The sequence below is a fragment of the Hyaena hyaena genome, unplaced genomic scaffold (genome assembly GCF_003009895.1).
Source record: "Hyaena hyaena isolate Hyena2069 unplaced genomic scaffold, ASM300989v1 scaffold_37, whole genome shotgun sequence".
Taxonomy (NCBI): domain Eukaryota; kingdom Metazoa; phylum Chordata; class Mammalia; order Carnivora; family Hyaenidae; genus Hyaena; species Hyaena hyaena.
This window is the reverse complement of record NW_024080669.1, coordinates 4,735,653-4,807,741: the sequence shown is the minus strand read 5'-3', so window position 1 is coordinate 4,807,741 and position 72,089 is coordinate 4,735,653. Positions and strand designations below refer to the sequence as shown.

The window sequence follows — 72,089 nt, the reverse complement described above, 5'->3', positions numbered from 1 at the left end:
AGGAGGGATGCCGAGCATCGTTTCATGTGTCTGTTGGCCATCTGGATGTCCTCTTTGGAGAAGTGTCTGTTCATATCTTCTGCCCATTTCTTCACTGGGTTGTTCGTTTTTCGGGCGTGTAGTTTGGTGAGTTCCTTATAGATTCTGGATATTAACCCTTTATCCGATATGTCATTTGCAACTATCTTTTCCCATTCAGTTGGTTGCCTTCAATAACTCCTTTTAAAGAAGAACTCCTGATAGTATTCTTGCAGGGATGAGTTACCCTTCTGTATTTGCCTGCTCCCTCATTTTACAAATAAGGAAACTGAGGTTTATGTTCAGCAAAGGGCATCACATAAAATCTCATCCCAAACTGCAATTGTAGCATGCATGTGAGTCAATCTTGTGGTATCTGAGGAAAAAAAGAAGAAGAAGAAGAAGTCTTGCAAGAAACAGATCACTAGGGGAGGGAAAGGACCTCAGGAGAAATTTAATTGAGAACCTTTCTCATGGGGAGAGGACAATGGATTTCACTGAATGAGCCCCAGATTGTAGCAAGTTGTCCCTGGCTGCAGACATCCCACCGGGACCATTCTGGTCTGTTCCGCTTGGGGGAATGGCAAAGCCCATCCCCTTTGCCTTCAGCTTTGGGATCCCACCTAGCAAGGCAAACAGCTGGTCCTTCTCCATATGTGGCCTCCCCAGCCTAACACCGCATTAACTGAAACCCTTCCTCGGGGGAGCCGCTGACATCTCTCTTTGATTGGCTATTGACAGTCATGCTGGGGCTTCTAAGCGGCTCCTTGTTAACCTTGAAAGATGACTATTTTAGCTTTTTTTTTGGAGTCTCTGTCACCACCTGCAGACAGAAGCAGATGATTTGAGAGATGAGCAAGTAGGAATTTTGTGACCTTCAAGCAGAGATATCCCCAGAATCAGTGGACATAGTCTAATCGCTCCCTGACTTGTCTGTCTTTATGTCCTGGCTCTATCCCCAGCTCATTGTGTTAGATAAGAGGTTTCGCGTTACCCTTTGAAGGGCTGGGATTACTGAGCAAACTCAGAGGCATCTACAACACTGGTCTCTGTAAACATCCTTTACAAATGCTGTGTTAGTTGCAGGCCTGGGTAGATGCCATTTTGGCATAGAAAGTGCCATCTTTAGGGCAAAGGGCAGGAGGGGTCGATACAGCTAACATAAAAATCAAGCGAATTTAGTCTATTTAAATGTACAAATAAATAAGGCAATTTCACTAACCCAGGAAACATAAAACACCCTGTCATAAATAAGAAAATAGAAATTCTGGTTTCATTTTACAACCAGGAATGTCAGAAGAAGGCCAAGAGAAGATAGGGGTGGGGGGAAGAGGGAGAAAGCCTGGAGACTTACGCGGGATGGGGTGAGAAGAAAAGGGGCTGGCCAAATACCCACTATCTCCGAGGGGGGCTACCACCCTGACCATCTCTCTGAGATCTGAGATCAAATTCACCCGCTGTTAACACCCGGAGGGATTCTTTACTCTAAACGCTATAAGATCAGCACCAGGGAGAGTCAGTTCAGGACTTACTTTGTAGAATGAGCAATATGGTCTATTAATAAGCTGCTCTACCTGGTATACCGGTGGAACTATGTTTCATTCTTGTGCCAGATGCCCCTACATACTTCGTCCTGGGCCTCTCGGACCCTCTTCCCTGGTCCCGCTGGATGACCACTGACCACAAGTCCTCCTTCGGCATCTCCCGCCAGTGGAATTTGGACCCGTTCCTTCCTTACAGCAAAGCTGATAGACCAACTGCGGAATTGTGGTGGGCCTCCAACTGTTTGCTCCAGAGTATACAGATGTCTCCCTGCATTCTCCTCCTTTAGGTTTTTCTGCTCCTATTTGCTACCATGCATATTCATGCAATTGCAGGAATTTCAGGAGGTGCAATTCTCTTCCAATGTAAGCCTGTGCCATGAATGCCTTCTGCACCAAAATGCCTCTACAAAACGTCTGTGAAAGTCTCTCCCAGCTGTTGAAGAAGAGGTTTTATCATCTTCCACGAGTTTAGGCAGGAAAAGAGCAAGCGTTGGGTGAAGAGTTGCTTGGAAGGAGAACCCCCTTTCATTAGCAGCTCTTCCCTCAAGGCTCACATCCTGTGTCCAACCATCACCTGACCTTCATCCACAGGAGCTGGGCTGAAGGTTGCTTTATTTTTAATTTATTTTTTTAAGGGTTGTTTTATTTTAACTATTATTTTCTTCTCATTATGCATAGCCTATGTTTTTATATCTCTCCCTGATCCCTGGTCTTATTAACCGCCCTCCATGGTTCATGCTATCACGTGTACAGCATCTTCCATCCTGATGGCACTCACTTTTGATGCTAACCCAGGGCTTTTGACTTTGGTTTCTCTTCTGCGGAGAGCCTCAGCTAGATTGCTATAGCCTGAATCACTGTGGCCTCTCCATCCAGGTCATCAATACTCTGAGGCTGAGATTATTCCAATACTTCCAAGTTCCAGGACTGTAAGTAACACCCCCAGGACCACCTAACCTTGCAAGTTGGCTCTAACTGTATCTCTTCACTCCCTTCTTAGCATTTATGTCCAACTGGTAGCAGGGTCAGTCTCCCCTGAACCACAAGTGTTTGGGGCTGTGTTAACACCATGAACCAAACCATCCTCTCTCTTTCTGTCCCTCCTTTTGTGAAAACCAACTGCCCAATATTTACCAACATCATTCACCAATTCACCCCCTTTGAGCTGCTAAGAGTGAAGACTTCTCTATACAGTGGAGCTATGTATGCAGTCATATTCCTCTCAATCTCCATGAGGTTGGCAGGACCCAGGGTGCAAGATGTAATTACCAAACCCTAGAGGGGTTCCAGACAGAATGAAATCATGAGGATTCTGAGGTTTGGCTAAATAATCCGGTTCCTTTGGCCAGTATAAAACAGTCCAGGATCAATGCTCCCCAACTTTAAGGTATACATAACCCCTGGAGATCTTGTTGCCATGCAGATTCTGATTGAGCAGGTTGGTGGAAATAAGCCTCTATGTGATGCCGATCCTACCAGGATGTGGACCACACTCTGAGTAGTAAAGGGCCTGAGATTCCTCTCCCATAGGGTTCTCAACTTGTTCCCATCCCTGATTCCTCTTATCTACCCGAGATCCGCCATTACTAAAATGAGAATATGGACCTGCCTGATCACTAGCCCCTTACGGTGCAAATGCGTAGAGTTCTATGTAATGTGCTATATCCTGCTCACTCATATGTCACCTCTTCTCTCATATCTCGCTCAATTCTCCAGTGGAAGTTCATACTCTGAGCTCCCTGCATGCTTCAATGCAATTCCACTTAGAACAGTTCAATATAATTCAGAAGCTTTCACTGAACATTTGTGGTGTGTCAAGCAGTGAGTTTCCTTTTTCAAGACTGAATACATGAGGATGCCAGTAACGAAAGTAGAAGGTCTGGTGAAAGAAATGGAAGGGCAAACTTGGAGAAGACATAACCAAGTCCCTCCTCTCCCTAAAACAAATTCATTTTATTTTGTTCTAGAAACTTTCTTGATAACTAAGTTTATATTTACCACAATACATGCCATGTGCCTGTCCTATGTAGAGGTGAAAACTCTACAACACTGCACAGCATCCTCTCAAACTACAGGATACACATCCCCATGTGTATTGGGAACTCAGCCTCAGTATTCACCAGCTGTGTGATCTTGGACAAGTTTCTTAACCTCTCTGTGCTTTGGTTTCCTAATCCTTAAGATGAGCATAACAACAGAGGGTTATTATGTCTCTAGAAGAATTAAGCGAGTTCATATTTGTAAAGCACTTAAAATAGTATTGGTACATGACATTTTAAAGAAATTTTGGTCAACAAATCCATGTTGTGGAGATGTCACTCAAGAAGAGCCTGGGTGGGAGACATACATTTGGGAGCTGTCAGTATTTAGGTGCTGTCAGGGCCAAGGAGCAAAGGATACTTTCCAGGGAGAATGTAAACTGCAGAATGAGTGGCAAAGAGGGAGAAAAATGGATCTTTAGGGAGTATTGATATTTAGGGGTAAACAGAGGAAGAGGGTATGGTGAAGGAGACTGAGGAGTGGCCTCAGACATAAAGATGACCCAGGAGAAAGTCAAACGAGAAGCCCAAAGCAGAGAATTTCAAGAAAGGTGTAGCAGTCAACAACGACCAGAGCCATAGCAGTATGGAATAAGGGAAGGGATTAAACACAGCCATTTGTTCAGATGGCCAGTCAAGCATGTTTCAGGCTACACAGAATTCCTACTCACATCTGCCTTCACCCACTAAGCCAGGAGTCTGTAATGTGAGGGACCGAGTTTATGATTCAGCCATGTATACCCAGGGGCTAGCACATGCCTGCAGCATGGGAGGGCTTGCTCAGTGCTGCTGAAATACTGTTATTCTTGCTAGACTCTCCTGTTCCTTGGTGTTCCACATCACCCTGCTTGTCTATTGAATAATAGGACAATAAACAGAGGCCTGGCCAGCACAGTCAGAGGACCGTGTGATTCTTGATCTTGGGGTTGTGAGTTAGAGCCCCACGTTGGGTGTAGAGATTACTTAAATAAATAAATATTTAAAAACGCCCCCACCAACAAAAACAAAGGCAAGAAGATCTCAACTCCTCTCCTGCCCTTTCTTCTTGGCAGGCCCCAAGGGAAGGGCGAGGCCAGTACTTCTGAGTTCTGGGTATCCTTTTCACATGAACTTGGGTCACTGCAGCAGTTAAGATGAGGTCATAGTAGGTCTGGGGTCTGGGAGAGCTGGCCAGTGAAAATCTCAGGCAAGATCCTCTTCTACGTGCTCAGAGCATTGCCAGGCAGTGATGACAGCTCTTGCTTTCAGCCCAATGTGCGCTACTGAGGTCCTACAGCTTGTGTGCTGGCTTGCGGTCCGTCTGCCTCCAACACTCTCTGGTGACAGCCGGCTTTGCTCTGGGGAGACCACATGCTGATGCTGCCCAGGGAGAAATTCCTCTGTCGGGCAGCAGGCTGGGCCAGCTGACTTTCTAGGCACCTTCCATCTTCATGATTCTGGGAGCCTGGGCAACTGCAGAAGGTGATCCGTGGAACAGAGCCCAAGAACTTCTCTGGGTGGAGGCAGATGATAGCAGAGCAGGGAGTTCTTGGTAGAAGGGTCTATGCTGGGTGTTTAGGCTTCCGCTGGGTTATAGGATTAATTGAGACTGGCAGGGCGGGGGATGGTGAGCCCAAGGAAGGCTGGGGGAAGTTTGTGGGTTGTAGGACTGCAGAGCCCCCTGCTGAGAAAATGAAGTCCCTTGGGCCCCAGGTAAGAGGGAGCCAGTAAAGGGGGTGCGGAGGGAGAAGATCTGACTCATGCTAGTGTTGACAAATAGGCTGGATTCCTTTAACTTCACTGGACTTTGCCCTTTCAGGATGTATAGCCAGCGTCAGCACACTGCTAATGGGGCTTTGAGAGTCTCCTTTTGATGAGCGCGTCCCAGAAAGCAGGTATTAGCCATTTCTGCTGGGGAGGCAATGAAGGCATTTGCAGCTGAAATCGGCTTTCCTGGATGCCCTAATAAAGCAGAGACTTTCAAAGCCCCATTAGCAGTGTGCTGACTGCAGCTTTACATCTGTACTAGCCCAGTTCAGGAGGGGAGCTTTGGAGAATCATATCCCAAACCCTAATGAATGAACTGCCTTCAGACCAAAGGCAGTTCCTTTTCCATCAATAGGCTGTGAGCGACTTAGAGTAGAGAAGTTTCTCACTATCCTGGGGGCCCAGTATGGCGCCCGGCACAAATAGATTCTCAATAAATCCTTAGGAATTGGCAAATGTCTTTGTGGGGGGGGGGCGGGGGGGTGGTCTTCTGCTAAAGGAATTTGGAGCATCACATTGTGGACAGCTTCAGGCATGGCACTGGCCGTTGGTGAGCACTCACTATGTTTATGAGCTGAATGAATGACAGGTGGGCTAAGGGGGAAGGGACAGTGTGAAAGGTGAGGAAAAGTGGCTCTTCCCCATGTCCTATACCTCCCAGTAGAAAACTATATTTCTCTCTCAGCCAGGAGTCACTGAACTTCTCTGTAAGTAGCAGACCCTACAGCCCCCGTGTCACCCTGGAATGAAGCCAGAGGATCTTTCTCTTGTTAGGCCTCAAAGATGGAAAGTGGCATAGGGATGGGCGGGAGGTGGGGGGAGTGCCTTGTTGCCAGGCTATTTTACAGGTTGTATGTGTCAAGGAACTAACGTTGACAGGATGATCTTGCTTCTTTCTGGGTGAGGTCGCTGAGCCTCTTGGAAGTTCTGTGCCTTGTCCAGATTCACACAGATGTAAACGATGGAGCCAGAATTCAAATCTAATATCGGGCTGCCTGTTAAGCTCTTGTCAATCAACATCTTCCTCAGTCATGGTCCAAAGGCAATTCCTGGGGAATCTGTGGGTGGCCCCGTGCAGTTTCCCTGTTAGCCAGCTTCCATCCGACCAGACAGCATTTCTCTGGGTGGGTCTGCCCACCACATCTCCCATCTATTTCTGAGTACATGTGGTTTCAGATGAGACCTTCCAAGATGCTCTGGAAAGGGAAATAAATAATACATAAATAAATGGAATGACAGAGATAAATAGACAAGTATCTCATTGGCCGGAACCGCCCACCTTTGTATGTTTAGCCGGGTGTTTGTTTGACTCCTCCCGCACCGGGTCTCCGGAAGGTCTTCTGGGAGCCGCTGGCATGTGATTGGGGCTCTATGCCCTGTCGTTCTGCCATTTGAATATTTCCAGTCAGGATTTAGTCACTGCACATCTTTGAGAGTCCTCTAATCAGAGAAATTAACTCTCATCAGACACAGGAATTAATCTTTGTTTAGTGTTGTTGTCAGTCTGACTTTGCCTTCCTTGGTGCCAGATGGGGCAGGCGGGCCCTAAGAGGCTGCGGCCACCATGGCCGCCGAAGCCCTCGGTGGGGGCCCCCAGGGCTTCACCTCAGGAATGGAGGCTGGCCTCTCCTTCCACCGGTGTTGAGAGGTACGTAGGACCCCTGATAGTTTCCGCTCTGATGTTCCCCATGGAACAGTGCCGGGTGCAGGCTTTAAGAGCCACTGAGTGACTAGCATGTATGAATGATGTCATGGCGGGCAGGGAGAGGCAGTCCTTTGGGAAGGATGCCAGAGAAAAATGGCAACTCAGATGCTGGCACACGATGGGGGACAAGGAGTTCTTTACCAGTCACTAGCTTGTTAACACTACACCTATGTTTGTATATCTTCAACAACCTTCAACCGGTGTGTTTGCGATGGGGTGAGGTGGGGGTGGGCAAAGAGTGTGGGGACCGACACCCAACTGCACTTGTGAAAGGTTTGCAGCCCACATCAAGGCTCACAGAATTTTAACATCTTCAGGCCTCGAAAACATATAAATATCAAAGAATATCGGGTTGCTGCAGAGTAAATAAACATAACGTTAATACCATCTTCCCTAATATATATTTCATATCCTCTCATTTGCTCATGAAAAATATATTATGGAGAATTGTCTGTTAACATCACACTTACTCAAACGGCAACACTTGATTTTGTTAATGTCAAGCTATCCAAATACTCGTTGCTCATCACTGTTGTCGCTCGTCACTGTTGTCATGCTCATTCTATAGCACATTTTCTTTTTAAGTCACAAAGTTCTTTTGCACATGTACTTCTTTTTTTGCAGTTAGAAAGCCTGAGGGTCTTCGTTTCTGGGTGTTTCTGAGAGCTAGCCCGAGAATCTAGCAGAGATGCCTTCCCTTTGCTTGGCCACAGCGTACTCTGCGCCTTCGGAAAAGCCACTTCCCTCTCCATTCCCATCTACAAGACGTGGTTCTCAGACAAGATCTTTCATGAGCCTTTGAGGAGCTTCTGAGAAAGTCGAGCAAGGGAATGGCCTTAGCTCTCTGTGGTGGAGAAGAAAGGGGATCGGAGGTAGAATTTTTTTGTGTGTGACAATTTTGGGCACAGTGGCCAGAATTTATGCCCCTTCCATGGCCACATGTCAGAGCCCCAGGAGTATCCCACCTGGATAGGGCTCTCTGTTTCACACTCTCCATTTCTTGGATGATTGCTTTCTCTGCTACTGGGATTAAAAAGAAAAGAAAAAAAGCCCTTCAAGACAAGTCACTTTCTCATTGGCCTGTGACATGCTACATGAACCATCTATATTAGGGATGCAACCACGGATGCCGCCAACGTTGATTCATACCTTGGTGACCTCATGGATCACTGACAGCCATGCCACCTGGCAGGCTGCCTGGAAGTCACCAGGGCTTGTCGGAGGCCCCAGCTGCACCTCCATTTTGCAGGTGACCACAGGCCCGGAGGCTACCCTTGGGTTTCCAGCCTACTATTTTTGGCCTAAGGAACAATTGCATCCTCAAATCAAAGTCAGGAATTCTAGGAGGAGTGGTGCAGCTCACAGAACTGAGTTGCGACTTGCAGAAGCACAATGAGATAACAAAGTCTCTTTCAGACACCTTTTCATAATCCAAAGCTCTAGGTAGCTGAGAAACAATGCACTGGGCCGGCCTGAGTTCTTGCTATCTTGTTGACTGAAGCATTCACCGCGAGGTTTCCTGGGCATCCTATTATGGGGGAAAGGAGGGCTCTGACCACCTCTGCATAGTGTAGACTAATCTGCCAGCTGCATGACACCTTCACTTTGTGGTCTTTGTCTCCTCTGGTGTCACGAGGGAGGGTGAGTTGTTCTCTCTGGTTTTGGACACTTGGTTTTTCATCTTCTTTGCAGCCTTTGATTTTTACTTTTGGCTCCAGGGAGGGCGGGTTGTCATGGATAGAGCCTTGTGCCTGGTTTAGCATGCTGTGTGCTGGAGAAGTGTAACTGTGAACACTTACCAGTGGGTTCACGGCCAAGGTTATCAGATCTCCCTTCTTGGCCTTCATGTTCAAATGATCTCATCAGATCAAACAAGGAACAGAACTGCAAAACACTCCTCCCCACCCCACAAAAACATAACCTCCTTTACTACCACTACATTCCTAACCTCCCCTTGCCCAAGCACAGTTGCAGGACATTGGGGAAGGATTAGAGGAGGCTGAGTAATAGAGGTCAATGTCATTTTCTGAGAACACTGGTCTTAGAGACCACTTGGCACTAGAAAAACTCACTATTTCTCAAACTTGCAAATTAACCCCCCTGTTTAGAGCCTGGGTCTTAAAAAATCCTTTTTTAAAAAATGTTTATTTATTGTTGAGAAAGAGAGAGAGAGAGAGAAGAGAGAGTGTGAGCACGGTAGGGGCAGAAAGAGAAGAAGACACAGAATCCGAAGCAGGCTCCAGGCTCTGAGCTGTCAGCACAGAGCCCGACGCAGAGCTGCTACTCACAAACTATGAGATCATGACCTGAGCCGAAGTTGGATGCTTAACCAACTGAGCCACCCAGGTGCTCCTAGAGCCTGGGTCTTAAAATAATGCTACACGCTTAAAATATAATAGTAATGCAACTGAATTTAAAATACGATTTCTCCCCTTATGTTCTGTGAGAATCAGCGAGCAATGCTATAGAGAAAAAATAGTGGTTTTGAAATCAGATTGGAATTTTTCTACATTCCCACCATCTCGACGTCCCCACTTAGCCCATTTACAAGCCATATGGTGGGGGTGATAATACCTTCTTTGTTCTTGTTGTGAGGTTTCCAGGGTATGCAAAGAGTGTGGCACATAGTAGGTGTTCAGTAAACCTAAGGGCTACGTACGTGGGATATGATAGCTTCAGAGCAGTGTGGCTAGATTTTCGTTGTCCCCTCTGTCCAAATGTGCCGAGGATCAACAACCTAGGTGAGGGACACATCTGATTTGTGAGTGGCAGGGAAGGCAGTTTTTCCTCCTTGGGGCTCCCTGTGATTTGCCAGGGAGATGCCTGACTGCCTTGTTGTAGGTAAAGAAATCAAGCCTTTTTGTATTTTTCTAGGTAGGGAAGAATGGCGGTGGCTTGGTCCTGCCGGGTGAGATTTATCTGGCTTGAGAAAAGACCACTGGCCACCATCCCTTATCAAAACCCTTTGGGGCCAGATATATTTCCGAATTCAGAATTTTTTAGATTTTAAGAAAAGCAATAGGGTACAGTTACTATATATTATGTAACACCCCCAGCAGAGTCTGGAGCAACTACAGGTAAGGAAAAACCATTCAGATTTGCGCAGCAAATATTCATCCTAAGTGGGATAAATGACGCCTACAAAGAAACCCAGGGCAGTTCAGGTCAGGTTTTACTGCCAAATGACTTATGAAAAATCTTTCAGTATTCAGAGCTTTTTGGATTTCAAAATTGCAGATGGCTGATTTATAATCATACTAGAGGAGATGATAAGTAATAACAGTTGCATTTAATAAGTGTTTTTCTTGTGCCAGGGACTCTTAGTGCCTTATGTATATTTTCTAATTTGCTCTCTAATGACAGTCCTATGCAGTCAGTTTTACGATCTTCCTTTTAGTGATGAGGAGACTAAGGCCCAGAGATACCAAGAAACTTGTCCCAGGTCACACAGCCTGGAAATGACCACTCTAGAATCTGAACCAAAGACCAGCAGATGGCAGAACCTATGCTGGTAAAAGAGATGAATGTGTTCCCTGTGTGGTAGAGATGGCCTTACCTTGGGGTCCGGAGAATTTGCCTTACGGGCGATGGAGTATGTGTAAGGGCATTTTGGCCAGGCTGCAAGTGTCTGAAGCTGGCTAGTAGCTAAGAGGTATGAGGGGATGAGCAGTAAAAGGGGTGTGGATGGCACAGGCCCGGCCATTTCAGAACTGGCAAGCAGGCCAGACAGCCATTGACCTTGGTCTGGTTTCCTACACTTGAAGAAAAGCTTCCTTCAGCTTCAAGGGGTCCTACTTGGAACTCAGCTGTCCCAAAAGGGTCAGGGACCTGCCTCAGGCTCAGCCCAGGCCTCCTCTCTGTGTGTGACCTCTATTGTGTGGGTAGAGTACTACAGAGGGGGAAAAATTCCTAATGAGCCTTAATGTGGGAGGAAATGGCCATCCTAAAAATACCACCAGGCCCTGTGGAGTAATGACATCATTAGCCAACCCCAGCCTTGAGGGATTCTAAGCACTTTTGACTAGACATTTTATTTTAGCACAAGATGTATCAAGTAGATCTATTATGCTTGTCAGCCCAAGCAAGGGTTGCAAGGCAAGAACTAAGTGAAAGGCGCCTGTGAAGGGCCGTGACACTTCCTTTAATCACATTTTACATAATTGGAATAGTTGCTATTTCCGAATCTTTGGCTGGGCAGTCTGCATGACCACAACAAAACAGATCTGAGACAAGAAGAAATTCTATGGTCTGGAGAGGACCTGACATTTCCACTTAATTCTGAATCTTGGGGAAGAGATGGGGCCCTGGGAAGCTGACTGACCAAAAGCTGTGGAGAAAGACAGAAGTAGACGTGAGATGGAGAATTCCTCCCCACCACGACTGACTTTCTCTTTTCAGCTGATGTGGAAGCGGGAGGCTTCCTCCTTCCCCAGGTCCTTGGCCTCACAGGGCCATGCATGCAATAGCCCTCACTCCACATAGCCTCCTCTGCTAGACCGTGAACCCCAGGAGGTCAGGATTGGGCCCGTCCATACCTTCAGTCCCAGGGCTCGGCAAGGCATCTGGCGAGACAGTAAAACTCTTGGTAAAAATTTGTTCAATTAGATCAAATGACTGCGAATTCATTTTATAAATGGTGGGGGATTATTTTGCATATCTCTGTTCACTTGGAAGAGGCTGTCATTCATACACGCCAACCCCCAGAAGAGAAGAGAAGGCCAGCCCTACTCTCAGAAGGCACAGCGGTGAAGTGCGCTCTGGGCTAGGAACGTCCCAGGTTCCAGTCCTGTGATTACGGGGACACTTCATATCTCCCACCTTCGCAGAATAGATGACATTAAACCTGACCATGTTTCCAAGGCAAAGAAGTCCATTATCGAAACTCGGACCCGAAGGGTTTCCCCCTTTCCCATTTCACCAGCCCTGCAGTGAGCATGGCCATGGGCTCCTCGTGGGCTCACCTCCCCGGGGGGCTGCAGGAAAGGTGAAGTGGGACCACTCTCTGTGTCTGGCCACGTACATGCTTCTCCCCAGAACAAAATGTCTGTTTCCGCTGCTTCCCTCCCTGCCTCCCTCCCTGTGCCCTCCTTTCCCACTTGCAGTCCCGCTCAGCCTTCCCTCTCTTTGCTCCGGCCCCCTGGGGCCTGTCATAATTAGAAAAGGAGGAAGGAGGGGAGCCATCCGTGCCCACCAGGGCTTTTGAGGGAGCTGGGACTGCGTGCTGGGGACCCGGGGCTGCAAAGGTGTCACCGTCTTTCTTCTCTTCCACCCACGGTACCTGCCAACGCAGGAGGGCCTTGCGGAAGGTCGAGGAGGGTGCAGTGCCAGAAACGCATGGCTTTGCACGGAGACGTGTTTGTGGAAAAGTGTGTGCGAGTGTGTGCGGGAATGCGTGTGTAATTGTGGCATGGATTTACGGCGGGTTGTGCCTCCCCGTCAGACGGGGGCGGGCCCTGCAGCAAAGGTGCTTTTTTTTTTTTTTTTTATTGGAAACCATACTCCCTGTGAGGTGTGGGAGCACACATTCTCTGGGGACTCCCTCTGTACTATCCCGCTTCCTGTGCTCACCATGCTCCTCCCCATGCCCTCCGTTCTACCTTCATAATAAAGCAAAGTGGCCCTTGCAGTAAGTGGCCGAGCCCTTCTGGGTCTTTCCCCCCTGTCCCCAGTACCAGGTCCTGGCATGAGCTGCGTGTGCTCCTGCTCTGTGTAGTCACACGTAGGACAGGGGTGCAGGGCTCCCCAGCTCCCGCTGGGCCACAGCCCCACTCCTGCGTTGGCATTTTCCTGGGCAGTGCTGAGGGAATCATTAATCTGTCTCCTTGCTATTTTTCTGCCCAGCCCAGGGGATGACTCTGGCCTACAAATCAGCTCAGTACCAAGTGGGAGAATCAAGGAAGGGATACAGTAGGGAGAAAAAAAAGCGACTCAGAAGGGAGATAGACCTGAGGTGAGGCCTGCAAAGTCGGGGCAAGAAAGGGGGCTGATCTTCTGAGGAAATGACATGAAGAGAAAAAAGTGCACCAACGTGGCAGGGCCAGATCTGGGACAAAGGAGATCTAGGATCTGGTCTTCAAGATGCTGTTCTAAGCTTCTTGCTTTATCTAATCTCTCTGGGCTACAACGAGGCCATCTGTTAAGGTGGGATCTCACCATGCCCTCACTCAGCGTCATGCATTCCTGGGAACTAGAGCATGGTGCAGAGAAACAAAACAAATTCATACATGCGAATTATTCAAACCTTATGGGTTTGCCCATGCAAGCTAATTAATAAAAAGTACCCACGGTGAAGATTTCTAAACAGCGCCGTAGGTGCAGGGAGGTAGGAGGGCCGGGGGAAGGGGGGGGAGAGTGCGGGCCTGGAAGCTGGCCTGGTCCTGACTGTATCTCTAGATACCAATCCATGAACCGTCGGCCAACAAGTCTATTGTCTCCTCCAGATCAGTTTGAGCTTCGAACTGCCGTGACGACGGCGGTGGCTGTCACCGCCGTGATATGAAACACCCACATTTTTCTCATGGCTCTTCCACATCCTGGCAACGGTTGACAGGCTCCTCCATGGCTTGGAGGGAGAAAGGTGGGGTCCACCGCTTTGGATTGCCGGCTCCAGCCCTATGCTTTCCAGGCACGAGCTGGGCCGTTCCTTCTGGGGCAAGGTCTGCTCTGGGGGCTTTTATATTTGGAGAGGCAGTTTGGTAGCTTAAATAACTCAGGCTCTGGAAACAGACTGGCTTTTAAAAGCTTCCTCTACCATGTGGCCCCAGGGGAGATCTTTGGCCTGTCTGAGGCCTTGTTACCACATCTGGATCACAATACCAGCCTTGTTCGGTTTTTTTTGTGAGCTTTAACATAGTGCACAGAGAGCAGGAGCATAGTTCCCGGAGCACAGAGGCACTCAATAGATGGTAATTATTCCTAGGATTGGACCATGGAAGTTGAAGCCTGGGAAGGAGAGAAGCATGGGAATGAATCTGTCCTTCAGGCTGATGTCTCACAGACCAGGGAAAGTGTGTGTGCACATGTGTGTGTGCACGCGTGGGTCTGGCTGTGTGAATACGCATGTGTGAGAGCAAGTGTATAGGTGTATGTAAGTGTGGGAGGATGTGAGTGTGCACATGTGAGTGTGGACACATATGTGGCTGTGTGTAAGCACGTGGACGTGTGTGTTGGAGTTATACATACTTAGCAAATGGACTTCGCCTTTGTACATGCTTCTCTCTCCTCCTCAAAGGTCCCTGTCTCCTCCCACACCCCCTGAATGCCTACTAATTTATTGAGATGCCACTCCAGTCATCACCTCCTTGCAGCCATCCCTAAACTTTTTGGGAAGACTTGGTCATTCTGTCCTGGTTTTGCTTTGCCTTCACCTGGGGAGGCAGCCACAGGTGGAAGGGTTACCAAATGGGCTCTGGGCTCACATAGCAAAAATGTGAATTTCAGCTCTTCAACTTGTAGCTAAGTGATCTCAGACGAGTTACCTCACCTTGACCTTTGGAAGCCTCAGCTTCCTTACCTGTAACCTGGAAGTAATCATAGTGTCTTCCTCATAGGCCAACTAGGAGGATTAAATGATATAATGCATTTAGATCATTTTGCACAAATATAACGGTACATAATAAGTGCTCAGTCCACATCAGGTATCACGATTACTCCTGTTATTGTCTTTGCTATGCAGTATTGTAATATTAGAACGTTTTATTTCATATGCGTTTCCTCGAATCTGTGAACCCTATGAGGGCAGGGACCTTCCTCTGTAACAACCTAGTAAATGTAAAGGAAAGGAAACTATTGCTTCTCTTCTTTCCTCCCTATTCCTCTTCTGTCCCCTTGCAGCCTTCTCTGGACTCCCCCTCATGTTACCATCAGAAGGCAGGCTTGGGGGCTAGAGTGTAGCCTCATCCCCAAACAAAAGACATTTTCAGTCAACACACAAAGGTCCACGCTGTGTCTATACTTAGCAAGCATTCTGTTCCCATGTGTTACATCACCAAGGCTGTTTTTTCCGGCTGTTGTCTTCAACAGGACTCAATTGAAGCACTAGAAAGCCCCCTCTGGTCCACCAGTGAGCTCGAGGCCAAAACCCTGGCAGGACAACACCCTACTATTGCCACTCCATAGGAAGCGCCCTCAGCCACCCGGGTCTGCTCATTCCTCAGACACGCAACACCAAACCAAAGTGCGCCCAGTCACAGACCAGTGACCCCAGATGCCACAGTGTGAAATGCATACAACTGAGGCATTGTATAGGATGCAGGCCGGCAGTCTCCCTGACCTGCGATACTGCCTTAGGTTTCTCCCATCGCTCCATCTTTCAAAGGGATCTTCAGGGGGAATGTGAGCCTTCTTCGTTTCTAAGGTGGTCTTCGTGGAGGCAGGGCTTTGCATCCAAGAGATGGGAACTAAATCATGCTCTCTTAGGCCCAAGACTGTGCTTGGATGACCCCGGGGTACCCAAAGGTTGGCTAATCAGAGCATTTCTGTTGCTTCTACTTACTATTAGTCAGCCCACAGGCCAAGACTTCTGCTCCGATGCTCTGCTCCGGAATTTTTTCTCACTCTATCATTTTCTGGGCTGACTTTCTGGCGTGACCTTTAAATCCTTAGCAGTTGGGACTTCGGCCCTGAAATTCAACAATGATGGCATCTCTAGGATGGAATCCTATTCACCTTCTTTCCTGGGGCTGATTCCATCCCTCCACCTTCCTCTGCTCACTCCAAGAGTCTTGCTACCTATAGATGAGCGTGCTATAGCCCTACATCTTTGGCCTCACTTGATCTCTGATCTCTAGAATCCCTCAGACCTTCATCTGCTTTTGCCTGATTTTGTGTGAACAGACATATATATGACACTAGACTTGTTTGGCCCGCCCCTAGGTCCCAGCCAGCAAGGTTCGGCCAGCTGCTCTCCGGGCATAGGGACTACCTGAAGCAGTGTAAAGGCTCAGCGGCTTCTTGCTCCACCATCCCCTTATAGGGTAGGTTGTGGTGCCTTTCCTGGGCAGGAGGTCTGGCTGGGTATGCATGTGTGTGCACACACACGAGCGTGAAAGGGACAGAGGGCAATTTAGTTCTTTAAGCGTTTGAAGTGAGGTGCTTAGAGAATATTCACAGAAAGGTTTCCAGTAGACGATCGAAGTACAAAGGTAGAATTCAAGGGAGAAGTCTGGATTGCAGACTCCAACTTGGGAGCTATCAGGACATGTGAGATCACTGAATCCACGCGTCTGCCCAGGAAGATCATGAAGAATGAGAGTGGATGGGAGCCGAGGCCCCACGTGAGCTGCCGTGGGATCTGAGAAGTAGCTGGGGAAACAGAAATAGAATGTGAGAAGAGGGGCTTCCCCAAAGGCAAGAGGGAAATGAATTCTAAGAGAGAGGAATGGTCAGTAAGGTATGGCTGAAAAGTGACCGGGGGGTTAGTCACAGAACAGCATGGATGATTCTGGAAAGAGCAGTTTCAGTGATGTTGGGGCGAAAGCCAGCTGAAGTAGGCTGTGGAGTGAACGAGGGGTGAAAAGTGAGGATGCTTTGGAAAAGCTGCCCGAGAAGACAGGAGGTGGGACCAGGGTAGCTAAAGAGGAATGCAGATTGCGGGGGGGGGGGGGGGGGGGGGGGGGGGGGGGGGGGGGGGGGGGGGGGGGGGGGGGGGGGGGGGGGGGGAGGGGGAGGCTGGCTTGATGTTCTTGTTAATGGGAGAGACTTGAATAGTTTCGAGACTTGAGTGGAGTGGACCAAGGGAGTCAAATATAATGAGTGAAACGTAATGGTTAGGGAGGGGGAAACGGATGGAGAGAAATTCCTGGGGAGGCCGCAGGGCAGGGGCCACTGAGCACAGGTGGGGAGATAAGCCTTCGACAGGACAGGGACCCTCTGTGCTTTTGGACTGGATCTAGCAACCAACTATTCAACAACGGGCATGGCCAGGAGGGCGTCAGGTGGTGCATCGGTGGCCTACAATCTAACATTTGGCAGAGATAATCCACACAGACAAATTAGAGTTGCCTGAACTTGAAATCTCTAAAATAATGAAAGTCTCCAAGTGGCATTTCATGGGCTCTGACCCACATTGGCGGTGACCCGTGATGGGGCAGGAGGGAGGGCAGGTGACCCTGAAATGCTGCCGCATGGCCCCTGCCTCGTGCTAATGGAAGATGTAAATCTTTCCAGGAGGAGAGGCCTACCTCGGAGGCGCTGCTCTCCCAAAGGGAGTGCCGGGCAGGGGCTTCCCTGGGGACGGACGGTGAGGTGCCTCCAATGGGGCTTCTCCTTGCCCGCTGCCATTTTTCTTCATTATTTCTGCTATGTCACCCGTCATGTTGTCAGTTTCCTTTCAGAACGGCGATAAATGGCGCCTCTCATGTGGTGTCCTTAGGGGACACCTGTTATTTATTTCGATGATGGGCAAGATGCCACGGCTAATTAAGAAAAATTGTGGGCTGCCCACCGCCAAGCCGTAGTTCCTTGTCAGCTCAGTCCCACAGTCCTTCACCCCACATTGGGGCCATTCCCCCACCAAGGGCTCGTGGGGGCCGAAGACAAGGAATAATGACATCACTCCCTCCCACGACCCCTCGAAGGAGTTGCGTACCTGTCTTCCTGCTGACGCACAGGGGCAGTCAGAGGCCTATGCTGGCCCCTCCACAAAGCCTCAGGCCTCCGGGGGGCCGATCCAGCCATCTCCTGCTGTCCACCCCGTGAAACCCAGACACTCCGCCAGCAGCGTTTTCTCCCTCATGACTTGGCAGGGAAAGAAAGGTCACTTTCTGTGGCCAGGGCCTCCTGGCCACAATGACCCAGATAACTGAAATGACACCTTGCGTGTGCCTGGATTACCTGAGTCAGCCTCGTCTGTTTCCCAGAACGCAAGCCATTGCCGCCCCACCCACGTGAGGCTCGTCTCTTCTGAATTCTCCACATTTCTGGGCCCTGTTGAAAGAGGCAGGTTTATGGGTGGGAAAGATCTTACTCAAGAGAGGCAGCTCCTGCCCCCTGGGGCCAGAAAGGCAAGAAAAGGGCTCAGGTAGAAGGGGGATGGTTATGGGGGAATTGGGAGGTATCAGAATGGGGGTGTGGACGGAATGTTCTGTGGAGACTTTAAGGGGGTGGCGCAAGGTGGGGTTTGAGTGGAGACTTACCCTCGGACCAAACTGGATACTTCCTGTGCTTTCTGGACCCTGGGTATTTCGAAACTCTTGGCAGAAAATTTCATTTAACCTCTGGTGCCCGAGTCACCTCTGTGCCTTGTGGACTCTCTATGGTCCTGACAAAAAAGGCCAAGTGTCGCTGGGACTCAAGAGCGAGGCAGGGGAGACAGGTAGGACTGCTGTTGGAAGAGGCTGGCCGGAGGTTGGGTCCAAGCCCAGTGTGAAGGCGCCGGGCGCTGTCTGTGCCCCACATGGGAGCCGGAAGAAACGTGAGCCTCAGGCCTGGACCCGCTCTATCAGGCTCATCGCGCCTTCTCCATCCATGGGGTTTGCTGGGCTTCCAGCCTTCCTGCTGCTCAGGCTATCAGAGCACTGCCCGAGAAGAAATTACATTGTATTCTGAGACTCTGATAACTTCAGAGCAGGCTGTTTTCTTCACACTGGGACCCAGGACAGCCCCCCACCCTCTTCCATCTCTTCTTCGATTTCAGGTTGTGCTTGCTTTAACGCAGAGCCTGGAGACAAAGGCCCCCTGTGTGTGACTCCCTCCTCCCGCTCGCCCTCTGTGGCCGCTCCCTGCCCCCGCCCAGCCCTGACACACTCTGATGGGACGATGGGACGATGGGACAAGACCAGCAGCCCGCAGAGATGTGATCCCCGGCTGGCACGGCAAGGACCCAGCCGCTTCAGGAATTGCAAATGCGTCCAATTAGAATCAGCAGGGCTAATCTGAGCACAGGTCGCTGCAATACTGAAGGAAATAACAATTTGCTGGGTTTCTCTGACTCCTCGGGTCCCTGAAAGAAAGCAGTCATGAGGAGAAAGGGAACAAAGGAGAAAAGGGGAAGGAAGACACACACAGACGCGTGGGTTTGGACGTGAGTCTGCCCTGCCCAGGCCTGCAGCCTTGCTGGCTGCTTTCTGCACACACATGCCGACACCCAGTCTCACCTCTGCCAAGATTCCTGGTCAGATGCAACTTGTCGAAACCACTGGGAATCCCTCAGAAGATCCTTACATTCTAGATCTGGATCTAATCCTAGAGATGAGGGTTAGCCCCTCCCAAATCCAGACGGACACTGGGTTAAGGGTCCCGTAGGCAGTGAGGAATGCTCTTGTGGAATGAGCAAAGGGGCCCTTATCATTCCTAGAGGTGCAGGCCTTTGGAAACCTTCAGGCACTATGTTTTGTTATTTTTCATAGGCAACAGAGCAGCTGAGTGGCTCTGAGCAGCTGACCAGCTCCTTATGGTCAACCCTTAGGCTAACAGGTTTGGTATAAAACAAAGGAAGGGGAACATGTCGAAACCAGAGCATAGCAACAGAAACCTCTTGGAAACTCTAGGAAGCCGAGACTCCGCCAGCGGGTTTGAGACAGTGACTATTGGCAGGAAGAGTGTGCCGCTGGGCTAATGCACAGTGCCGGGGCTGAGCTTGGGGACGGTGGCCGCGTCCTTGGTCAGCACCTCCAGGCTCCCCTGGACGGCAGCGTCAGCCCCGCGTGTAACCTCAGCCTGGCCAGTCTCCGCTGTTGTCTGAGGTCTCAGGAGTCCAGTTTGGCAGCTTTTCTGGATCTCCATGATTCTGGAAAATGTTTCTCCGTGATCGGGATTTTCTATCTTCTCTCTGAAAGAATACGCTATTTTTGCCTCAGTTCAGTTCAGTTAGTGAGAACTGGGCCTTAACGTGTGTCTAAGAGTTCACCGGGCAGATGTTGTGTTTTGTTTTCGTTGCATTCATTCAGCAAGCACGTATGGGTGGTTTAGACTGTACGTGTTTACAAAGATGAGGTCCCTGACTGCAAGGAAGATACAGTTCAATGCAGGAGGCAGACAAAAATAATTAACTATGGTAGAAGGCTGAATGAAATAAGTCCGAAATAGCAGCATTTGAAATGACTTGGGCCTGGAAATTCAGTCTGCGGCTGAGTCTCAGCCGAGGTCTGGCTACCTTGGAAGTGTGGCCACCGGGCTCCGCTGGTTCTCAATGAACTCGGTATCATTCAACATTTCATTCCTTCCTCTGAATGTCTGCTTTATTCCTCCTGCCAAGAATACCTTGATGTGCTTTTCTTTCAACCAAATGACAGTAATGATCGTTTCTGAATGCCTGGTGCTTGACATGTATCTTCAGGGCTTGGAAAAGTCATTGTATTAGTAAGTGGGAGGACCTGGATTTAGCCCCAGGATGACTCATTCTTTTTTTTTTGTTTGTTTGTGGGGGCGGGGAGAGAACCTGAGTCAGGGAGGGGCAGAGAGAGGGAGACAAAATCCCAAGCAGGCTCTGAGTGCTGTTGGCACAGCCCAAATCAGGGCTCAAACTCACAAACCATGAAATCACCACCAGAGCCAAAGTCAAGAGGCAGACATTTGACGAACTGAACTACCCAGATGGCCTCACGATGTCTCATTCTTTTTTTTTTTAATTTTTTTTTAATGTTTTATTTATTTCTAGGAGAGAGAGAGAGACAGCATGAGCAGGGGAGGGTCAGAGTGAGGGAGTGACAGACTCTGAAACAGGCTCCAGGCTCTGAGCTGGCAGTCAGCACAGAGCCCGACGCGGGGCTCGAACCCACGAACCGCGAGATCATGACCTAAGCGAAAGTCGGACGCTTAACCGACTAAGCCACCCAGGCGCCCCTCTTTTTTTTTTTTTTTTTAATATTTATTTATTTTTGAGAGAGAGACAGCGCATGAGCAGGGGAGGGGCAGAGAGAGAGGGAGACACAGAATCAGAAGCAGGCTCCAGACTCTGAGCTGTCAACACAGAGCCCTATGTGGGGCTCGAACTCACAAACTGCGAGATCATGACCTGAGCCGAAGTCAGGCACCTGACTGAGCCACCCAGGTGCCCCTCACGATGTCTCATTCTTAAGTGCTCTTACTTTTGTATCCGTTTTAGGCTTGAATTTAACTGCTCAAAAACCATTTTGGAACGAGATGGGTATGAATAATGTTTTAAAAATCTTCCTTAAGTCTTTTAATGGTCTTAAAAGTTAGACCACGGGGTGCCTAGGTGGCTCAGTTGGTTGAGCATCCGACTTTGGCTCAGGTCATGATTGCACGGTTCGTGGGTCTGAGCCCCGCATCGGGCTCTGTGCTGACAGCTCAGAGCCTGGAGCCTGTTTCAGATTCTGTATCTCCCTCTCTCTCTGACCTTCCCCTGCTCACACTCTCTCTCTCTCAGAAATAAATAACACATTTAAAAAACCCACACACATGCACAAAAAAAAAAGTTAGACCACAGTATTCACTTTTTGGGAAGTAGACAGACTGAACCTTGCTTGAAATTAAGATAGCAACACCAGACAGTTCCAGGATGCTTTAAATTTTTCAAAGACCTTGCATCTACATTATAGCATTTCTTCCAATTAACCATTTATGTATACATTCAGATGGCATCAAGATTAGTTACCCCAAATATAGCATCTATTCAAGTAACATTGAATAATGACTAACTCTAATTCATGACAGGCACTTTCCCAAGTGCTTACATATATTAATTTATGAGAACCTATAAGGAGTCACGATTGCAATGACCAATTCCAAGATGAGAAAACTAAGACACAGCATGCTAAGTACCTTGCCCTGAATCACAGAACCAGTAAATGCAGAGCGGGGACTTGAACACAGGTAGTGTGTCTTTTAGGTATTATGCTATACTAAGGAGAACTCCTTCAGCAATGTCTTGAGCCAGGTTTCCAGCTATAAAGGTTCAGCTTTTCATCCCAGTTCCTGGCTAGCTGAAGATCTGAAGCTTGTATGCTTGACTTATTTCTTAGGAGTTTCCAGGGGCAAGATGTGTTTTAAGTCTTTAGTGGTGATCAGGTGGCTTTAGGCAAAAAGGCTTAGACATAAAGTTGTATAAGAGCATGGCATTTGGGGGCAACAGTGCTCTGTAGGAATGGCTGCAGGTGCAAAGGCTAGACTAATGCAGATGAGTATGAAAGTGACTCGGAATCCCAGCGTGTGCAGGGCCTCACACTCAGATGCGAAGGAGTAATCACGTTGCACCGAAAGCAGTGTGGGTCCGCTCTAGGGTTGAAAGCAAGGGACAGGCACCGTTGGGGTGGTTCACTCCGGATCTGCACTAGAATCAGAAATTATTCATGTATCAGTACGAGGAATGAAGTAGAAGGGATAGCTGGCTGGTTTTAGGAAGCTTTTGCTGTGGTTCAAACAAGAGATGAGGAGATGAAGACATGAGATTATGGCCATTGCCAAGCTAAGACAGTGGCAGGGAGAACAGAGGAGACAGGACAGACTTGAGGGCTATTTGAGGATAAGTGGACAAGACTTTGTAACTGGATTTGAAGAGAAAGAGAGAGAGAGAGAGGATGTGCTCATTCCTGAAGTTTCTGTCTTGGCTCACTTGGGAGATGGTGGCACTATTAACTGTGAGAGGGAATACAGGGGTAACTAGTTTTTATGCGGGAGATAATCAGTTTGGTTCTGGAAATTTTGCTCTTGAAGTGCTCTGGGGAAATCTAGTTGTAGCCACCCTATAGGTACTTAGAAATAGTGTTTCTTATAAATCAATAACAAAGAGAACATCTTTATAGAATAAAATGTACAAAGACAACAAAAATGCAATTTTCCAAAAAATAAGACATGCAAGGAGACAATAAACAAATAGAAAAATAAAGAAATACTTTTGAAATGATAAGAAAAAAATATAGGCAAGATTAAAAACAATGCTGTTTATCTAGTCTTAGCAAGGGTTTGGGGAAACATACTCTCACCCTCTGCTGGTAGGAATATACGCTGGTACAATCTTATTCGAAGGTACCTTGACGATATCTTTGAACAGCCTTAAAAATATTTGTATGTTTGTTCCCAGGTGTTTAGCCACAAGAATGCTACATTGCTGTGTTGTTTTTGGTAGTGGGAAATGTTGAAACAAGGCTAATAGAAGAGATTGTAAGAAAAGTTTGAAAAAATGTAATACAATTGTACTATGGAATGCGGTATAGCCATTCAATAACCTAGAATTACAATAATTTTATTTTATTATTTTTTTAATGTTTATTTTTGAGAGAGAGAGACAGACAGAGACAGAGACAAAGAGTGAGCAGGAGAAGGGCAGAGAGAGACGGAGACCTAGAATCTGAAGCAGGCTCCAGGCTCTGAACTATCAGCACAGGGCCCGACATGGGGCTCAAACTCGTGAACTGCGAGTTCATGACCTGAGCTGAAACTGGAGGCTTAACCGACGGAGCCAACCAGGTGCCCCATTAAATACAAAAATTAAACAAAAAGAATTAGCAAGTCATTATGTGAAGCATAATCACGATTTTTGAAGAAAATACATTTATACACCCCAAGTGAAGTATTTTGCACAGAAAAAGTTGATGGAGATAGGTATACTTCAGAATATCAGTAGTGATTATCTCTGGAAGCTTGAATTGCAGGTTTTTGTATTTTGTCTTCTTTTCTCACACCCACATTTCCTAATCTTCTGCAGAAACCATATGTTCTTTGTGCGATTTCAAAAAGTAACTGAAGATCTCAAGTATTGGATGATGGAGATTATATTCACAAAATGAATGGATCTGAAGCTTGGGCGGAGGTGAGTAGTGAGGAGAAGAAATCAGGAGTCATTGGCTCGTTGGTGAGGGTGGATGAAATCAACCAGGAAGAGCAGGTAGAGATAGAACCAAGGACTGAATTCTAGAAAATGATGACCTCTGCGGAGTCAGTGAAGGAGCCTGAGAGGGGGGTGATGGAGAAGCTATGGCCAAACCAGTTAGTAGCTTCCTGTGATGAAGACCCAAGAAAGAGCGATGTCTTAAAGAAAGAAGTAGCAAGTTTGTTGTGTGCAACACAGAATTCAGCCAGTTGATGGGCTGAGGAGCGGTTCCTGGGCATAAAAATGAGCTGGTCCAAGAGATCTCGGTGGGTGAGGTTCAGGAGAGGTTAGGAGACAGAAGCCGATGGCTCTAGGCTGGGAGGTGAATGCACAGCAGGGAATGGAGAGGACATGTGGAGACGGCTCTCTGGGGCATCTCGGTGGGTAAGAAGATGAGAGGCCAGTACGTCTGAGGGAAGCCGAGCCAAATAATGGGAGGAGAGTCGAGCATGCTTTTAGGCTGAGTTAAAGAAGCTGTTACTGGAGAAGAAATTGAAGAGATGAGGAAAAGTGGAGAGAACTAACTTGAGGGAAATACAAGAGGAAGGAGTAAAGAGCACATGTGGGTGGAATGGCCCTGGGCTGATGGAGGGGTCTGTCCTGGAAGGGAGGAAGATCATCTCTCGCCTTGGGGTGGGAGGGAAGGCGACCCGGTGCCGCACTGAGCTGCCCACATCTGCCCTTCAGGTCTGCAGGCTTTGTCCACCCCATGCTGGCCATCCCCTCCTGCTCTGAGAATGGTCGCAGTTGAAAACACTTGCCTCACGCAAGGCTACACCTGTTTTGGGGGCATCCCACACACCGTGAAGGTCCAGCTCCATCCTTTCAATCCAAACAGCACCGAGGGCCATTTCCACTCCAGAGCTGTCTTCGGGGACGGCCGAGACCTTGCTGTGGCTGCACCACAGCCCCGCTTCTCCCTGTGCTCAATCTTGACCACACCCCTCCCCACACAAGTATGGTTCCAGAGAGCGCCCCCTGATGAACTATGTTCTTTCTCAGACTCTGCTTCCCAGGGAACCCAGCCAGCGACAGAGAGTCTAAACTCGAATGGGGATGCAGATCAATTTGGGAAAGAAAAATTTCACACGTCATGTTTGATTTTCTTCTTTAAAACTGGAGGCAAGGTCGTTTCTCAAGAATAAGGGATGAATGTTATTCATTGCAATGTTTTAGCGCTAAAGGAAAAATTAAAAGTAACTAACGTGTGCAGCAATTAAGTGAACGGCTGAGCAAATTCTGACGCATTTGAACAAAATACATGATTATTAAGAATGCAGTGTATCGACATAGAAAAATTGTGGCTTAGTCGGAATAAGGAGACTCAAATCCAGGGAAGAGGTTTGAAAAATGGTTCAGAAGAGCCACCATGGAAACAGGAAAGGGAGCTTACTGGAGCGAGATGAAAGGAATGCAAATTGCCCGATGGTTCCAATCAGCTACTTATGTGACTCTTCCCAAGCTTGTTGACATGGCAGCAGTGGTGAAGAAGACAAAGCTGAATGACTATGGTGAGAAGAGCAGTCCTGTTCAAGAGAGATCATGCAGTTATGGTGATTCATGGTCTAGACTCTGGAATCGAGGTCATGGTTCAAATCCTGACAGGACCACTTAAGAATTAAGGGCCAGGCTGGTGTTTCGGGTGCATGACAAGTGCTGTTGATAGGGTCCTGCACTCAAGAGGTCCCATACCTGGTGTCAAAGTTCTGCTGACAGTGTCTTGGAATTCTTAATAATTTTATCTGCAAATTATGTTTTGTCAAGTCTGAGGGGAGAATGGCGCCTGTGTGCGAGGAGAGGAAATCCGCACCCATGCACGTTCCTTGCCTCATTTGCAGATAGCGTTCTGTAGCCGTGTGGCTTTTATAGCGTACTTAATTTGTAGTCACTTTGAGTCTTGTTGGACTCTCGTGCATCATGGATTCACCAACTTCTGTGCTCGTGTTTCATAGCAACATGTATATAACTGACAGCACCAATGAGGCCACCCTTGCCCTTTACCAAGAACTTGCTCTGGACACAGGGGCAATGGCATTCTAAGAAAGATAGCCAACCAAGGAGCACTATCATATCCTTTCTCAAGCCCTTACTTTCCTGCATTAGCCAAGCACTTATGCTGCAAATCTTGCCATCCGAGGGAAAGGAAAGATAAGGCAACACAGAGTTTCCTTTTCTCTGTCTTTCCTGACTCACTAGTAAGCTGAAGATAAGGGGTATTGATAAAATGCGTGCTTCATGTGTCCACTGCTCTGGTAAGAGTCATGTACAAATGCACATCCAAGCTATGAAGTGCCGTAGTTCTGTATATGAGTTAAATGCTCTTATATTTGCATTTAAGACTGGCATTGTGGGGTGCCTGGGTGGCTCAGTCAGTTAAGTATCTGACTTTGGCTCAGGTCATGATCTCATGGTTTGTGAGTTCGAGCCCCATGTCAGGCTCTGTGCTGACCACTCAGAGCTTGGAGCCTGCTTCCGATTCTGTGTCTCCCTCTCTCTCTCTCTGCCCCTCTCCCCTCTCACTCTGTCTCTCTGTCTCTCTCTCAAAAATAAATAAACATTAAAACAATTAAAAAAAATAAAGACTGGCATTGCACAATATAAAGATTAACTGTAAAACTTATGCTAATCATTTTAAAATTTTAACTTTACTTAGAAGGATGATTTCTCCTATTATGTTTTAAAAGTATTAAAATGCTTTTAATCTTTTTTAAAGTTTATTTATTTATTTTGAGAGAGAGTGCAAGAGAGAGGAAGGGGCAGAAAGAGAGAGGGAGAGAATCCCAAGCAGTCTCCACTCTGTAAGCACAGAGCCCGACGCAGGACTCAATCTCACCAACCATGAGATGATGACCTGAGCCGATATCAAGAGCTGGATGCTTAACTGACTGAGCCACCCATGTGCCCCAGTAATAAAATATTTTTAAAGAGAAAAGCTTTATATTATGACCTTTAAGGATATCTCCCCCCAGCCTCCCCCTACACACCCAATGTCTGAACAAGGGGCCCTGCATTTTCACTTTGCACTGGGCCCTGCAAATTATGTAGCTGGCTCTGGCTGTGAGGCCTTGGCAAGTAACTCAACTTCATTTTCTTTATCTGTAAACTGATTTTAAAAAATGAAGAGAGTTAGTACACACACAGAACTTTCCATAGGGCCTAGCATAGATAATGCCATGTATTTGCTAGTCTTCGTGGAGAAATGGCTCCAGGGCTGAATCTGGAAGTAAAGGAAGCAAGCCCTGGTCAGGAGAAGATGGGAAGAATGCAAAAGCAGAGATCTTGAGGAGGGTAGGATCTGTGCTAAAGGAGTCACAGATGGAAAGAGAAGCTGGGTTTGGAAAGTGGGCTTTTTGAATTTGACATTGGAACAGTTTTCCGTGAGGACAAGTTCTAGGGTGTTGCCTTGGCAGGGGGTCACTTAAATGGAATGGAGGTTAAATTTGCTGGAGGAAAAAGAAATCACAAAACTCTGAGGTTAACTTATTGGATGAGTTATCCACTTGAACACTAACGCCATTTGGGATGACGACAGAGATTCAGGTGGGGAGAAGAGTTATGAGCCTGGGGTCAAAGATCTACAGGAATCTGTGAAAGTGATTGAGGTCAGGGAATGGCTGCATCGGGAAGAAGGTAGTGCAGCTGGATGTGCTCAGAAGCCTCACGAGAGAAGCACAGCGGAACACAGCTATCTGTTCCAACGCGAGGCTAGTCTCCAAAAGGCCGAAAACAAGAGCAGCTAAAATTTAATATAGGAAGGACCAAAAGCATGTATTCAATCCTAAAGGCAAGTAGGTTGAAGCCAGAGATTAATAGGGAAAACACTAAGATTTGATTAGGAGATAATAGGATCATAGACACAGACGTGAGCCAAAGATGAGAGAAGAGCAAATCGAAGAAACAAACGGAATGCAGGGAGTTGGGAAATCCGTACAGAGAGGTCCGATGACTGGATGAGGCCCATCAAGCTCATCCGGGATCCAGTTACATGCCTGCTGGCTCCTGCTGCAGGGATTCTTACGCAGCTCCTGGGAGCCCGTGTGAGCTGTTGAAAGCCCATCTTCCCCTTGCCCACAGAGGGTAATCACTGCTGCTGAGTTCGCTGGAGGCAAGCGGCCTGCCACCCACCAGTGGGTTGGTGAGTCTGTAAGAAACACATGCATATAAACACAAGCTCAGAACAGACTCCCGAGGCTGCCAGTGCCTGCTATGTTTTAGGGCACCCTCATATTTAGTAAAACAAAACACTTGGGCTTTTCTGGTCTCAGAGGGTGGAGGTGAGGTGCCCTCAGTCTGGTCCTTAGACGCCCTCTGTGATCCTTGCCCAGACCCACACAGGTGAGCTGGTGCTTTCCCTGCTGCTTTAGTCATTGGAGGCCTTCATGGAGGCCCCAAGGCCACGGCCAAGGTGCTCAGTCCTCACAGGCACCTAGGAGCTCTCCCCACCCGACATCTCCCTCCTCAGAGGTGTTGTGCTCCCTGGGGCTCAGGTGTCTGCCTCTCTAGAAACCGTAAGCCCCCTCCTTCTCCTTCTTTCCCTTTCTGAGGATCCAGTCATCCTCTCCAGGGTCAGAGGCAGGCCCTCCTGCTTGGCCAGCCCTCCCCTTTGCAAACCCTGCACCGAAAAGCCACCCAGATCCTCCCCTATATGACAGATCCTATTTAATCATTTGGTTGTCCCCAAGTTCTAATGGAAAACATGGCACCTGGCGACTTGTTTGTGCTCTGAAACGGAGGTAAGCGATATTCACCGAGTGAAGAAATGTAGACCGCAAGCACACAAAGGCCTGCGGAAGGGACAGAAAGAGGGGTGGAGAGGAGGGAAGGAAATACCTTTCGTGCCTTTGTGTTGAGCCTACTGTGGAGAAAAACAAGACGTAGGTAATTTCTGAGTCAGTTATTCTGCTCCATTAAAGCCTCAATAAATTGCCCTGCTGTATGCAAATTCTATGGGATGTGAATGTGGTGTTCGGTAGATTGAGGGAGGGGAGCGGGATGAAGACGCGGAGCTCCTTAGGGATCCCAGAGACCAGCCACGGTTGCTGGGAGAAGGATGCTGAGCCTGAGACAGGGACTGACCAGGCCTTGGGCGTCTACTCCCCGCTGAGGAGCCAAGTTCTTACCATGCCCAGTGACCTTCCGCTTCCTGCAGCTCCCCAGAAAATGACATTACACCCATTGCTCCGTGCATTCAGGCATACAAATGGATATCAGAACACATGTGCCTGAGGTTGGGGGTGATAAAGAAAATGCATTTCGGAGCCAAATACAATAAGCAAAGTGCACAAGCCTTCTCGGGATTACTTATTAGCCAAGGGAAAAGGGAGTTGGGGGAGGGTGTGGGAGTCCTGCAGCCACGGAATCCAGGCAGACCCTGGGCTTCCACTCCCATGTCTGGTAACAAGATGGAAAAGTTAGAACACTTTTTTTTTTTTAATGGGAAAACAGCCGTCTTGGGTCTCTTGTTCCCAGTTAACACTCACGACACCACCTGAGCTCTTAACTCAGTGCCAGGGTCAGAGAGAGACTCTGAAAATAATAGCAGCTGCTATGTTTTGCCCAGAAGCCACATCTTTTTTTTTTCTTCCCCTCTGTGCTTTCTCTGTTTTGCCTCATTCATTTCCAGAAGTGGTAGCAGGACGTGCTTTTTGTTTTCTGTGTGTGTGTGTGTGTGTGTGTGTGTGTGTGTGTGTGTCTTACAACCCTGTTAAGGGGCATTAGTATGGAAATCAATATTTGTTTCAAATGTGAAATTTACAGGAAGGGCCTGAGGGAGGGGAGAGAAGTTGAGGCAGATAGCTGGAATGCTCAGGAAAAGGGCCTTCTTGGAGAATGGCCAGCCAACGGCAAGGGAGGAGGCCACCCGAGGGTCGCTCCTCTGGCAGCGCAGGGCCTAACTGCGAGTGGCTCCTTGGAAAGTCTGGGGCAGGGGCTGATGTGGAAGCTCAGAGGGAGGCTGGAAGGTAGGCTGGGTAGGTCTAAGGATTACCTTTTGAGAAATGGTGGAGGCAGTAATCCTGGGCCCACCTGCCAAGGGGTGAGCTCAGAATGGTACCAGGCCAGCCCTGATGTCCAAACAGGACTTTGCATACGGTGGAGATTCTAGAACTCCGTCAGGAGGCAGAACTTTGCTTCAGGAAGGTTTCTGTAGTTTGCCTCAGAACCCTCTGCAGTGGCTCAGGCATAGGGACGGGTACATCCCCTGGGAGGGCCAGAGAGAGCCAGCTAGGCCTGGGTAAGACGATGGGAAGTTGACCGCGTGGACAAGGTGCAGGGTCATTCTCCAGCCTCACACCCTACCAGGAAACCGGGGCGGGAGCCCTCTGCGCTGCCTGGGCCATCACGAACAGGGCCAGCTGACACTCGGTGAGCACGTGGTGGACTCAGACCCTCCAGATACCGGGATCAGGACAGCAGAATTCAGACTGTGCCTCCTGGTATGAATGGAGCTCTCAGACGCCCCACACAGGAGCCAGCTTCCACTCAGAGCCTCGCAGAGTCTGAGCCTGCAGATTAAAGGTCCTCGGGGCCTATAACTGGATGGAGCTGAAACGTGGCAGGGCCTGATAGACTCAGAGAAAGACCAGGACCGGGAGAATTGGCACTCAGTGGCTCTCCCACCCAGTCTGCCTCTGCGGGGGGAGGAGAAGGTACATACAGTGTAAAGCAGCAGCAATCCAGGGCCTGACTACTGGCCGGGGATGGTGGCCGTGAAATCCTCAGAAAATCACTGCCCTTGCCATGCCTCAGTTTCCTTACCTTAAAGAAATCGTATTTCATAGATACAAATCTCATCTACATCTTAGGTTTGTGAGAAATGCTCTAAAAATTTCTTGAAATCAACTTGAAGCCAATTCTGACTTCCCATTCTACTGGGCAAGTTGGAAATTCTGTCATTTGACCCATACCTTTTGGCTTTCACTGCAACCAAGTACTGCTCCAGGCACAGAATATATGAGCCAAAGGGATAGGATTCTTGCTTTCAAGGAGTTTGCATTCTGTAGGGGATGGCAGGGGGAGGGAGGGGTGTGTGTGTGTGTGTGTGTGTGTGTGTGTGTGTGTGTGTGTGTGTAGGGGACAGACAACAGCCGTGTAAACAAACGAATCAACCAATGAGTATGATTTCAGGAAGAGGTAAATGTTGTGGTTTAGTGGAGCCCATTAATGACACAGTCTTCCTAGCCTGAGCTCTGTGTCACTGAGAGCAGATATGTGAGTCAGACAGTGGAGGCCCAGACACCAGCTTTATGGCTCAGCAAAGCGAGGTTGGAGAATGCGGCTCAGGACTTCAGCGACAATGGGCTCCATGGTGCTAGACCCGGGGATTAGACAGACTCGCACGCCTAGCCCCAGGCAGCAGCGGTCAATCACAGGCCTCCCCGCAGCGGGGCAAAGCCTTTAACCACGGGGTCCAGGGCAGACCAGTGCTCAGGCACCCCCTGTGTGAAGCAGATCCCCTCAAAAAAGGTAGTGGCCAAGCCATGTAGTCTCAGCAACTTCTCCAAACTTGCCAGTTGGATAAGGCACACCCGCCCTGCAGAGAAGTGAGTAGAGGCCGGGGAGAGACTAGGCCTGTGACCCTGCCCAGAGGAAGGATCGTCCATGTGGAAGGACACACCAGCAGTGTTCTCTCCTAAATCTTTCAAGAAAAAGTACAAAACCAGAGGCTAGAAAGTAAGGGGCAGGGAGGCAGGCACACCGGGATTACTTTCACTGGTGTGGTTAGGAAAGGTTCTCTGAGAAGGTAACATCTGACCAGAGACCCAATGATGGGAGGGGCTACCACGTGGGTATTTGTGGAAAGAGCTCTCAAGATGTAGAGTACACCGGGTGTGTTCAAGGCACAGAGAGCAAGCCAGTGTCTCTGGAGTTAAGTCACAAAGCAGGGAGTGATAGAGTCACAATGATTGGTGGGGTCTGGGTCGCGTGGGCCCTCTCAGTCCAGGTAAAGAGACCAAATGTTACTCTAATCCCAACGGTAGCCCCTGGAATGCTCCACATGGGAAAGAACCCAGAGCCAGGGAACGGGCCATCCTGGAAGAAAGCATGCATCTCTTGACTCCTCATCCAGTGCTCTTTCTGTGATTCTGTGCCCAGTCTTCCCAGGGAGGGAGGGATTTGCTTTCCTGGTCCATATTTCTCAGTCTCAGGGAAGATCAAAGGGTAGCTCCCACAGGCAGCACTTGGAAGGTTGCAGGTGCCATGGAATGAGCTAGAACAGCAGCCACAAACCTTCAGTCCTTGCCCAGGCGCTACAGGCTGCGGCCACATGAAGAGATTCCAGAATCGGAAGGAGCCCCAGAGAGGAAAAGCCCCAGCCTCCCCCTTTTCATGGGAGCCTGGCCCCAGCACGCAAGGCAGACGGATCCGCTCGGCCTGAAGTGGGGGTACACCCTGGGGCTCTGGGTTCCAGAGACCTAGAGTTCTTTCTGCTGCGCCATGTGTAAGTAATGCCTTCACTTTCCTCACACAGAATGCATCTTCTTAAAGGCAAATCAATGGGTGCAGAAGCATTCCTAGAGCGTCTATCACGTTCAAATCCTATGTGTCCCAACTCCACATTCAGCACCTCGTTTCCTTCCTCTCTCTGTCACCCTCTGCTCCTCCCTTTCTCCCTCTTGCAAATAATTCTCGAGAGCCTACCAAGTGTTGAGCCCCCTCTGGGGTCTGAAGCCTCCCTGATACTCTGTGTCCCCTTCTACAAACAGGTGGGTCCTGACTGCCCGCCGCACCCCATCACCGAGTGGTTGTGAGAATTAACGGGGTAACAAGCGCAGCGCTTTGCGAACTGTAAGGCTTTGCTAAGCTGTGAGAAGACCTGTTTCATCATTAGTTGATGGAAGGCAAGGAACCACTGGGGTGGCCCTAACAATGCAACCCTCACTTCCTCGCCAGATGTCTCCCCTTCCCCGCCCCTCATCTTCCTACTCTTTTCCCCTCCCCCACCTCTGAGCCTCTGTTTTCTCTCCTCCCCTGCCTCCACTCCCCTGGGGCAGTGGTGGGGTGGGAGGGGGGACTCAGCAGGACACAGCAGCTGGTACTCTGCCAAATGCCTGCTTTTCTGACCTAATTATCTCAATGGGCTTGCCTGGGGCACAGGAGGTCAGGGCACAGATGAGAGGTCATACCCCAGACCTCCAGGTCCCCTGGGAGTGGGCGTTCCCTTGGCAGCCTCCCAGCCCCCTCTTGGGTCCCCACTGACACAGCATTGCAAGTCTAGGCAGGCCAGAGGGGGAAACAATAGCTGAGTGGCTACACAGTAGGGTTTCTCAACCTCCTCTAATTTGGGCCAGGTCATTATTTGTTCTGGAGAGGAGATTGTCCTGAGCGCGGTAGGATGTTTAGCCATCTCCCTGACCACGAGATGCCCAGAGCACCCCCCACAGTTGTGCCGACCGAAAATGTCTCTAGATATTCCCAGATGTCCTCTGGGGGTGGACAGAATTGCCCCCCATGAAGACCCACCCACTGGTCCAGAGTATTGCAGATTCACCTGTAATAATCCGTGAAGTAAACACCGGCTCAACTCTTTCATTATTTTAGTGTTAACCTGTGCATCTATTTTTAAACTTCACTCTTAAGCACTGTGTGTGTGTGTGTGTGTGTGTGTGTGTGTGCGCGTGCGTGCACGCACGCAGCAGTACATGACTAGAAGAGTTTTCCTTGATTTAAAGTGGATCTGAGAGCACTGGGTGGCTCAATTGGTTAACTAAATTGGTCAATTGGGGCCAACTTCAGCTCAGATCATGATCTCATGGTTCGTGAGTTCGAGCCCTGCATCAGGCTCTCTGCTGTCAGCACAGAACCTGATTTGGATCATCTGCCCCCCTCTCTGTCTGCCCCTCCCCTGCTTATGCATGTGCATACTCTCTCTCTCAAAAATAAATAACCTTAAAAAAATAAAGTGGATCTATTCCAGTGTGGTTGGCGTATGAGTGAACAATTTAAACATAATGCAAATATTGCATTGCTTCTGTGTGATTTCGTCCTCTGAAGCATGGGGGTGAACACAGAAAGCCAAACCCAGCTGAACTGAGACACGTAGGAATACAGAAGACATGTGCATACACATCAGATATTGGACAAGAGTGTGTGTGTGTGTGTGTGTTTGCGCGCGCACACGCGCGCATGTGAGAGACAGAGAAAGAGAGAGAAGAGAGGGAGAAGAGAGGAGAGAGGCATTCCTTTGGGGCATTACAGAGACCAATGTTCCTTTTACAATCAGTTTCCTTCTCTTTCCTCTCTTTTCCCAGTAGAAGGAGATTGGAAAGGCTCAGGCTGATGAGGTGGGGGGGAGAGGGGGTTACCGGGTAGAGTTGAGTTTGAGAACAGAGAAAGTCTCTGGACTGTTAGGAACCAGAGACAAGCAACGGAGGAGATAGTAGCGCATGAAAGTGGGTGGCATGAACTAATGGGTGGAGATCAGGAGATAGTCAGATCACCCTGACAGAGATCTTGGAGCAATCAGGGCAACAATGGAGGACCGCCTGGGATGGAGTGAGTTCCTCATTCCTGGATGAATTCAAGACAGGGAGGAAGACCATGGTAGGAGTGTTGACTCCAAGACCCACATGGTTTTTCCGAACTTTAGGATTCCATTATTTTGTGGAAGCTGCTGTAGGTGATGACCATTTTGAACAGGGAGTGAGGCCCGGTGTTCGAGGGGGATTCATCTGGAAGGGCCTGAGAGGTCCTCTAGAGGAGGAAGAGGTTGCGGGAAGGCTTGCAGAGGCGAGATCTCAGAGCCAACACTGTGTCACAAAGTAATGAGGGCCTAAGCGTGTGTGTTGAGATGGCAAGCAGGGAAGAGTGGGAGCAAGGGGTGCCGGCGACTGGGGGCTGATCAGGTCTGGGGCAAGATGAAGAAGCAACAGGCAGAAATCCTGAAGTTATAAACATGAATGACTAAAATGATCGTCAGCCATGGGGGAAGATAATGAGTCTGGTTTTATGCTATGCTATTTTTGAGATGGTACATGCTGTAATCTGCTTGATGATAGGTTTTACGTAGCAATCATCATTGCATCTCAAGAAGTATATAGCACACTGCCAGGCACAGGGTAGGCCCCGAAGGATGGCTCCTTGGCTGTTAGTACAAAGGGTCCTGGTACAAAATACAGTCTGGATACTTAGGTCTCGACCTAGGTATAGACACAGTGAGCCCCTTGAAAAACTGAACACCCCGTCTCTGCTGGTTCATTTGGTAGCATAAACAAGTTCATGTGACATAGAGACCAGGTCAATGCAGAGGTCTGGAAAAATTCAAGAGGTATTTTACAGTTTCTCAAGATACTCACAGCTCTTAATCAACAAAAGCAGCACTCACGGGGTCTAGACAGATTGAATCCTAACCGACACTGAGGTTGTCCAAATAAAATGCCCAGAAGGCAGTTGGAGAAACTCAAGTGGAGCTAAGGAAAGAAGTCAGGGCTGGAGCTTGACACACCATGCTCCAAGGAGAGCCCAGGGCCATCCCTGGCCACAGGTAGGCCCAGGTAGGGAGACAGATGAGGGAGTGGGGGAAGGAGGCCAGAGAAGGAGCTGCCACTGTTGAGGAGTCCTCAGGAGGAAGGAGGCAGTGTCCAGGGGGCCGAGTTAGTGCTATAGGCCAGGGAGCAGTGCTCTGAAATATGTATTTGACCTGGCAACCAGGTAGGACTGTAGGCAACATCAACAAATGCAGTTCTAATGGACTGGGGAGGTCAGAATCTGTATTGCGAGAAGGCACCAAATCTGTGGGCGAAAAGGAGAGGGAAGTAGGGGTGTAGAGTGACAATTTTGTCTGTGAGTGGAAGGTGACATTTAGAGGTTAAAATAAGTGGTCTAGCCTGTAAGGCCTCAAAGATACAGAAAAAAAGCTGTGTAAGAAGATGTCTTAAAGGAGGCTGGGTTGGAGTTGACCTCTAAAACGAGGGAGACAGGGCGGGCCGAGCGCAGCGAACGGAAGTTAGCACGTGTCCATCTGCTTTGTGGTGAAATCCTGATTTCCTAACTGATTTTGAAAGGCAACTGAGCCAAACACGGTTCAAGCTAGGAAGATATGTTTAGAGTGGCATTGCATGCTATTTACTTCCAGGGCCTTCTGAATGTTAGAAGAAAGTGAAATAATCACGAACCACCACCAGTTTCTACACGCAGAGTTTTGAGACAGTGAAAGCCTGGCTATGGGGTTAGAGAGACCGATCTCCCAATGCCTTGAGTTCCTGCGCCTGTGAACCGTGCTTGGCCCCGCCTCTCTCAAAGGGCTGTTTCAGGGATTAATGACATAATATATGGAACATAAGTGACCAACACAGAGGAACCACTGGGCTATTGTTATTTAATATGATTATCAGACCACCCGGCTATGCAGTTTCTTTTGTGAGGGACAAAACTGGAGTTGAGTTGCTAAGCAAAGTTGCTCAGCCCCACGGAGGGGGGGGATGAGATTCAAAGCTCGTTCTTCCCATGACAGAGTCCATCTTCTTTGTTTTCCTTCCTCCTCTCCCTTTAACATTTGGGGACACTGAATGTTCCCTCTCATATTGGTTAATTACTTTAAAAAATTTTTTAATGTTTATTTTTGAAAGAGAGAGCAAGACATAGCATGAGTGGGGGAGGAGCAGAGAGAGAGGGAGACACAGAATCCAAAGCAGGCTCTGGGGTCTAAGCTTTTAGCACAGAGCCCAATGCAGGGCTTGAACTCAGGAGCCATGAGATCATGATGTTAGCTGAAGTCAGATCCTTAACTGACTGAGCCACCTAGGCATCCCTGTTAACTACTTCTTATGGGTCACCATGCATAGTCCTAACCGTGCGCGCGCGCGCGCGTGTGTGTGTATGCATTTGTTTAGTGATGTGTGGTGGAGTCAAGGTGGAGAGAAACGTACGAAGATAAATAAGGCAACAATTCTGTCCTTGAAGTGCCCAAGGTCCAGGCTAGTCGGGAAAGCACAATGTAGACAGGTAATTAAAATAAAATGTGATAAGCACCAGAACAGACTATAAACAGAATGCTGTGCTGGCCCAGAAGTGAGAGAAGCCATCTCTGGAAAAGCTGGGAAAGGCTTCACAGAAGAGGTGATGTTCATCTTGGGTCCCGAAGAACAAACCAGCATTTGTCAGGTGGACGGTGGGGGGCGGAGGGGGGCAATGTGGTGGCAGTAACACCAGGCCAAGGCTGGGGCTTCCACGGCAGTATTAGCATGGAGTGTTCCAGAAGGGGAGAAGCCCAGAGACTCGGGGTTTAGGTACCTGTCAAAGGGAGTGGAAGATGAGGCTGAAAAATAGGGTAGAATTGTCAAGGGACTGTTTTTTTGAGGCCAAAGGACTTGGGTTTTATTTTTGGTTGATGGCATGCCAGGGAAGTCTTTGGTAGGGAAATGAGCAGATTTGGTCTTTTTTTTTCCTCTTTTTTTTTTTTTTATAACAGTTCCATTGAGATATAATTCACATACCATGCAATTTACCTATTTATAGTGTACAACCACAGCCACAATCCATTTTAGAACGTTTTCATCACCCTTAGTGGAAACCTCGAGCCCTTGGGCACAAACGTCCACCCCACCCCCACATACCCTCAGTCTCCTCCCATCCCCAGCAACCACGAATCTGCTTTTTGTCTTTATAGCTCTGCCTCCTCCTATAACACACAGCCTTTTGTGACTGGCTTCCTTCATTACCATAACGTTCTCAAGAATCTTTTCCCTGTTGCCGAAGAAAGTTCTGTTGTGTGGATAGACCACATTTTAGTTTCCATTCGTCAGCTGATAGACATCCAAGTTGCTTCCAACCTTTGACTATTGTGAACCATGCTGCTGGGCACATTTGTGTACAAGTTTCAGTGTGGATGTATGTTTTCATGCTTCTTAGGCATATCCCTAAGAGTGGAATTGCTGGGGCATAGGACAACTCTCTATTTACCATTTTGGACCTTTTCCTAAACAGCAGTTCAAAAAAGGTCACAGACAGAGATCCATTAGAAGGGTTTTGAAGTGGCCCCCATGGGAGATGAAGGCGGAATTGGCTGCTTATGGGCTGTTACTGCCTGTATGAACTTCCTGACTCAGCATCTTCTGAATGACAGGTGGGAAGGTGAGCATTCTACTGTGATGAAGACACCTTCACATCCCTTACATGGGTGGCAGTATATGCCTTAGGGTCTCTTGTAAACCAGCAGGAAAGGCTTTCCATTTGAGAAGAATAAACATTTCTGGTGTTCACTGCTGAGCCTCACGGGTTAGAAGGTCATCTCAAGAACCTCCCTAATTCAGCTATGGGACCAGGACCAAGGCACCATGCCTTGTCTTCACAGGGAGATGGTCAAGACAGACAGCAAACTTTTGGGGGCAGGTAGTGAGATGGGATAATAGCGATCAACAGTTTGGAGAGCAGGACACCTACCGAGTTCCTTCTGATGGGATGGAATCCAATGGATAAAATTCCCTGGGCCAGTCTAGATGACACCACTTTCAAATATACAACGCTTGACTAATGAAGGCATTTCCTGACCCGAGAACCTGACAAATGTCACTTTCCATTTAAGTCCCCACTGCCAGTGTTCTCCAAGGCTTTGAGTTAGTCTCAGCCTCTCCTCTGTGTAGTGGCCATGTGACACTTTTCTCTTTTCCTGTGACAGGGAGAGCTCACCTACATATTCACACCTCCTTGCGTCTCAGAGGTTCTGGAGATCCTTCGCAGCATCACGAAATCTCAGCTGGGAAATTCACTCATTCCGCTGACGTGCATCTATCTAGGGCCATGTGCTGAGCTCTGCCCTAAGTATTCAGAGATACTGAACAAGACCAAGTTCTTGCCTTCAGAGGACTTTCAGTCTAGACAGAGCCTCTATAAAGGGACAGTGTGTGTGTATGTGTGTGTGTGTGTGTGTGAGAGAGAGAGAGAGAGGATGTGCAGATGCAGACTCTGAGTACAGTACAATCGCTTGCCTTTGAGTTGGTCAGAATGACATTCTTGATAAGCAGTAACTCCTATTAGCATCAGACAGTTAATGGGTCGAGAGTCAACTCTGCCCTCCTAAAGCAAAATGGAAGGGCATGTTTTGTTGTGTGTGCATGTGTGTGTGCATGTGTGCTTCCTCCAGACATGAAAATCCAGAGAGTCTCAAGCCCCATCCCTTCAAATTCTCTCCCTGCCACCCCCCCCCGCCACCAAAATGTCTAGTCGGCTACAGGACAAAGGGAGAGGAAATTGTGGGTCAGCAAAACCCAAAGTTTATACAAATAAAGCACAAACTAATGCAATAAAGTGTGTAAGACAAAGACTTCCCTTTAAAAGCAGGAGCTAGAAAGTGCAGGGGATCACACAAAAAAACAAGGTAGCGCTGCTTCTCTCCCAATTATTGTGCACTCTCTGCTGTATTTTGTTGACCTCGCTGATTTCAATCAGCTTTCAGCACATCCAGCCTTCACCTGCTATGAATCAAAACCTGGAGGGCTCTCTGTTCTCCGTGCTCGGAAAAAAACCCTTTGATAAGGTCGTTATGGATGCAAGGCAGAGCGGGTTGGGCTGGGTGCTTTTCTTAGACTGGCATTACACATTTATGATGCAAACCAACAAAGAGGCAAAGGCTTAGAGTGCAGGGCCTGGAGAGGGGACGAGTCACAGGTGCCGCCGGGGCGGGATTTGACTTAGGGAGACTTGGGCGCTCGCCTTCATTTGTCTGACCCTGTTGGCACAAAAGGCTGGAGAAGGAAGGGCAGGTGCTGGGAGGATGTCACAACAGGTCCCGTTTGAGGAGCTTTGCACTGTGAAGCTCCGTCATTACGTCTGGGCTCCTGTGGACTGACTTGTCTTTGAGGAAGGTGAGTGGATGGATGGTTCTGGACACCGCAAGCCTCTTTGGCAAAACGTAATCTCCATGAAGGCAGGTTTTTCTTTTTTTCTTTTTCTTGCTTTCTTTTTCTTTTCTTTTCTTTCTTTCTTTCTTTTTTTTTTTTTTTGGTTTGTATTTTAAGTCTGCTTTGTTCACTGGTCTGTTCCAACTTCAAGCCATGTGCCTGTACACAGTAGGTAGTAAATATGTGCAGAAGGAGGCAATGTGAGGCACCCTCTTTTTTAGAGGCGCCGGGTCGTGTGTGTACAGAATGCAAAGCCATCTCTTCTTGGCTCTGCTGAAATTAGGGACTATTCTGGGCTCCAGGCTGCTATAGTGACTGGCTGCTGGAGGTTGGGGGGCCATGATCGTGAGTCTTGGAGACAGATGGTGGAGGAGAATCAGGTGGTTCAATTAGCTTGTACTAAAAAATACAGCTGCTCATATACGTAGTACCCACCCCATAACCCTCTACTGTTTCCAAGGGAAAGGATAGAACTCTCCCTCCTTACTTTCTCCTACCGTGAAGCCCCCAAGCATGATTTTTAAAGATGCCTCTTATTCTCCACGGCTACCCATAGCAATTATTTATTCCAACTTGGATGCTATTTTGCGTGACCTTGGTTTTAACCTTTAATATAGAATTTTCCTCTTTTGCAAATCGGGGTTCATAAAATTGATCTCATAAAGGGGTTAAGAGAAGTAAATGAGCAAATGTATGGAAAGTCACTAGCTTATACAACGTGCTCACATGAATGCTAACTATCACCACTATCATGGTCACAGTTACTATGGCTAAAACTGATTACCGCTTCCAGATACAAATATGAGTGTGGGATCAGCCTCTGTGGTTGAGGCCTGAGATCTGAAGATGAAGATGGAAGGAGGAGATGGTTATTGCTCATGGCTGGGACCCCCCTTGGTAACAGACAGATTCCCTATCAAACCTGTCTTTGGGCCCAGACTAGATAGGAGCCAGCCTTGGTCTCCCTTGCTGGTGATGTCCACGGCCTGGGCTGCTCTCAGTGTCTGCTAGTAAAATTGCTGGTGTCTCCTTAGAAACTAGGCTCACTACTTTCCCGTTTCCTCTACAGTAGGGTCCTATTGCGGTTGGGGCCATACAGGGTCCCTTTGCCACTTTTTGCACATAGGGAGTTCATTTATTTCAAATTAGACATTGGATCACATAATCTGATCAACGATTTGGGGTTACTATCAGGTGGAAAACTCAGTGTAAATGTCTCTCTCAAAACAAACATTAAAAAAAATGCACACTGTGCTGAGCTGTGGTTTAGCAGGCTGGTGGCAGAGTTATGTTGTCTGGGTCTACATTTCCCACTCAACCCCTCACCAGCTGGGCAATGTTGTGAAATATCACTGTGGTTTAGTTTCCTCGCCTTGAAAACAGGGGTGATGATTCATTCAGCAAATATTTATTGGTCACCTCTGTGTGCCAGGTACTGTTAATAATAGCAAAGCATCTACATTATGGGTGATTGTAAGGCTTAGATGAGATAGTGAATGAATAGCACTTCGAACTGAATCTGTTTATAAAGCACACGGAACAAATATTAGCTAGTGTTATTATTTCATATGGTTTAGATGCCGGAATTATGGAACTCCCAGCATCTGTCATTGGTTCTTTTTTGTTAAAAAAAATTGAAGCTATATATTTAGTGGACCTGTCCACAACATGGTGTTTTTTTTTTTTTTTAACTCAGCACCTTGAGGATACCTATAATTCCTTGTGGCTTGGCCCTTTCATTGTTCTATCTCTAATATTTTCTTAACTCCTCCCCACTGATTCATCCTCTCTCCATTTTTAGGTAAAACCTTACTGTCACTGAAGCCATGAAACACCACCCTGTAAGTATGCTGCCCTAAAGTCTCACCGTTTTCAAAATGCTTTTGGGATATGGTACCCCATCTGCCCCAGTGACTACAGGCCCAGGCCTGCTTGGAGTGTATCTGAAGGTGACGCTAAGCCCTGTCACCTTACACTCCCACGTTCTGTTTCAAGTTGGGGAGGGTGGGGGCTGATGGTGTGTCATTGCCAGTAGAAACAGGCTCTTTGCTGAGAAGAGAAGGGTTCTTAAGAGCCCCAGCGGCTCGCTCATTGTAGACAGAGACAATGTAGTAGACTGAATGCCTTTGGGTTCAGACAAGGGTTTGGTTCCTGGCCTCCCACTCAACAGAAAAAGGGCCAAGTGGGGTTACTGCCCTGTGCTTTCTCTGCAAGAACATAGGGCAACGATATATATTCCAAAGAGTGTATGAGCATTACATACGTAGGAAAATATGTGCACACTTTCAGTGAATTTTGCTCCACTTTCCTCTTCTTGCCCCCACAATCCAGACTTCCTGGTGTGCCCCCTCATGAGCTCTGGGCTCCGTCATCACTTCCTCACCTGCACCATGCCCTGAGCTGTCGTAGAGTGTGTGTGCGTGTGCGTGTGCTTGTGTGTGTTAGCAGAAGGGGGTGGGGAGAGACGACATGGAGCCTGGCTCCTTCTCTGATCTGTCCTGTGGGAGGGACCTAGCCCAGCAGCCCCACGTGGCTCACATAATACCATAAGTAAAACACAAACAAAGCAGAGGTTGTTCTGCTTGTCAGCCTCCGAGACCATATGGAGCTGAGACATGATTGTATTACCTCTGCTATACTGCAGTCGAGCTAAACAGAAAAGCCATAATAAACTATTCTGGGGAGGTCCCCGAGCTCCACGCACAGAGCACACACAGATAAACAAGAGGGTGGCTGGTTTGTTTCATTTTTTCTTTTTCTTTTCTTTTTTTTTTTTTAAAGGAAGGAGCACTAGAGAAAAACAAGGGGGAGGGAGGGAGAGAAAAATGGAGAAGAAACAGGAAAACAGAGCGAGGGAGAACGTAGAAGAGAGAGCGATGCTGCAGGACCACTTCACTGGCATTGCATCGGGAGGGCTTTGCTTCCAAAAGGATTTATGCCTTTTGTGGATTCTGTGGTTTCACCTAGGTAGATGACAGGACCTAATGGTAATTTTGGCTTCTCCATGGTAAATGTCGCTGCTTGAGCAGGAATTGGGAGCACGGAGAAGAGAAGGTGCAAAATGACATTGAGGAGTATTCGGAGTAGCTTCTAATCCCCTCATTCCTCTCCATTTCTCCCCTCCTTGTGCCCCTCACCCTCATGATTCCAGTCCAGACAGGTTGGTAGGACTCACATCTTTTGACGCTGACCAGACCCTTTTCTTGTCTTCAACAGGGTTGGGTCCAAGTGCTCAGGGAGTCTGTGTGTGTGTGTGTGTGAAAGAGAGAGAGGTAGAGAGAGAAAGAGAGGGTGGGAGGGAGGCTGGGAGGGAGAGAGAGAGAACAAGGAGTGGGAGTGGGTGTGCAGAGGGATATGTGGTTCAGATAGAAGTGACATTACCCCTGCGACTGGGCAGTCTATATGCCCACTAGAAGTCTTCCTTGACCTCGAGGGCAAGGTAGAGAAAATTAATAAATCAGGGAGAAAAAAAAAAACAAACCACAGACACCAGATGTTGCTTCTGAATAAAGTCTTACAATAGGAAAGAAGGATTCCCAAAGTGGCAACAAACTCACATGGAAATGTCTGCGAGGTTAAGGAAAAAAAAAAATCTCTGTTTCTCTGTTTGCATGCTGTTTATTCCAGGTGTGAAGAGCAAATACCAACACTTGGAGAACTGCTGTGTGTTTCAAAAGTGTGTGCAAGTGTACAGTTCAAAAGCGATGCAACTACCAATGGTAACTACTTCCATGTAGCATCTACCTCCTGCTTAAACACTATAGAAACTCTTTAGAAATCTTGACTTCTTAGACGCTATATAAAATGGTAGATAAGGGAGTTGTTTTTCTGATGTAGAAAAACTTGAATTCGAATTCAACCCTGACACTTATCTGAGGAAGGGCCTTTGGGTGTCCAGGGCAGGAAACTGGCAAAAGCAAAGTCGTGGAAAAACAGTCCTGTCTCTAGCTCAAGAGGAGAGGTCCAGACTGAAATGGGAGAATGGAGGACTGTGGGAAAAAAAGAATCAACTGTCTGATGGAGTCTTTAAGTACTATTTATTTTTGACAACTATGTACACAGTGGGATATAAATGTTGTGAAAATTATTGTTAGGTGGTCAATCAGTTGGAGCATATGGGTAGAGAAAAAAGAAATTGGTTCACACAAAACATCAAATTAAAAAAAAATCAGGCAATTACAAACTCCAGGAAAAACAATGTATGAGAAATGACACATAATTATGGCAAACTACCTGTCTCAGCAGTGAACAATACTTATGTGGTCATAAAAGTATAAACACAGAGTATTAATTTAACCCCAAACTGTGATATAATTACACTAGAAGGATAGGGGAGAGATAGTAGAAAGAAGGTGACAGAGTATTAGAGAGCAAACACCTCACCTGCAATAAAAGAAATTTAGTAGCTAGAATCTGTCTAAAATGGATAAGTCAAGAAATAGCAATATAAACATGCTGTTTAGAAGCTGGAGATAAATGCCAGTAGAAACTACTAAGAGCTGAGACAGGTTGCCTCTATGGGATGGAGTGGGTGAGAAGGAAAAAATCAGAAGATTGTTATTGTTTGATTAAGTCTTCTACTGATGTGTGTGTGTGTGTGTGTGTGTGTGTGTGTGTGTGTATATATATTTAATTATGTACACAGATTATTTGGATAAATGACTTTAAAGGATAATTATCATTGTACTTGGCACATAATAAATTCTTAAGAAGTGTTAGCCATCATTACAGCACTGGAATGGATATGAAAGAATTATTGTGTCCATTATCTTGCCTTCAGCCAGTACAAAACTTACACTCCCCGACAGGGCTGGCTGTATCACAGGGTAAATCCACTGACTCTGTCAGCATCAACCAGTTGTGACATTGGCCAAGATGCTCTCCCATAGCCATACTGACCTCAGCAATGTACAGTAGCCGGGGTAATCCTGGATACAATGGCCAAATAGGGAAAGTTGCTATATTGGTGTTTCTGCCCTTGTAGAAGGCTCAATAATGCCCCCCTCCCATGTGACCGTGTTCTAATCCCTGGGACATGTGAATGTTAGCTTATATGGCAAAGGAGACTCTGCAGATGTAATTAAATTAAGGATTTTGAGATGGAGAGATTATTTTGGATTAGATTGATGGGCTCGATGGAATCACAATACTTGTCATAAAAGGGAAACAGGAGGAGTCCAAATCAGAGGCAGGACAGATGAATTGAAATGATGAGCTTTGAAGACAGAGAAAGAAACCATAGGCCACATGGGCAGCACTGGAATCTGAAACTGTCAGGGAAAAAGATCTTCCCCTTGGACCTGACGAAAGGACTGAGCCCTGCTCACAACTTGACTTTAGCCCAACGCAACCGCTTTCAGACTTCCGACCTCCAGGACAGCAAGAGAATAAATAGGTGTTGTTTTTAAGCCACTAAGTTTGTGGCAATTTATAATAGCCACAAGAGGAAACCAATGGAATCCCAAACCATAAAAATGTCCCTCCCTTTCTCTTCAGCCTCCACCATCCCCTGCAGTACACACCAAGTCTGGTAAGCTGAGAAATGTAAAAATGCATTTGCATTAAGATATTAGGAGTTGTTGTATACCTTTCAGAGAAATTTTACATCTTGTGAAGATTCCAGAGAGAGAGAGTCTAAAGGACAGAAAATTATTTGCACTTGTATTTGTATTCCTAGTACCAGGGATAGTGTTTGGCTAATACATGATTGCTGAAAGAATGAGTGAGGTGAGGGGCTAAGTACAGAGAAAGGTAAACAACCGAATAGGGACCCTACACTCAAAGAAAGACTCCATCATCCCTCATTAGTCAGAGATATTTAATACTCTTTACTGTTAAGAAATTCTTCTTACTACCTAATTGAGATTCCCCCAAGCTGAATTTTAAGTGCTGTCTTGTTTATCCTCAGTGGATTTAGTGAACATCTGGTCATCAACCAACATCTATTAAGTCACACTTAGTTTTTTGTTTTTGTTTTTGTTTTTGTTTCAGGGCAAAACATCCCGATTCAATGAACTCTTCAGACTAGTCTTCTCATTGTCATGGTCAGAGCAGGCCAGGTTCCATGATGGGTTTTGCTTTGGGCTCCCCACCAAATGGAACTGTGATGGGGTGGAGCTTCTGGTCTGTTCTAATTCATCTTTGCACACGTGTTATTAGGGGACTATGGATGGAGGAAGCCCCCTGACTCTGTTGTCAGCACTGTGCTTAAAGAAAGTGGAGTAATCTGAGACACAGTAGAAATACAGTTATGAACTTCAAGGATGGCTTTGCATGGAAACATCAAACATGAAGCCTACCGATGTGTGTAAAGTTGGAGTTTCCACCTAACTCTTAGCCTCTGGGGAAGGAAGGCATCGTCCAGGGAACGGCTCTGAGTGTGGATGCGTTTGTTTGCCCGGGCACCCACCACCTCTCCCGGCCACTGCTCAGTACTAGCAGTCTGGGCTCCTAGGGCTGAGGCCCAAGGCAATTTTTTATAATAATGAAGACTCTCCCCTTTTGCATAGTTCTCTGCCCAGGGTGATGTGCAATAACCCAGTGTGGTCGGTGTTATGATCAGGCCCATTTTCCAAATGAGGAAACAGGAGGTCAGAAGACCTTGATTTGTGCAAGGTCACACAATTAGTAAATTTTAGAAACAGGTTTCAATTTTCTGCTGATACCAACCTATGACTTCTTTCTGCTCAACTGCTTCCTTTCCCTACTTCCCCCTTCTTTACTATGAGGACCATTCAGCCTGCTTTGCTAATGACACTCAGATATACAGAGTTTTCAATCCATAATAGTGATAGCTTCAGGGACGGAATGTAAAAACAATACCAACCCAGAGGAAGTCTTCCTCAGCCTCTGACTCATCTTCCATCAGCAGGAATGTGAGCAATATTATTATGACCATCAAAATCCTTCTATTAATACGCTGAGGTCTATTGCTTCATACCTACACAGACACAATTTTAGCTTTGGGGAGGGGCGGGTGGGTCGTTGTTTCCACTCCAGGGCTTTTACTCATCCTAGAATACCCTGGACGAGAGAAGCTTCTCTCCGCATCTCATTGGTCCAGCTCAAATGCCTCCTCCTCCACGGAGCCTTCCCTGACTACCCAGACTCTTCATATTCCAGAGGCAGATACTTCTAGTTTGGTTCTTATCTGACAATGCTTTCTATTATAGCCGTGAACATGTTTGCCTTCCTCACTATAACATCAGCTCTTGAATAATAGAGACAATGATTTACTAATTTTTGAGGGGGTCAATATAGCAGTTAAAGGTTCTGCATTCTATCCTGAGCTCTGTCATTGGCTAAACTCTGTAGCCTTTCGAAATTATATCTCTGGGCCTCAACTTTCTTTTTTGTCAAAAGAGAAAGCCTCCTAAGATTATATGCAAACATTTATATCTAGGTGCAATTTCTTTAGAGATAATCCAAACTATTCATCAGATTCTTCATGGGGGTCTGGGATCCAAGAAAGTTTACAAACCAAAAGATCAAAGTATTACAGAGTTTCCTTCTACCTCTAACATTCTAAGAATTTGTTCTCAAAAAGCCATCAATCCATGGAGCAGAACAGAGTCCAGAAACAGACCTATACTTATGTAGTCGTTGGATTTTTGAAAGAAGTGGAAAAGCCATCTAATAGAAAGGGAAGTCTTTTGATGATATTTACTGAAACAACAGGTTATTTATATGAAAAAAGTTTACTTTGACCCTTGCTTCGTCCCAAATACCGATATTAATTCAAGCCAAATCATAGACCTGAATGTAAAAGTTAACACTGTAAAGCTTCTAGGAAAAAACTTAGGAAATCTTCGTGACTTGGGAATAGGTGAAATTATCTCAGGACCCAGACAGCAATAGCCATAAAATAAAAAATTGTAAATTAGGCTTTATCAAAATAGAAAACTGTTGCTCACCAAAAGGCACTATTTAGAAAACAAATACACAAGTCACAGACTGAAAGGAAACATTTGCAAAACCTATCTGACTAGAAACTAGTATTCAAAATATATAAAGAACTGCTACAAGTCAACAGTGAAAAGACAAACAACATAATCAAAAAAAAGAGCAAAAGATTTGAACAGATACTTCACTAAGGAAAATTTACAAATGGCCAATAAGCACATGGGAAAACAAAAAGCTCAGCTATGAGACACCACTACACACCCACTGGAATGTCTAAAATTAGAAAGACCAACATCACAGGTCGTCAAACATGAGGAGCAACTCTAATTCCCATATACGGATGGTGTCAGTGTGCAACCATGTGGGAAAAAAGCTTGCAGCTTTTTTTTTTTTGTCTAAAATTAAACCTACGCTCACCCTATGATCAGCAGTGCAACTCCTGGTTATTTATCCACAAGAAATAAAAATGTATATCTACAATGAGACTTGTAGAAGAACATTCATAGCAGCTTTATTGATTATAGCCCCCGACCTGGAGACAGACCAAGTCCAAGTGTCCATCAACAGGAGGGTGGCTATATTGGGAGGAGACAACCCAGCAATGAAAAGGAACTGACCACTGATACATGCATCAACATGGGTGAGTCTCAAAAAAATATTTTGTTTGTTGCGGGGAAGAGGGGAGACGGGCATGGAGGAGGGCACTTGTGGGGATGAGCACTGGGTGTTATATGGAAACCAATTTGACAATAAACTATTTGTTAAAAAAAAATGTATATATATATATGTTTTGCCTTACATTATACAAGAGATCCCGAAAAGTACACTGTGTGTTATTCCATTCATATGAACTTTAAATATTTTTTTGAGAGAGAAAAAGTGCAAGCAGGGGAGGGGCTGAGAGAGAGGGAGACACAGAATCTGAGGCAGGCTCTAGGTTCTCAGCTGTTAGCGCAGAGCCTGACATGGGGCTTGAACCCACGAACCAAGAGATTATGACCTGAGCTGAAGTTGGACGCTTAACCGACTGAGCCACCCAGGCGCCCCCATAACAACTACTTTAAAAGGCAAAACTAATATACAGTGAAAAGTGAGGGCCAAGATTCCAGAACAGCATGGAAGATTTTCTGTGTGTCTCGCGTCCATGAAATACAGCCAGGTCAACACCAAAGCATCCTGCACACCCAGAAAACTGATTTGAGGACGAACACAACAGTCTGCACAACCTGAACCACAGAACTGAGCAGGAACACGGTGCAGAGAGGTGAACTGGGGGAGGGAGACGCCCCATAGGGCAAGGAGCTGTTTTTGCTAGGGGTGGGGTGTGGGAGAGTATGGGAAAAGCACCCCCCCCCCCCCGCGCCGCAGCGGGAGAGAAAGTGGAAACGTAGAAAAGCCACATGGACTGAACCAAAAAGGGAGAAAGGAAAGGGCTTAAATTCCATGAAGACTTTATCAACAGGGGGAGTCTGAAACTCCCAGCTCCATACCTGGCGGAGCTGTGGTGAGCAGGGCGAATCCCCAGGAGCAGGGTCAAGTCGGGGGTCCTCAGGCCACACGGGGGAGGCGGTTCCCTGCGGGGAGGACTGTCCACAGGCAAAGGTCCCCGCGGATCCTGGAGACCAGCGCCATCCGCTGGCGCGGGAACAGGGACGTTAAGGGGAGGCCTGATGCCAGGTGTGCGTTGTGATTTTCCACAGCCGCTGAAACGCTGCTGCTCCGCGACGGCGCGGACTCTGTCTGCGACGGGCTGGCGCCCTGCCGCAGTCTCCGGGCGTCCGCAGCACCTCGGTCCCCGAACCGGCCCGGGTGCCACCCGCACCAGGTCGCTGCTCGTGAGACCCTCCCCTAGAGGGCAGAACCCGTCAAAGCTGCAGTTTCTCAGAAATGAGGGGTCGGGCAACAGCCGCATCTGAGATAAAACTCGGGAGGGAGGTGCCGCCCGGCAACCTGACGGCTTGGTCACGGACGGTGTAAAAGCGGGGAGTGGATGGAAGCCGGAGACAAAGGATGGGTGCGCGATTGCTCATCGGGAAGAACAGAGACTGGGTAACTAGGTGACGCCATTTTCACTCCTCCCGCACATGCGCATACACACCTACAAGCGCCAAAACGATCCAGCACCGTAGGCTAAGCAGCGCCATCTCGTGGAGAATGGAGCCGTTACACTAACTCCCGCCCAACAGAGCCAATCTTACTCTTCTGGAACAGTCTCTCTGCCTGCTTAGTTTATGGACTATAAAATGCTTCATAGGTTGACTTCTAGGGGAAAAACAATGTAATTTCAATCATATTTCAGTCTGTTAGCTGGTCCGTCTAGTCCATTTTCTTTTCTTTTTCTCACTCATTTCTTTTTTGTGAATACAGAAAGAGAAAAAAATATTTTTATTTTCAATTTTTATTAAAAATATTTTTCTTTAATATATTTTTTTACTTTTTTGTAGATTTTTCAAATTCTATTTTACTTCCATCATTTAATTTTTATTCTATTTCATTCTATTTATTATTTCAAACCTTCAAACATTTCCCTTTTTTTTTTCTTTTCCCCTTTTTTTCTCTAATCTGTCAAGCCCCTTTCAACACCCAGACCAAAACACACCTAGGATCTGGTATCATTTATCTGAGCTTTGTGTGGGTGTATGTGTTGTTTATAATTTTTTAATTTTAATTTTTTTATTTTAATTTTTTTACCTCATCAATTCCTCTTCTTTCTTTGAAATGACAAAATGAAGAAATTCACCCCAAAAGAAAGAGCAGGAAGAAACAACAGCCAAGGACTTAGCCGACACAGATACAATCAAGATGTCTGAACCAGAATTTAGAATCACAGTAATAAGAATACTAGCTGGGGTTGAAAATAGATTAGAATCCCTTTCTGCAGAGATTTAAAAAAAAAAAGTAAAAGCTAGTCAGGATGAAATTTAAAAAATGCTATAACCTAGCTACAATCTTGAATGGGTACCACGGTGGCAAGGATGGATGAAGCAGAACAGCAAGTCAGTGATATAAAGGATAAACATATGGAGAATAATGAAGCAGGATAAAAGAGGGAGACTAAGGCAAAAGAACATGATTTAATAATTAGAGAAATCAGTGACTCATTAAAAAGGAACAACATCAGAATCATAGGAGACCCATAAGATGAAGAGAGAGACAAAGGGAGTAGAATGGTTATGTGAGCAAATCATAGCAGAAGAATTTCCTAACCTGAGGAAAAACACAGAAATCAAAATCCAGAAAGCACAGAGGACTGCCATTAGATTCAACAAAAACTGACCCATCAACAAGGCATATCATAGTCAATTCACAAAATACTCAGGCAAAGAAAGAATCATGAAAGTAGCAAAGGGAAAAAAAGTCCTCAACCTACAAGGGAAGACAGATCAGGTTTGCAGCAGACCTATCCACAGAAACTGGCAAGCCAGAAAGGAGTGGCAGGATACATTCAATGTGCTGAATCAGAAAAATGTGCAGCCAAGAATTCTTTATCCAGGAAGGCTGTCATTCAGAATGGAAGGTGAGATTAAAAGTTTACCAGACGAACAAAAATTAAAAGAGTTTGTGACCACTAAACCAGCCCTGCAATAAATTTTAAGGAGGACTATCTGAAGGGAGAAAAGATGAAAATAAATAAATAAATAATAAATAAATAAATAAAGCCCCAAAAGCACCAAAGACTAGAAAGGACTAGAGAACACCACTAGACATGCCAACTCTACAAGAAACATAATGTCAATAAATTCATATTTTTTAGTACTCACTCTAAACATTAATGGACTAAATGCTCCAATCAAAGGACATAGGGTAACAGAATGGACAAAAAACAAGATCTATCTATATGCTGTTTACAAGAGACTCACATTAGACCTAAAGACATCTTCAGATTGAAAGTAAGGGGATGGAGAACCATCTATCATGCTAATGGTTGACAAAAGAAAGCCGGAGTAGCCACACTTACAACAGACAAGGCTTAAAATAAAGACTGTAACAAGAAATGAAGAAGGGCATTATATTATAATTAATGGGTCTGTCCACCGAGAGGATCTAACAATTATAAACATTTATGCTCCAAATGTGATAGCACCCAAATGGATAAATCAATCACAAACATAAAGCAACTCATTGATAATAATACCATAATAGTAGGGGATTTCAACATCCCACTTATGGCAATGGACAGATCATCTAAACAGAAAATCAACAAGGAAACAATGGCTTTGAATGACACACTGGACCAGATGGGCTTAACAGATCTATTCAGAACATTTCATCCTAAAGCAGCAGAAAGACATTCTTCTCCAGGGCACATGAAACATTCCCCAGAATAGATAACATACTGGGACACAAATCAGCCCTCAATAAGTACAAAAAGATCGAGATCATATTGTGCATACTTTCAGATCACAACGCTGTGAAACTTGAAACAAATAAAAAATTTGGAAAGGTAACAAATACTTGCAAACTAAAGACCATCCTACTAAAGAATGAACAGGCTAACCAAGAAGTTAAAGAGGAAATTAAAAAGTACATGGAAGCCAATGAAAATGATAACACCACAGCCCAAAGTCTCTGGGAGGAAGCAAAGGCAATCTTAAGAGGAAAGTATATAGCAGTCCAGGCCTTCTTAAAGAAGGAAGAAAGGCCTCAGATACACAACCTAACCTTACACCTTAAAGAGCTGGAAAAAAAATAGCAAATAAAATCCAAAACCAGCAGAAGACAGGAAATAATACAGATTAGAGCAGAAATCAATGCTATCGAAACCCCCCCCCAAAAAAAAACAATAAAACAGATCAATGAAACCAAAAGCTGGTTTTTTGGAAGAATTAACAAAATTGATAAACCACTAGCCAGTGTGATCAAAAAGTAAAAGGAAAGGGCCCAAATAAATAAAATCAAGAATGAAAGAGGAGAGATCACGGCCAACATATCAGAAATAAAACAATAATAAGAGAATATTATGAGCAATTATACGCCCATAAAATTGGCAATCTGGAAGAAATGGACAAATTCCTAGAAACATATAAACTATCAAAACTGAAACAGGAAGAAATAGAAAATTTGAACAGACCCGTAACCAGTAAAGAAATCGAGTTAGTAATAAAAAAAAAAAAAAATCTCCCAAAAAACAAGAGTCCAGGACCAGAGGGCATTCCAGGGGAATTTTACCAAACATCTAAGGAAGAATTAACACCTATTCTCTTGAAGCTGTTCAAAAAAATGGAAATGAAAGGAAAACTTCCAAACTCTTTCTATGAAGCCAGCATTACCTCGATTCTAAAACCAGACAAAGACCTCACTAAAAAGGAGACCTATAGACCAATTTCCCTCATGAACGCGGATGCAAAAAGCCTCAACAAGATATTAGCCAAACGGATCCAACAGTACATTAAAAAAATTATTCACCATGACCAAGTGGGATTTATACCTGGAATGCAGGGCTGGTTCAATATCCACAAAACAATCAATGTGATTCATCACATCAGTAAAAGAAATGACAAGACCCACTTGATCCTCTCAATAGATGCAGAGAAAGCCTTTGACAAAATACAGCATCCTTTCCTGATAAAAACCCTCAAGAAAGTAGGAATAGAGGAGCATATCTTGAGATCATAAAAGCCATGTACGAAAGACCTGATGCTAATATCATCCTCAATGGGGAAAACCTGAGCGCTTTCCCCCTAAGATCAGGAACAAGACAAGGATGTCCACTCTTGCCACTGTTATTCAAATAGTATTGGAAGTCTTAGTCTCAGCAATCAGACCACACAAAGAAATAAAAGGCATCCAAATCAGACAGGAGGAGGTCAAACTTTCACTCTTAGCAGATGACATGATATAGAAAACCCAAAATATTCCACCAAAAAGATGCTAGAACTGATCCATAAATTCAGCAAAGTCACAGGATATAAAATTGATGGACAGAAATCGGTTGCATTCCTATATAACAACAATGAAGCAACAGAAAGAGAAATCAAGGTATCATTCCCATTTACAAGGGCACCAAAACCCATAAAATATCTAGGAATAAATCTAACCAAAGAGGTGAAAAATCTATATTCTGAAAACTATAGAAAGCTTATGAAAGAAATTGAAGAAGACACACACACAAAATGGAAAAATATTCCATGCTCCTGGGTAGGAAGAACAAATATTGTTAAAACGTCAGTACTACCCAAAGCAATCTACATAGTCAATGCAATCCCTAGCAAAATAACACCAGCATTCTTCACAGAGCTAGAAAAAACAATCCTAAAATGTGTATGGAACCAGAAAAGACCCCAAGTAGCCAAAGCAATCTCAAAAAGAAAGTCAAAGCTGGAGGTGTCACAATCCTGGACCTCAAGCTGTATTACAAAGCTCTAATCATCAAGACAGTATGATACTGGCACAAAAACAGACACTCAGATCAATGGAACAGAACAGACAACTCATAAATGGACCCACAAACATATGGCAACTAATCTTTGACAAAGGTGGAAAGGATATCCATGGAATAAAGACAGTCTCTTTAGCAAGTGGTGCTGGGAAAACTGGAAAGCGACATGCAGAAAAATGAACCTGGACCACTTTCTTGCACCATACGCAAAAATAAACTAAAAATGGATGAAACACCTAAAAGTCAGACAGAAAGCCATCAAAATCCTCGAGGAAAAAGCAGGCAAAAACCTCTTTGACCTTGGCCGCAACAACTTCTTACTCAACACGTCTTCAGAGGTAAGGGAAACTAAAGAAAAAATAAACTATTGGGACCTCATCAAAATAAAAACTTCTGCACAGCTAAGGAAACAATTAGCAAAACTAAAAGGCAACTGACAGAACGGGAGAAGATATTTGCAAACGACATATCAGATAAAGGGTTAGTATCTAAAATATAAAAAGAACTTCTCAAACTCAATCCCCCAAAGCTAAATAATCCAGTGAAGAAATGGACAAAAGACATGAATAGACGCTTCTCCAAGGAAGACATCCAGACGGCCAACCAATATATGAAAAAATGCTCAACATCACTCATCATCAAGGAAATACAAATTAAAACCACAAAGAGATACCACCTCATACCTAGCAGAATGGCTAACATTAGCAACCCATTCAAAAACAGATGTTGGCAAGGATGTGGAGAAAGACGATCCCTTTTGCACTGCTGGTGGGAATGCAAACTGGTGCAGCCACTCTGGAAAACAGTATGGAGGTTCCTCAAAAAATTAGAAATAGAACTACCCTATGAGCAATTGCACTACTAGGTATTTATCCAAGGGGTGCAGGGATATCCCTGTGGATATCCCATGTGCTGTTTTGAAGGGGCACATGCACCCCAATGTTTATAGCAGCACTATTAACAATAGCCAAAGTATGGAAAGAGCCCAAATTTCCATTGATGGATGAATGGATAAAGAAGATGTGGTGTATATATATACAATAGAGTGTTACTCGGCAAACAAAAAGAGTGAAATCTTGCCATATGCAACTACGTGGATGGAACTAGAGGGTATCTATGCGAAGCGAAATTAGTCAGAGAAAGACAAATATCATGACTTCACTCATATGAGGACTTTAAGACACTGAACAGATGAACACAAGGAAAGGGAAGCAAAAATAATACAAAAACAGGGAGGGGACAAAACATAAGAAACTCTTAAATACAGAGAACAAAAAAGTTTCACTGGAGGGGTTGTGGAAGGGGGGATGGGCTAAATGGGTACGGGGCATTAAGGAATCTATTCCTTAAATCGCTGTTGCACTATATGCTAACTAATTTCAATGTAAATTAAAAATTAATTAATTCATTAATTTGAAAAATACAACGAAAGGAGCATAACAGTGGAAGCATAGGAGTGGGCCTCACTGGGAGGGGCATCAGGAAACTTTCTGGGGTGATGGTTATGTTCTATACAGATATGGTTTGGCGCTAGACAGGTGTATGCATTTATCAAAACTCATCGAATGATGCACTTAAGATCTGTGCATTTTCTGGGAGGTAAATTTTACTTCCCCAGAAAAGAACCGTAAACAAATCTTGAACTCTAACGATATCCACACTGAGGCGTTTAAGGGTGAAATGCACTGATGACTGCAATTTACTTTGAAATGCATCCAGAAACATCAGCTAGATTGATGGCGGACACAAGAGGTGGCTGGACAGACAGGTACATGATGAACCAACAGCAAAATGTTAATTGTAGTGTCTCAGTGGAGGGTGTATGGGTGTTCACGATGCAATTCTTTCGTCTCTTCTGCTAGGCTTGAAAACTTTCATAAGAACATCTTAGAGGGAAGAAAAATCTGTCGAAAAGCCACCAACCAACCAACTACCTAATCAACTGGTAAATCAGCTAATGATGTGGTGTTTCCCCAGCTTTACTCATTTGGATACTCCCTGCATTATTATTTATTTAATAATTCACCCGAACTCGACTTACTTTTAAAACGTATAGTCTACATTTGCCTCATCCCGAGTAATACTATCTGTGAAATTATGTGTGATATATTATATCTTTTATAAGACACACAATGCACATTTATATTAATGTATAAATGTTACCCTAGAAATGTTTGCTCCTATGTCAAGTGTAACATTATTGCACTTACCCCTGAAGTGTGCATGTCACACTTTAGGGGTTCCGATCTTTGCTGCATGCCATGGGGGGAGGGGAGATTAGAAGTGGAGCATGTGGACTCTGACCTCAGAGAGCTTTAGCGACAAGCCCCATAAATCTGCAGGAGGAGAGGACAGACTTTGTGCAAATGTGAGCAACAGCCTGGGCTGGACACATATAGCTGGGAAATGTCTGCAGCAGCCCTCACCCCATGGAAGGCAAGGACAAAAATCGCTGGTGACACACGGGTCAATGGCCTGTCTCCTTGCTCAAGACAAGTGGGGAAGAGACTCTTTGAAGCCTCAGCAGCAGACACTCAATTGGATAGACTCTCAGGTTTGAAGCTTTGCCACAGGCTTTGAAGAGAAAGAGAAAACCCACACAAAATCCAGCCACCTGGTCACAGGCCCCCCCCCCCCCCCCACTGTGGCTCCCACCCACCCTCCACCCATCCCAGCCTCTCAATTGTCAATTAAAATAAACAGCCTTGTATTCCTCAGCCTGGCTTCAATCTATCTCGGCCGGTAGGCTGCGCATAGATTTGTGGCAGTGCCCGAAAGTCCTTGCTCAACCTTTTTAATATCTGAACAAAGCAATCAAACCCGATAAGATCTAGCGAAGGCAAGATCACTCTTCTGTCCCTGGGATGGAAGCTTATTAGTCTGTGGCCCACATCATCAGAGTTATTGTGCCATGTTAAATTTATTGGTACTATCTCACCTCATTAAATACTTAAATAGACCTGACAGGACAGAAAAACGGGCTTTTTAATTTTTTTCCCCCTATCCAAAGGGAGCTGGTGTTTCCCATGTCCCAGTTCACCTCTGCTACAGCTGTTGGCAAAGAAAGAAGTAAGGAAGGCAGTGAATGGAAGTTTTAGGCTGGCTGTTTAGGGATTCCTGGGATCCTGCCCCCCTAGCCAGGTTTGGCTGGAGGTGAGAAAAGCTCCCCCACCCCCCCCACCCCCGCCGGAGTGCATGTGGGCTTTTCAGCGGGCCTGACATGAAGGAGAGGCAGAGGGGGGCTGTGTGTTCATTTCTCTTTGCTGCTTTGCTCGGACCTGGTCTCAGCTTTACATTTCCTAGGAGCAGCCTTTTGGTCATTTGGCAGGGACAGTGCCCAGAAGCAAAGGTCAGGGTGACCGAGGAGGGGAAATCAGGGTGTGTGTGTGGCTGGGGAGGTGGGTGGTGGCAGGTAAGCTCTCCGTGGATCCTCCAGCGCTGGGGCCTGTGGTCTTTATTTAGCAAATAGCCCTCGTATCCAGGGCTGGATGGTGGCCAAGGCCTGGATTTCCCCAGATTCAGAGGGAGAGAACTTGGCAGGCTGGTGAAGCCTTGCAGGGACCCACTAGCCTGAAGGCGTCAAGCAAGTTGCAGCTGATGAGAAGTGGGTGTCAAAGAATGCTCACTTGTTCCCATGCCTTTCCCCAGCGCTCCCCCACCCCCTGTGATGTGTCTGTGCGTGTGTTGGGGGAAGGGGGCCGTTCGAGTAGAAATCCAAGACCCAGAGAGTGCTTGCAACCTAGAAAATATTCCTTAAACCGCTTCGTCCAGAGGTTGAACATTTTTCCTCATTTATCAGGCCAATTGCCTTCTCAGCCAAGGTGATTTGGGACACAGCCTCCGTGCACCCCCTTCCTCTCCTCATATCTCTGCCTGCAGAGAAGGTCTCTTTTCTCCAGCTGTTTCTCTCTCCCAGCACTGGTCCTTGTTTGCACCTTGTTAATAAGGTGGGCAAAGGGCCAGGAAGCAGCTCCCCGGCGCCTTCCGTTCCTAATGCCCTAAATGGCCATGACACCGCGCTTAATTTCCGTTTTAGTGTAACTGCTGGCAGGACATCAGCAGGCTGAGGCCTGGGTCCTGTGACAGTATCTTCAACTGTGGCCATCAGCCTCCCTGTAATTAGATGCCACTTGGAGCCCAATGCCCCACACTGCCAGAGCTCAGTGGACTTATATAACTGTCCCCCTGTTCAGAGCACAAGGCTCTTTACAGGCTCTGAGCCTCCCGGCGTTAAAACAGCTGTAATCCCTTGCCCACCCTGGGAGGGAAGGCAGGCCACGACCAGATGGGTTATCTATGTTATCAGCTTAGAATAGCGTGGGGCACGTAAAACTCAAGGCTGGTGCCGAAAACCTAGATGGTTGACATTTACCAACTGGGGAGCGTTGCTCTTTATCTTTTTTTGGAATGTTCCACAGTAGACTTGGGGAAGTGAGATGGTCAGAAGCCATGGGTGCCTTCTGCTGCATTCAGTGCACATAGAAAAAAAAAAAAAAAAAAAGATCAGTGGGAAACGTTGTGGATGAGCCACGGTGGTAATTAAAGCATGGCAGCCATGACGAGGCTTGCAGGCGATTGGAAGGCTGCCTGTGCATGTGGATATAAGGCCCAGTTTGGTCTGAACCAAATGCTGGTTGAGGCAGAGGGGATGATGGGAAGGAGGGAGGAGGTGATTAATTACCACCAGAGTGGCAGTATGTCTTCATTTAGAAGCTGCAGCCTCAATTATCTTTAATTACTTCCCTTGTGGCCTTAAATCAAGGTCTGGTCCAGAATGGGGGTCAGTTGCTGAGGTAGATGTCCTGCCTGGGCTGGCAAAAAGTGGACCTGGGGGTGAAGTGTCACTGTGGGGCATACATGGCACTGTTTCAGATCGGCCTTCCCTCAGGGGCTGAACGATAGAACTGATAATAATTAAAATCTGAATCAATCATACCTTGGATAGAGAGAGTATGTTCAGAGGAGCCCAGGACCTCTCCTGATTCATTGATTTTATCTTCACTGAGTCAACTGGGGAGGTCAGGAGCGCTGAGTGGGGACCCATGCCTGCCATGTGGATGGGCAAAAGAAGCCCATGCATCCGGATACTGGCTGAGAGGCCCAGCTCCTCTGGGTTGACCTGGGTTCTCTCCTCCAGGGCAGGGCTCCCAAACACAACGGATAGGGACCACGTCAGGTTCGGGTTAAGAAATATGGATTCGCACACTGGACGTTTGGAGTTGGAGTCTTCAGGAGTGAGGCAAAGTTATGTGTATTATCAACAGGCTCTTCAAGCGCTCCTTGGGTGGCCGGTATCTGGAATCCCACATGGGGCTGGTTGTCTGGCTTCCTTTCTACGTAGGGAGGGGCCGACCCCTTATGTCACGGAAGGCTCTTCATCCCTGGACCCTCCCCTCATTCTTCCAGTTCAGACTTGTCAGGGCTGGAGACTGTGTTTTCAAAATCCAGGACTTGTTTGAAAGGCAGTAGGAAAAACAATGAAAACATGAATGGAGATGCGGTGTGTTTTTCTGGTGGGGGTAGGAGTGGGCCAGGGAGGTGGGAAGTTACAGAATGAGGCAGAAGAGGAGGTGATGTCAAGCAGGGCCATTCCTCTCCTGTCTCTGAGCTGAGTCTCCTCATCTGTAAGGTGGGGGGGGGGGGCGGGATGAGATGGTCACTCAGACCCCTTCCTTCTCTGACGCTTGATTTTCTCTAGTCTTCAGGACAGACTTTCTCCTCCGGCCCCCTAAATGGTGTGATGTCAGGGAAGGAGGTCGTTTCTGCTCCTAGGCAGGGAAGGGGGGGGCACCCACGTGTGACTCACACATAGCCTGTTGCTCTCTCTCCCACCTTGTTCTCCAACTGTTCCCCTCTCTGTCTTCCCGTTAGACAGAAGTGGAGTCTAGAAGGATGTTACCCTATCCCCTGCCCTACGAAACTCGCTCCGGGCCATTCAGGAACTTCTGGCTCATTTTCTGCTTTCACGTGGTCCTTTCTTCCTGGGCCAGGGAATTTCTTTCGGCTTCCTACTCCTCTTTGACCCCCAGGTGGCCCTTCTCAATTTGTTGAATATAAATTAGCTCTCGGAGACAAATATTTCTTCCTTTCTTGTTCTTTATGCTCTTACTGCCCTCAGATCAAAATGCAGGACACTGTCTCTTAATGGGATCTTACGTTTCGAGTTCTCAGCTCCCTCAAGTTATTAGGAGCAGTTAATTGGCAAGTAGCTGTGTCTTTTAGGCTGGTTTACCAGTGCCAATGGAATTTATGAATCATATCCCAGGGAGAAGCCTAGGATGACTCCAGGGTATTTGGCCTTAAACAACAAAGTTGCTATTTACAAATGACCATCGATTGACATTTGCTGTAGCTTAATGAAGCATGGTTCTTGGGAGGAAAGCGAGAGCTCTGGACAGGACTAGGTAGAATTCAGTTCAAGAGACATATACTGATGGCCGCCATGTTGCCACCAAGGTCCTGGATACTGGAGATGCTGGGAAATGCCAGGAGGAAGAAGACACAGACAAGTCCCCAGGGGAGCTCATCTCGAAGAAGGGCACACCCCATGACATCTGTCAGAAGTGATGTGCTCCAAGGTAGTTTTATCTGAAACGCACTGAGGAGGAAAGCACAGTTGAAAGAAACTTCAAAAGTTGCAACGCTCTAAAATTTAACCCTGCCCTATGGCTGGGTTATGCAGTGTCGGCTTTGAACTCAATATATTGGAAAATATTTCCTTCCCTTGTTTAAAATTTTTGTTTCTGCTACCTAGTATTCATGCACAAAGGGGAGGGGTCTTTCCAATATTTTTACGAGGGCATAGCTGAATGCAGGCCTTGCGTGAGTCAGGCCTTTGACAGTAAAAAAACAAAAACACAAACAAAAAAAACACCGCCCCCACTTTTGAAGACACCTTGTCAATAGACAAAGATAAAGAGGTTTGTGTTCAGGAGCAGGAGGTTAAGAAATCTGAGTTCATGCTAAATTCACTGATTCCCTAATTCATTTCCTGACTCAGGTATTGGTTCTTTGATATACTGGCTGATAGTCTAATGATTAATTCATTTATTTATTCAATAAACACCAATGGATTTCCTTATCTAAGTTCTTATCCAAGAAAATCAAGCCGAATGTTTTTCTTCTTTCTAGTTTCTCTTTTCTTGGTTTCCTTCCAAAGCAATTAAGAGGAGGTAGAGAGCAGGGAGCGGGAAAGATGTTGAATTGGACTCCTCCAGGATGAACAGCCTTTGCAACGCCAGTCCCCAGGGACGGAGGGGGCCTTGAACGTGAAGAGAGAGAGACAGCAGCGTCTTCTAGGGACCTGGCTTCCTCTCCTTCCTTTTGTCTTTGTGTTGTCTTGCTCTCTTGTTCTCCCCTTGCTCCTTTGTTCCTCAAGGTTTTTGGTCCTGGGGTGGGTGGTCTGGTGGGATCACTGTGCCCTGTGGCTCTCCCGGACCCGCCATCGCGCCTCCTTCCCCAACAACCCAGGGAGCTGGAAGCAGCTGGTGTTCCCATCTCCTGAGAGCCTTTTTAATATTATTTCATTTCTTTTAACCTTTATTAAGACAAACATTGGGCAGAGAATACTCTATACGCCCACAAGAGACACTCTCCTTTTCGATATTAAAACAAAACAAAACAAAACAAAATCTAAACCCATCCAACCTGAGGCCCGAAGGAAAGAGAGAGGAGAGAGAGAGGAAAAAAAAAAAAAGAAAGAAAGAGAAAAAGAATATCCTAGAGATATTTTTACCTTCAAAGATCCATCACTCATTACTGCATATCACAGACACGTCTACAATCTCATTTTCTTACAATTCTCCGTGAAATAAGTGTAAATGGAAAATAATACCCCATTTTGAAAGTTCAACAAAATGTCTTTATCCACCAAATGTAGCCCCAGCTGTCTCATTTTCAGAAACAAAGCCTGATTTTAAATAGCAGCTCGCCACCCAAATAAACACCGCAGCTCTCTCCAGCTCCCGCGGCCGCAGCGCTGCAGCTCACCCCTCTCCCGGGCCCCTGAAGGTGCACTGCTGTGGAGCCCAGGGCCCCCCCCACCCCACTGCAGCCGGTTTTGGGGCTCCCTCCCTCTGAGGAGGGACAACGGGAAGAATTCTGTAAATATCCAGAGCCGTCTCTCCCTCACCTCTAGGGGACAGAGTTACCTGGGTCACCTGTCCCTTCTGCACCCCATCACGCTCCAGACCCCACCGCACCCTAGCTTGGGAAGAGGAACCAGTTTCCTCCAGCACCTGACTTCCACTTTGATCAACTAATGATGTGTCACGGTAGACCCGCTTCCCCCTTGCGAATAAATGGAAAGGTGTTTTAGAAGCACAAAGAACAGAGGAAGCTCAGACTTGAAGGCTTGAACCAGCTCTATGGCGCTGAGCGCATACTTGAGACCCCGGACCCGGGTTTCCTCCAGGCTGGCATCTCCTACCACTTAGATGCCCCGACTCCAGCTCCTCCCCTTCCTCCCTTTCCTCCGCCTCAGTTAAAAGCAGTGCTATCTGTCCAGTGGCTCAGGTTGAAAAAAACCACACATATGACTCCTCCCTTTCGCTTCCATCCTGTGTCTGACCAGACACCTGTTGGCACCACCTTCGCCTTCAGCCAGAACGGGATCCGATCACTCCTCCACTGTCGGGCCGCAGCGGCACTCTGCTTTCACCCTTGCCCGGGGGTCAGCAGCAGAACGGGGGCAGAAACACAGAATCTGGAGCCAAAACTGGGCTCCGGGGTCCCAGCAAGTTACCTAGAACCCTCTCTGCCTTTTGCTTCCTGTCTGTCAAGTGGGAACAGCACTAGGTGCTACCTCTGAGGTTTGTTGTGAGGACTGGCTGAGTTAAGATGCACAAAGAACTTGACACAGGACTAATAATAAGAAAAGTACTACATAAGTATTAGCTATTATTACCATTTCCATTGTTCTTAATACAGCACCAGAGGGTCACAATACACATCAGGTGGCCTCACTCCTCTGGTCAAACCTTTCCAGTTATCTCCTTCAGGATAAAATCCAAAGTCCCTTCCTATGAGGCCCCGAGTGAGCTGGCCTCCTTGCCCTCTCCCGTTCGTGTCCCATGCTGGCCAAATGGAACTTGCAATTTCTGGCACATGCTAGGCCACTCCTACCCCGGGCCCTTTTCGCTTGCTGTGCCTTCTGCATGGAACGCACTTGCCCCAGACAACTATGCGACTCACTCCCTTGATTCATACAAACACCACCTCCTCGGGGGCCCCTGGGTGGCTCGATTGGTTAAGCATCCAACTTCGCCTCAGATCATGGCCTCTCATGGTCCTTGGGTTCGAGTCCCGCTTTGGGCTCTGTGCTGATGGCTCATATCCTAGAGGCTGCTTCCAGTTCTGTGTCTCCCCTGGCTCTCTGCCCCTCTCCTGCTCATGCTCTGTCTGTCTCTCTCTCTCTCTCAAAAGTAAATAAACACTAAAAAAAGAGCATCTTTAAAATATATATATAGAAGAGGCTAAGTGACTTTCGAAGAGCCACATGAAAACTGGTGGGAGAGCCAGATCTGAAATCTAAGTCTTGTGACACTGACTTCAGACATTTTCCCTCTTCTCTGTGCTTCCTGCTGACACTGGATTTGACCTACATGCATTTGCTGAATGGATGGGTAGATGGATGGGTGAGCAAATAGATTCTCCCACTGTTGGGAAGTGGGTAAGAGCTGTTAAAACTAGTCTGGTCTGAGGAGAAGCCCGGACATGGCTTTGACAATGTGAGGCTGACACGGAGCCCCCCCCAGGTAGGAAGGGCGCGTCGGTGCTATGCCTGGCCATGAATCACCCCCAGTGATTCAGGAACCGGGAGGCCTGTCAGGGGGATTTCGGGTGGAATTGATGTATCAAGGTGTCACTCTCTCCAAGTTGTTTATCGGAAGTGACACTGAGGGAGATTGACAGGTAGTCACTGGACAAATAGGCAGATCGCAGGCTCACGGGGATGCTTGGCAGCCCGTGCTGTGTGAAAAGCTTGAGGCGAGCCCCTGGAGATGCCCCTGCAGGGAGCGGCCAGGAGGCCCCTCGCGACAGGAGGGCACGGCCAGTGTTTCACAACACAGCGACCTTGCCTCAGGACCTCCTGGCTTGCTTAGGGTGGGGATGATCTTATTTATTTTTTTTTTCTTCAGCTTCGTTTCTCTTTGCTCTTTTGCCTTCTCAGAGACTGGTGTGACCACCCCCCATCAGTCCTTAGGAGGTCCCCACTAAGGGAGCCCAGAGGCGGTACAGAGGATGTGGGCTGGCCTAGACCCATTATAACTCCTCAGGCCGGCACCTATCTGCTCGCCACCGCTTCCAACACAGGAACGGTGGCTCCCTTCGTGCTAAGCCCTTAACAGGCCCTCGCTTACCCGACCTCCGCAACAGCCACATGAGGTAGCGATTATAGTCCCCGTAGTATAGTTGAGGAAATGAGACCTTCAAGGTTAAATTGCTTGTTTGGGCCGTATAGCCAGATAGGGGCTGAACTGCCATGGCACTCCAGGTATCTGTGACATGACGCCTCACTCAGCCCCTGAACATCCCTCCAGGGACCTTCAAAACCAGGCCCTCACCCTCCGGCTCAGCCAGGTTTTCAAAGCCCCTCCCTCCCTGTCAGGCACCTCTCCATTGCTTTCCATTCTCCTAACACAGAGGTTCTGCTTAACCAAACCCATATTGCTTCTAATGCCCATGTCTCAAAGGTGTTTTTGTCTTTGTTCTTCAGCTGCGTGTAATGCCTGGCCCAGTCAGGGTTAAATAAATGTCTGTCACATAAAGGGAGGGACTTGTTCAGACCCCATCATTCTGCCTTTTTACCTGTTTCCTCCACACCAGATCTGTCTCCATGGCTATTCGATCCACATGTCTCCCTACCTTCAGAGCCAAACTTAAAATCTAGATATTCTTCTGCTGGTTATGAGTGTATCTTGGTGCAAAATTTAGGTCGGGGGATTTGACAGAGTATCGTACATGCCATGAAATCTGTTAATCCTGGGACGCCTGGGTGGCTTAGTCGGTTAAGCGTCCGACTTTCGCTTAGGTCATGATCTCGCGGTTCGTGGGTTCGAGCCCCGCGTCAGGCTCTGTGTTGGCTGCCAGCTCTGAGCCTGGAGCCTGTTTCAGTTTTTGTTTCTCTCTCTCTCTCTGACCCTCCCCTGCTCACGCTGTCTCTCTCTCTCTCCTAGAAATAAATAAAACATTAAAAAAAAAAAAAAGAAATCTGTTAATCCTTTTGACTTAAGCAATTTTACTTTTGGGAATTTATCCTAAAGAAACAGCCACACGTGTACATAAAGAGGTCAGTACCAGGATGTTCACTGCAGCATTGTTTAAGGAGGCAGGAAATTGGAAATTCCTGGAATGTCCAATAGTGTAGGACTGTTCAAAAAAAATATTACACAGTCTCTTTTATATTCATACAAGAGAATACTTAGTAGTCATTAAAAGTAATGAAGATATATATATCTATTGACATAGGAAATTAAGTGAAAAAAGTAGGTTATGAAATAGTACACCCAGAATAATTTGATTTTTATTAAAATTGTATGAGTATAAATATATGCATCAAAAAATGTCTAGAAGGACATACATCAACCTGTTAGACAGTGGTTATCTTCACGTGGGAGTTGTGGGTGATTTTCTTTTTGTCTTTTTACTAATCCATTTTCCAATTTTCTCTAAAGCACATGTCTAAAAAGAAAGAAAAGTGGACATTCGCTGAGAAATAGTCCCTGATTACTCTTACCTCCCCAGTTAGCCTCAGATCTGGTGCCTCTCCCTGCCTGGTAGTGTCCCTGCATGTAGGCTGGACTGGATTGACAGTAAGGATCTAGCACATTCCTATGGGCGATGATTTTCATTCCCCTTACGAGCTCCTTGAAGGCTGGAGTCCCCTCTTGAATAGGTGGTTGTTGTTTTGCAGACTTTAGTACAGGGTGCAGCACATTGGGACGCTTAAACTTTTTCTTCTTCTCTATCAGTTATTCCTACGAGGTAGAAAATGAAAAGTGGAACTCACCCAGGCCTTGGGGAAGAGGGGGGATGAAGCCATTTCCCCAGGGCTGGGCAAAGGCCCAAATTAGCCCACGAAGCCAAAGGCAATAAATAATCCAGGGACCCATGAGGTCAGGGCCCTGGCCTCTGGCAGCCACCCTGACCCGCATAATGGGCCATAGGAAGTTATGATTCATGCAGACGCTGGCTGGGCTCCTGCCAGCCTGGCCTGAGGAGGCTCCACAGTTGGAACTGGATAGGCCTGAAAATATGGGCCCCCAGGGACAGCCCAGGCTACGCTCTAGGGAGCTGGGCCGGCCGGAGGCCTGGAGGGGGTTCTGGGAATTGGGAAGTGGAGACACATGGCTGCCTCGGCCTTCTTCTGTCTGTGCAGCTAGAGCCCCAGGGAGAAATCTACAGCCATTACCCAACCAGACAGAGCAAAAAAAAAAAAAAAAAAAAAATGAGTTTAAAGTACCAGAAGGAGGACTCGGATAATAATAATGTAGTGAGTGGCTTAGGCAGCAACTGTTGCAATAATATTACCTCCCATTTGTGCAAGGCTTTACTGTGCACAAAGTGCTTTGCCATATATTATCATACTTGACCCTCACAACAACCCCCCGGAATAGGCAGCCTTCACCTGGATTTGCCAGGGAGGAGGCTGGCACTCGGAGTAATTCATCTGCCAAGAGTTGCACAGCCAGTTAAGAAGCCTGCCTTCCAAGTTCACTGAGCTAAAGGAGATCTACCTGAGTGCACGAGACCACTAGGTAGCTGGGTGCTAAAGGCACACCATAGGTTTAAGAACAGAGGCCTCCTTAAGAAGTCTGAATGAAATTTAGAAATAATCTGACTGGGGGAAGTGAAATGATCCCCGAGAGCCCCAGTTCATGACAGGGAAGGCAGAAAGGCGATGGCCATGAACATGGAGTGTGGGCCTTGTGCCTTTGAACACTTACTTTGGTAGCACAGCAATGATGCTCCTATTTTTAGGAGCAGAGGGTGATGGGAACAACAATGGAATTCTCTGTCAAGGCTTCGGACCAGTCCCCATGGTGAGTATGTGAGCTTTGAGGCTATAAAACAGGGATGTCAGGAACGACATCCTGAGAGAGAGTCAGACTGGTACTTGAGAGATCTCTGGAAATTAGGAAGAAAAACATCTCTGAGTCTGGCTTTGTGAGCTCCCTGCAGGAATGGCAGGAGACATCCACCAGCCAGGGGAAGACAGCTACTGTGCGCATTGTACGTGTGGAGAGGATCCACTCCTAGGCCCGTCTCATTGTCAGAAAGGGCTCCAAAAGCAGCGTACTGAATGGACTTTCTCCTTGCCCCCTCTTAAAGGTGCTGTTATTCCTTCACTTCTTCCCACGTGGCTGGGGTGAGCCAATGCCCTTACCACCCTCAGAATTATTCTTTGCTATGGCTCCATGGTTCCCTTTCTGGGTGTTGTGAGCCTGGGGAATGCAGCCCAGGCTCACCCAAGCCCAGGCCTGCATCATCTTGGCCTCAGGGACCAAGGAGAATGAACATTCTGTGCTCAGGACAACTGTGCTTCAAGGAGCTTCCATTGTTGGCATCCAGTTAGGAAGACAGAAACCATGCTAGGTATTTCAACAGAAATGGTTTTACTCAGGAGACTGGTTCAATGGAAGCAAGTTATCCCAGTCTGGGTGAACAAAGGGAAGAGCTTAGGGCCGTCAGAACCTAGAAGCTGCCAGGAGGGACCCTGCAGAGCTGGGATCTAGACCTTAAAGGAGGGGGTGCTGCTGATACACACGGAGCTTGATGGAGGGGCCCAAGGCTCAGAGCTCTGAGTTAAGGGTGTGAGCCAGTGCTGCTGGTATCTGGAATTCAGACAAGGGGCTCTGCAGAGCTGGGACTCCGGGGCACTTCCTACCAGGCCTGGGGTCTTGGAGGGGGTGCGGTGAGCCTGGTACTGGGAGGGCCAAAAGAAGCTGGAGACTGGAAACAAGCATGTTAAGGGGCCACACTGGCAGACATAGCAAGTGAATGGGAAGGAGCAAACTTCCCCTCTCCTCCCCTCCCCCAGCTTTTCAGTCTCTGTCTAGCTCCCCCTACTGGCAGGACCAGATGGAAGCCTGCTGGCCAAGGAGAAAGGCAAGTCAACTCAGCATCACAAAGCAAAACCTAAAAAGTTGGGTTTGGAGTTTAATAACTGGCATGGAGCCTTATTCTCAGGAGATATATTAACGGAAGGATATTTTCCAGAAAGACACAAGGAACTGCAGTGGGTAGTTTGGACTCTTCTATGGCCCACGTGCATGGCCAGCTTCTTGAGTCACCACGTCTGACCTCCCAGTTCTTAGAGTTCAGTGATAGGTCCTGGGGACTTTATACACTGCATTAGAAAAAAAAAAAATCTGGGGTGGGCATGTCTTCATCTCATCCCTTTTGGGATCATCTTGATCCTTTGCCCCTTACCCTAGACTGAACAAAACCCACTTCCAAGGCATTGGAAAAAGAGAGATTCAAGTGTCAAACAATAATAGCAAGATATTATCAATGTAGGCCTGTGATTGTGTCACATAAAAAATAAAATACACACCAGTTAATCAAAGCACTACAGACACTTTTAAGTAATCCCACTTTGGCTTTGCATAACTCCATATACCGCCGGCAGCCCTCTTTTCTACCACCAGAGACCATAATATACATCAAAAATTCTCCTTTAAATTTATTTTCAGTAAAGATTGGTCTTTTGAACTGTGGCAGTGGAGGCTTAAGGGTACAAAATCTCTCTCGCCTTTTTCTCTTTCTTTTTCTGTCTCCCCTGTCTTTCTCTTCGGTGGGGCGGTGACCCGGGGTGGGGTATGAGAGCGGCGGTGGGTTCTACACATCTTGCCGAGCCTTCTGTCCTTCGCATGGATCAGTTCCTCTCATCTGCCACTTGATTAAGACATTAAAGCAGGAAGGTGAAGGAAGGTTGAGCTGCAGCGAGAGGGAGTAAGAGACAATTCCCTCCATTCCCCGTTCGCCTTAGAGAAAGGCACCACTTGCTGGGCCCCCAAAAGGCGCTGGGCCAACCCAGCCATGGGGATGCAGCCTTAGTGCTTTCCCAGAACCTCGGATTTGGTGGAATGCCCAGCACTGAGTATCTAGGGGTACTGACACACACCCGCACCAGTGCTGAACCCTGCCTTGCTGCTCACCAACAGGATGACAAATGAGATAGGCTTCTCATCTAACACATGGAACATGGCGGGCCATATTGTTGCAGTACTTTTTAGTGGCTAAAGCTTAGTCCTAGCTTTGAACTGGAATTTATTACCTGATGGCTGTATGACCTGATGCCAGCTTTGTTTTGTTTTTGTTGTGGTGAAATCTACATAACATAAAATCTACCATTTAAGTACGCCGTTCAGTGGCATCAAGTACTTTTACAATGTTGTGCAACCATCCCCACCATCCGTTTTCAGAACGTTTTCCTGTTCCCAAACTGAAACTCTGTTAGACACTAACTCCCCATTCCCCTCTCCCCACCCAGCCCCTGGCAACTACCATTCTGTCTTCTGTCTCTAGAATTGGACTCTTCTAGGTATCTAGACCAGTGGAATCATACTGTATCTCTCCTTTGTGACCCTCCTAATTCACTTAGCATAGTGTCTTCAAGGTTCATCCATGCTATTGCACGTGTCCCTAATGTCAATTCGTCTTCCAAGTAGGTATACGAAGCGTTGTCAGCTCATACACCGCTTCTTTGTCCTGCGTCAGATGAAGAGTGGGTTAAGTGAAGCCGATGGGGGAAAATGAGAATATCTTCACAGACTCTCAGAGCCAGAAGGATCTTCAGTATCATCTGGCTCTACCTTCCAGCATTGGAGGACACTCTTACTTTCATCTCTGGTGGAAAGGTAGGCTGAGAAGAAGAGTAAGCCTCCATATTTTTTAAAGTAAATTACTCCCCCCCCTCCCAATTAGCTTACTCTATCATAACAGCAGCTCTAATGCAAGTTCATTTAGGTTTTATTTTCTCCATTTAACTGAGGGTGACGCCAGAGCCTAGAGGGCGGAATGAATTTGCTCCTGCCCCATTGTGTGGAGGCTCTTGTGTCTAGTCTCCCATCCTTTCTATGACACACTGCCTCCATGGTAAGCCAGGTTTGAGGATCTGTCTATATTTAATTTCTTATCCAAGGTTCCCTTGCTTTTCTCCTTTTTCTTGGAGTTATCAGCTCAGAGCCCCAAATCAGCTATTTTGAACCTCTTAGATCACGTCCTAGGAAAGGGGCTGGATAGACACTGTTGAATATGAGCTGAGGTGAAGAGAAGAGCTCAGAGCAAAGGGGCCCATTGCTCTTGAAAAGATTCCACAGCCTCATCAAGGCCACCATTTTGTGAGTCAGGAGATGCTCTCCAGCGTCTGGTCTAAGTCCCTTCCACAATCATCGTCATTTTCTCCCCTCTTGCCCTGAGATCAGTGGGAACAGAGAGGAGCTGCTATTGTCATTTGTGTTGTAAGAGACAGACTTCTCACTCAGGCTCCTTTGCCCTTGGCTGAATCTCCCAATCCTGAGGGCTTCCATAGAAAACAGGGGAATCCACAGAGTGGGCTTTTTCTCCTCACCTCTAATGGTGGCCACTGGTGGGGTGTGAGTGCTCAAGGTGCTGTGAGGAACATCCCAAGGGCTTTCTCCTCAGGGGTCTCACAGGTGTTGGATGAAATTTAAGAAGCACAAGCTGCCTTCCACCTGCCAGCTCAGGGGTCTCATGCAGGGCGGGTGGGGCAAAGGGCAAGGGGAAGTATGTCTGCTTGAACATCAGAAGAGTGTAAATAAGAACTGTTCTTCTGTTGGCTGTCCATGCCTTTCTTTTGATCTCCTGAAAGGAATGTAACCCTACAATAAATACTCCAGCCTTACATAAATAAGCTCCAGCCTTCTAAGGCTCCTTCCGCCAGGCCCCTGGATTCCGGAGAATGAAAACGCACGGGTATATACCCTAAAAAGGGGTCACGGCTGGGAGCTTTACAGGACATCCCACAATGAAGCAATGGTGCACGCAGGTAAGTGGTGTTGGGGTGGGGTGGACAATGGAGAGAAATACTCCAGAATCCCCTTCTCTGGGGATAGGAAAGCTTAGGGAAATTGGTGGCCTCTAGGCAGTCTAGGTGGGAGCAGAGGAGGCAGTCTTATTTGGGCTTGAGCGGCCAAAAGACTTTCTGGAAGCCCAGGTCTGAGCCTCTGGAGCTTTCTTTTCAGCGGCTCCAGCTGCACATTCCTGAAAAGCCAGCACTTGTGAGAAGCATCTCCCAACTCAGACATGAGTCACGCCAGCTTATTTTAAGGCCTGACCCCTTCCCGGGAAGGGAATCCGGCATGGAAAGCCACGTGCTGGAAGGCGACCATGGACCCGGGCCAAGGAAAACAGAGCCCCCCTACAGCTCCCGACAAGCTTCTTTCCAGAAGCCCAGTGTGAGCAGAGGCCAGGAACAGCGGTCCACACTGACACCCACTCCCTCATGGCGCCAGGAACGCTGAGACATGCAGGGCACAGCTCATGTGCCCGTTGAGAGGCCGCTGAGGGCTGGGGGGAAAGGTCAGGCACGGGAGATCCTCTTCCCTCTTCCTGGTGCTCCGGCCTTGTTTTTAAGTTCACACCAAATTGTCCTGAGAGGCTCCTGCCGTTTAGGGATAAATGGCCAGAGGGAGTCCAGAAGCTCAGGCTTGCTCGGCCAGATGTAGTTAAGTCCTTTAATAATTCATACCCCCATTTCCATACATAGCCCCACTTAAAGAGAGATCCCAGGGAAACCTAAAAGCTTTTCTGATTGCACGGTCTCATCCAGCATCTTCATAAAAGGTCCTCAACCAGCCTCTCAGCATTGACGACGTCAATGCTTATGAAGAAAAACTAATAGTTCCAGCTGGTAGTCATTGAAAAGTCACTTAATATTTTTCAGTGCAAGGAGCTATCCTTAATGGGACACAATGTTTTTTTCCCTAAGCAGTTGGAAAAAAAACCCTTGACATCATATTAATAATGTCAAGTTTTATTGGCTCTCTCATTTGACATGATATTAAACTTTTCAGACTCTATCTCGACTGAGGTACAAGGTTGTTAAAACACCGACAGATTGGAGCCCGACACAATGTGGTTGGGAGAAACTCCTGTCCAGGTGAGCGGGGAGAGGAGGGAAG

At 47.0% G+C, this 72,089-nt stretch overlaps 1 long non-coding RNA gene across 1 annotated transcript; it reads left to right on the top strand.

Annotated features, from left to right (window-relative positions):
- The first annotated feature begins 31,981 nt into the window (after positions 1 to 31,981).
- LOC120230024 lies at positions 31,982 to 55,869 on the top strand. Its single transcript, XR_005527903.1, has 4 exons — positions 31,982 to 32,263; positions 41,461 to 41,500; positions 43,287 to 43,378; positions 55,803 to 55,869. It is a non-coding gene; the product is annotated as an uncharacterized LOC120230024 (long non-coding RNA).
- Positions 55,870 to 72,089: the final 16,220 nt, after the last annotated feature.